Genomic DNA, 60,948 nt, shown 5'->3' on the forward strand with positions numbered 1-60,948 from the left:
ACTCTACACTCCCTAACCCTATACACACACCCCTTACTGTCCTCAGTGTATTGTAAAAATAAGGTTACTTTTTTCTGGAAGCTGTGGTGAAGAGGGATAGAAAAATGAAAACCAATTTAGCTGTTACAAAAATTATAGGAATTTCTTCACACAAACTCAAAGCCATGACATCTTTTTTAATTCAAGGGGCTAAACTTTAGAAACTAAATATGATTCCCTGCTTTTTATTATACAAGGATTATGCTGAAGTCCCATAGAACTAGAAGTCCCATAGAAGTCCCATAGAACATTTCAAACAAGAGAGGGGGAAAAAAAGGGACTGTAATTTATTTCAAAAATTGCATAATTGACAGAATTTACTGAGCAGATTACCTTTAGCAGATTTCTCTCAGCATAAAGAAAAATAGCACTGAAATTATATCAACTTTCCCCTTAGTATGAAATATTATGAAATAACCTTGAAAATTCCTCATTACTAGAAGGCTCAGACAAGTTCCATTAAGGTTTTCAGTTTCTGTAGGCTTTAATGTATTTCTCAGACAGCACGCTCCAGAATAAGGCTGGTCATAACTATTTTTTCAAGCACTGCACTCACAGAACACTTTCACACTACCCATGGCAGCATACCTGACTAAATCCATACAAGAAACACCTGGGCAAAAGTGTTCTGACTTTCACACTTCCCTCAACAACACTACTGTGCAACTGTATTTTGTGTATCTTGAAATACAATTGTCTCCAAAGCCCCACTGATGTATTTGCCAGCCAGCTCCCTTGTCTGCTGAACTATAAAAGGGCACTAAATCACAAAATTAAAGAGGAGAAGTCAAAAGAAGAGTCAGTAGACAAAGCCACTGCCTCTGGGCCTCCTTCTGACCGTGCATCACCTCCAGCACTCCTGCTGACTTTTTGCCAGCTTCTCAATATGTCTACCTGTCAAACAAATGCCTCCTGGAAAAAATGGGGTGCCAGGCAGTCATTTTTCTTTAAAGTTATTACTGCTGAATACATTAGTTCTGATACATAAAAAACTGGAGCAGTAATGTTTCTACAACTTGAGAATATACTATCCTGAGCAAATGCAGGGTTTTTTTAAGAAAGCCAAAACATCTGAATACAAAGGCTGCTGTAATACCCCTTCAATCTCTAAATGGTACACTGCCTCATCTGAGTCCTCTCCTCCTCTGCAAGTAAATGCAGTTCTACTTCTGCTTACATCTTCCACAATGACTATATTTACTTCCTTCATCCACCACATCAGCACACAACAGCAAGACTTTTAACGAGAATACTTTAAAAACAACAGCAATAAACCTCAAAGAATAAATAAGGAGTCCCAAAATATCAGTCTAATGGAATTTAAGGAAAGTATCATCACTAATTTATTGTCTGACAATATTTTTATGCCAACTGAAAAATACATTTTTTTTCAATACAGAGATGGAATGACATTAAGCAATCTTGCCAAAGCAAAAAAGATAATTCCACATCATAACATGTAATTAAAACCACATGGTTCCCATAGGAACAGATCAGGAAAACAAATAACTTTGTGATGGACACAGCAGAAGAGCACGAACAGAACCGGGTAACTCAATGCTCAAGAAATGTTATTTTGGTAAGAGCAAGATTTCCAGAACTTCTAAATATTGTGAAGATATTCTAACAGCCTGACAGAAAAAAATAACCTACGAGGTTAATTTCTTATTTTAGAATTCCTTAACAAAATTCATTATATGTGTGATGCACAAATAAAAAAATTACAGATGTATGTGTTTTAACACACTTCCTGGAGAATTCACTTCACATGTGTGCTTTTTGGGGGGTTTTTCCCACATAGATTCGTCTTCTTTCAGGCTGCTATGCCTATTCATTCAGGAAGATCAACTCACACAGTAGAGCTCTGTATAGGATCTATTCTATACAGGAGGTGTCTGTCCAGCATGTGTCTGATCAGCTGGGCACCCACTCTCATGGGCACAAAATACAGCACTTTCAGATATTTAGATACCTTCTGAGAGCATCATATTATCCAGTACACATTCATCATAAATAAGTATAGTTGATATTTGTAGAGTGTCACAACTTGCTGAAATCCCAAGGAAATATTCCAAGTTCATTCTCTCTGAAAATTATTTGGAGGACGATAAGGATTGAGACCACTGAATTGAGAGGAGTGACAGGACAACTTGGCTGTCATCTATAATTTATAAGTGAATTTCATAATCAAACAGTCTCTCAACATTATGAATTTATTCTCTTTCAGATTCCTTTTTAGCTTTTACAAACTAAAATGTGCCAGAAAGTTTAAAGAAAATGGGGGTATGTTTTGAATATTCTATTCATTACTTTATCAGTATATATAAAGTACCAGCAAAGGCTGAAAAATGCAAGTGAGTCTGCAGTTCATAAATTTTAGAGATTCTTTCCTGATGGCATACCTTGTCTGACAGAAGGGGAGCAGTATCTTTGTGAAATGAGTTATCCACCTACATAGCTCTGCTAAGGCCAAATAGCACAGCAAGCCCTTCTCAGGAAACGTGAGCATTAGTATGCTTTTCAGACATTCAAGCCCTGCTGGATTTGTGAACTTACCCTTATTAGCTGGCTATAAGCTTATTCAGCTCATCATCTTCCTTCTGCCATGTTTTTCAGATCACTTCTGCTGAGAGGATAGCAAAGGTTGCTTCTGACAACACCAACCAGTCCAAGCTGAGCTGAGCTGAAGCTGCCAGCTGGAACCAGCACAGATAAGCAAGAGAAGGGTCTGAAACTGACAGTTTGATTTTTAAATGCTGCTATCTGCAGTACTTCTGAAAAATCTGAGCAGAAAGACAGAAATTAAAGCTCTCAGAATAAGCTGAGAAGAAAGATGGGACAGGGATAGAAGGTGTATTCCACACTAATTTTAATTCTTGTGGATCCAAGCTCTAAAATTAAGAAGCTTAGCTATAAAACAAAGAGGAAGCACTCATGCATGCATACTACAACAACAATAATAAATAATCATCATCCTGCAATAAAGTCCTGACAACTGCCAAGGCTGTGTTCAGTTGCTTCTTAGTCTGAAAGTGAGCCCAAGTTAATTCTCACCAACTTAGAATAAACTGACAAAACTGTGCTCTGGGTTTCAGTCAGCCTCAAATTAGTTTCAAATAACTTTAAATATTACTATGAGGAATTATCTTTCTCAGAACAGGCATGAACCATCCAAGAGCCATAAACAGCATATGAGGCAGGAACGAAAATTACCCAAAAACTGGGCCTCGGGCATCTAAAGCACATAGAAAACACAGAAGTAAATTGGCAGAACTAACTGCACAGCCAAATACCTTGGACTCCTGTTAGCAGAGAATTTCAACATCTGTTTTCATCAAGGGTATTAAATATGTCCCTAAATATTCTGAAAAACACTAGGCAAGACAACCAACACAGACTAAGGCAAACAGACTAATTCCACAAGGTTTAGCTGCTCCCAAGGAAGAGCTCCCCAAACAATCAAAAAAAGGAAAGAAAAAAAAAGGAAAAAGCTCAAACTATCACAATTTTCAGTCCTACTTATTCATATTTCAGGCCCAGTATTATTAGGGAAAAACTTAATTATTTCAATTAGCTGGAACTACTTGTACTTGTAATTTTTAACAGAAGAAATAGGTTTAGAATTAAAGCAGAATTATCATTTACATCACTAAGATATGAATCAGTGTTGCTTTTAATTTTACCAATCTGTCACGGTGATGAAGGGTACTTATCTGAAATGAGTTCTCTCCCTTCATGAATCAATACATGTATTAGAAGCACAAAAAAAGTTCTCAGTAACAGGTAAAAAAATAAAAACCTTGGAGGAAATTGGAAAAAATGTACAAAACCATACATCATTATTATGCAAATAAAACATCAATTGAAATCAAGATTTGAATATAAATAAGGAATTTGTGTTCAGTTTTGTTCAGAATTTTAATTCCAAAAAAGGAATTTTGTGTTCAGTTTCTTCAAGTGTCCATGATCCCAGTCTAGGCCCAAATGATCAAAATGCTGATTTTTTAGAACTCTAAAATGTTTCACCATTCAAGAATATTTTTTTTCCATTTTTGTGCCAGTCAAAGCTAATTGAATCCAATTTTACCAATACTGTCAGAAATTAGAAGTTGCATTTTTGGGTGAGTAAGCATCTTAACAAAAAGGATGTTACCCAGCTCTGTATAGAGTACTGGCTTCAAAGTGTGAACCCCCTCACCAATAAGTGTTTTGTACCCAGCCCATCAAAGTCCTACAGACCTGCTCCCAATTCAGGTTGCACAAGCTATTGCGGGCCTAATTTAATTTCTTCTCACTTCTGGTAAACTTCACACAAAATGACCTAAAAGCAGGTCACTTGTTACACTTGTTAAGAGGCTTGGCCCAATCTCTTTCATACACTCTGAAGAAAGAAGTTTAAGAAATTAATTATACAGTCAAAGTTTTAAGTGACCAGAATAAAGATATTCTCACTCAAAGAAATATAAATAGCCAGGAAGTGAACATCACTTTCACAAATCCAGCTGAGACAGATATTTATAGTATCAAACTGAGAGGTTAAAGATGACTAGATTAAGTATTTATGGATTTCTCTCCTTTTCCTTAGATTTGCCACCAAGGTTTACTTTAGAATACTCTTGTTTAACTAAACTTCACAATAAACTGACTTCATTCATCTATAAGATTTATGCATCTCTTCATGCTGAAATGACCTCATGTCACTATTGTGTATTTAGTGATAAGAAGGTCTCATTCCAGCAATAAAGCCATGTGGAACACATTACTCCAAGGCCTATTAAGTACAAAACATGCAGCATTTATTTACCACATTGAGGGAACAGAGTCCTTAAAAGGTTATTTAGACTATAGCATGGAGACTAAAATATTCCCAGCGTCCCATTGATTTGACAGCCTGCCATAACTGCCTCATATAGTCTTAATTGGAACACAATAAACACACACACATACTGTCTTCTGGGAAAACATTCCCAATTACAAAGAGCCACGAGAAGAACAGCACTGCCTTTGACAGCTGGAATGCACACATTGTCATAATCCTACTGTAAGTGAAAGGCATGCATCTTCCTGAGCCTACAAAAGGTGTTGTCAGGTTGAATAAAAGTCAGAGTTGCAGGCCCATCCACCTGCGTGACACACTGATCACTCCAGCTCTTGCTGAGGGGGAGGAAAATCGCTCGCTGTTTTTATTTACAGATATAACTCATACATCTATTCAAATCAGAAACGGCATTTGGGGGAAGAAAATGCTCTTCAAGTCTTGATCTCCATTGCAAATATAACAGCTCCACCTTGAGGCAGAACCCAGCGAATGTCAGTACAAGGCGCAGTCAAGCAGAAGATGCCTATCAGCATACAGACAGCCACAACTACCCAAAACATGGATTGACATCTCCCAGTGTCCCTTCCTGCTCATATTCTTAGCATACAAGCAGGCATGTGTGCACATGATGCATGTGTTTGGACAAATTTACTGAAGAGAAATTAAATATATATCAAATAAACATCAATTTGACAGAGTAGTTCCCAAGGATGGTAGAAGTCAAACATAACAAGGCCTGACAGAAATAGTCCTTCAGGAGAAGGAATTATCCAAGCTTCTCTCTAAGTAATGCACAAAATTTTAGACCATTACTTTTTTCATTATTTTATTCTTCCTAAATGAGGAGTAAAAAGATTAATACATTTCAATGTTTCATTTAAATCACTATTCAAATATTCTGAGATAACAATTTTAATACACTGCTAAGCATTGTAAGTAAGTAATCTGCTCTTCAAGTATTAATGACATTTTTATAGGTAAATGGGTCATTTTAAAAATTTAAGTGCTAAATATCAACTTGCATGTTCTTCAGACTACTTCAGGAGTTTTATTTTTAATTGACAGAGTAACAGTATGTAGGACTTTTCTAATAAATCAAAATTATGTCTGTTAGATTGGCAAGTCGAGACAGACGTAAAACCTGTGATGCATTTAAATGGATGTTGATTAGGGTACTGAGATTGATTATGGCATGTATTCCATATTTTCTTGGAGATGATCAGTAAGTGGAAACAGGATTTGCAACAGGAAATCAGAGTAAGCTATACTTGTAGAACAAAATGATAATAGAATCATGGAAAAAAATAATAATCGAGTTAATCACTCTGAAGCAGGCACACAAGTAGTCAGCTTGAGAAAAGTCTGGAATTTGTGCTGGTTTTAGCTGGGATAGAGGGAATTTTCTTCACAGTAGCTAGTATGGGGCTGTGCTTTGGATATGTACTGAAAACACTGTGGCAATACAGGGGTGCTCCAGTTTTTGTTGAGCAGCGCTTACACCCAGCCAAAGCCTTTTCTACTGCTCACACCTCCCCACCAGCAAGGAGACAGGGGTGACCTAAACTGACCAAAGGAATATTTCATATCATCTGACATCATGGTCAGCCTATGAAGCTGAGGAAAGAAGGAGCAGGAGGACATTTGAAATGATGGCACCTGTTTTCCCACGTAATCAGCACACACACTGGAGCCACGATTTCCTGGAGATGGCTGAACACCTGCCTGCTCATGGGAAGTAGGAAACAAATTCCTTGTGCTCTGCGTGTGCACAGCTTTTGCCTTCCCTATTAAGCTGTCTTTATCTCAACCCAAGAGTCTTCTTACTTTTACCCTTCTAATTCTCTTCCCCTCATGGCAGTGGTGGGGAGAGGGGAGAAGTGGAAGTGGCTGTGTGGTCCTTAGTTGTTGGCCAGGGTTAAACCACAGGATCATTCTGGAAAACAAAAAACAGAAAAAAAAACTACTGGGGATTGACAGAAGCACAACTTTGAAAACATGTTAAGAAAGTTATTTTTATTTTGCAGGTAAGAAATATAAGAAATAAAAAGAGAAATTTTGCCCTGTTTAGGTGATTGGGAATTCTGCCATTAAGGCTTAAGAAAACAATTCCATCCTTAGCATATAGGTATGACTCATTCTCCTTTTTCTCTCAAGTGTATACAAACTCCTTGTGACCTTACCAGCATTGACAAGAGCTCTCTAAGACTGTAAATATTGCAAAACGATTAACCTAATTTATAAACTAATTATATCAATTAACCATTGAAGACAATGAGGAGCTTCATTGAAAAAGCCTTTTTTGCTAGTTCCAAGATGACAGGAATGTTAAAGAGACTTTACGCTTGGATAAAGAGGAGATAATGTCTTATGTTTTTTTCATAAGTGAAGGGTAATATACAAATATATTTCAAATTTATTAATAATTTCTAGCCCAAAGTATGACTCTTCACAAAAAATACAGGGCAAGCCTGTTACTTTCTTTGCCAAATGCTTTATTTCTAACTGTATTAAGGGAAACACAATGTTATTTTGATATGAAAATGCAGCACAAAAATAAGCATTAGTTTGATTTTAAATTTCAGTCAGCATCTATAATTTGCAATGCAATCTCTTTTATGGCTTATTAAAATAAGTGTTATTGAAACATAATTTTAATTCTATACAGCTGAACAGACTCATATATATTTATGACTGCAACAGATGTTTCTGCGGGCTCATTTAGAGCACTTCTCCTTGCATTCCCCTCAGCTGATGAGGTGCCCTTCTATGTTACAAGGAATTCCTTTTACATCACAGTGGTACAGCTGGTTAAAAACACCATCTGCACTCATAAATGCCTGGATTGTATTTAGCCACAAAACACAGAACTTGAGAATGCCTACTGAAAGCTGGAGATGAAGTTTTACATTATACTGGATGGCATTTGCACACATTCAATTTTTAAGTCCCTAAATACTGTTCATGTTGTCAAAATAACTTAAAGTAGAATTATACCAGCATTTGTTCTGTGGTGGCCATTTAGACTGACACAAGATTAATCTGTGATTTAACCTTTGTTTTTCCTAATCAGTGTTTTAAGTGTACATCATAAGCAATAGAAAAAACTTTTCTCATTTCAAACCCATTCTTTAAATCATTATTTTCAAAAACAGTTACATTGATAAATTCCATTTATAAGATACAGTAATTCACACACAGTCCATAACATTATTTACTGTCACAGTGCAGTGAAGCCCAAACACACACACTGGGCTCCCACTGCCTGGTAAACAGCAGTCACAGCTTATTTCTAGAAATAGGTTTTAGGAGCTCTGATCTTAACAGGGCTCGCTTCAATCTGCTGTAAAACATGCAACCACCTTAGTGTAGCCACTTTTTCAAAACAAACTAAAATCTACTTTAACCTGCCTCTTCATCCACGGGACTCACTTCTGTTAACTACTTTAGTTCCTGTAATTAAATCAGAGCAAATAATACATTTCTGCTCCTTGACTGCATGAGTCCTAGCATTTGTTTTCTCACAACTCCTTCCCCCAACTCAAACCAACTTACCTTGGAAGAATTATAGCCAGTAAAACTACTTCTGTATCATTTCAATAAGGAAAAAACAGTCTTTATATAAGTAGCTGCACTGAAGCCCTATAGGAAATTTAAAAGACATTCAGACATACTTTTAATTGATCTGATATTGATTTGCTATTGACAGAAGTTCAATCCATAGCCTGAAAACTTTTTCACTCATATTATAAGGAAGAACGAACTCACCTAAGAAAGCTTTACATATATAATTTTACTCTTCTGCAAAGGGGTTAAGTTGCTCTCTAGTTACCTCCACCCTATCCCTTCAGATATCAAAAATCAGTCACAAGAGTAGATAAAGTGAGATGATGAGAAGATTGCTGCAGAACACATGGTTGTCTAACAATTTGTAAAGATCACTCATGTCACAAGATGAGTGTTTTCAAACATTGCTACGTTGCTAATATTTTTGTAAATATTACATCTGTTTTGTGTATGCATCTTCTGCATACACAAAAAAATGCTCAACATTTAGCATAATATTTAAAAAAAATAAATTCACTGTTTCTTCTTCTCAAATGTAGTACTGAATCCTTTCAAAGCTATTTTCTGGACTCCTATGTCCGTATTTCAGAGGTTTGATTCACCAGACTTGTTAAAATTCTCAGTGAGTGCCAACCCTTACTTCTACAAACTAAAAAGAATTTTGAAAACACAACACATGGATGATTTGATGATTCATCTCTACAACAATAGTCACTTTGAAGAAAACACATGCCTGGTACTTACAGCTTCTAGAAGCTCTTTTACACCTATGAGAGAAAACAATATAATTACCACAGAGAAATGCAACTATAGAAGGATCTAAGTACTCCCAGTTTCGTTTGTTGCTTTACGTGTGGTTGGGTTAATTTTGTTTCTACCATTTGACTGTACTGAAGCTGCAAACTTCAAGGGCATCGTTGAAGAAAGGTCAGTTTTGCCCTTCTGAAATAATCAGGAGTACTAGTTTGACAGCTTAAAAGGACAATATTTTCCAACCTAGTCCACTATTGAGATACTTTATAAATCAAAAATATGTAGAATCAGAGTGAATAAACATGTATCAATAAGGCATTTTCTTTCTATTGTTCAGAAATGATTAGCAGCTCTACTAACATTCTTTTGGTTCACCTTTACTTATTAGCAGACTTGAATTTGGAAATCTTTATAGGAAGAGACAGAAATTTATTTTATTAATTAAACATTAAAAATAATTTCAGTGAAAGCTTCTCCAGAAGCCTTGAGGAGGTTTATTTGTTACAAACTGCTGCACTCCAGGTAATTTACAAGTCAATTCAGAATCTTAGAGCTGTGCTTTGGTCACTGCTGTCATTCACTTTAGCTACAGGATTTAGTGTCAAGTCATAAAGGGAGAAGAAAACAACTATCACATCTGTCTGAAGTTACATACCCCAGTAAAAAAGTGTCCTCAGACTGGGAATTGCAGTAATTTTGTTAATTCTAAGAGTCTAATCTACTTAAATAAGTACTTTTGGTGAATAAGTGTCTGATGAGGCTATCAAAACAAATCAGAGATGGCATTAACATTTACAGGGTGTCAAGATGTTGAGTCTACCTGTCAGGTGGTAGTCTTGGCTAAGATGGATGCCTAAAACAAATCTACTTGTTCTCCAATCCCTTTTTAGGGAGGCAAAACAACTTGCTTCTGAGCCAAGAACTGTCTCTCCCACACAATGACACACCTCCCCTCTTATTTCAGTAACTGAAAGAAAGCTGACTAAACTTCTGTTATGAAGCAGTTTCACTGTCAGCTTTAAAAGACTCATCTCCAGCACTAATTGTGCTTTTCAGAAAGCAAGTGCTCTAAGAGAAAACTTATAGAAATTAAATAAATACAAGACTTCCATCAAATCTCTTAGAATGTCATGATTGCCATTACACAGAAGAGTTCCACTGAGAATATGTATTTAATTCTTAAAGGTGGAACAGCTTTGACCTTGTCTTGTCCTTCTCTTCATAAATATGGCTGCTGGCTTTATTTAGCTGATTACTTATGTTCTGCCAGCTTGTTTGCAATGTTAGTATTTGGGGACTTGGGTATTATTCATAATAACAACTGCATTATTAAGAGAGATTTGTTTTTCTTTAATCAATGCTATTTCACATAAAGTGCTAAATTTATGTGAGGAGATTTCACAGTTCTAAGGTATTTAACAGCTGGAACTCAGACCACACACAGATGACATGTTCAGAGACTTGGATGGCCAAATTTATGCACAAGTGAAATCTCTAAAATATATTTTGTTTGTCCCAAACTTAAGATTTTATTTCCATTCTGATTATATGTATGTAATGAGATCATAAACTGAGTTATAAACAATGCAACAGATTCTTTCTAGACCTGCCAGCAGACTGAATAAAACAGTCTTATACAGTAAACCTAAAACTTAATTATGACACACTGAAGACTTATGTTCTAGACACTGAAAGTAATTATGTCACATTTCGTGAGAACTTTCCCATCTATTCTCAAAGTCCATAAAATCTGAACACCTCTTTGCTGGGTATATTTGCTTTTAAATTCAGGAGAATGCTGCAACAGAGTCAGAATGAGACTAGTCTTATTTCCAAACATCTTACTGGTTTCACTAAAGGAAAGTGCAATAAGAACAAACCAGAAATTGCACTTGAAAATTTGTCTCATTAGCTCCAGACTTAAATATGGTGTTAATTAGTTAAATTTCTGAAGTGTTTTGAAATAGCAAACCAAGATTTAAAAAAAAATAAATCAGAAGATAAGTTCTTCTGAAAAGAACTATCATAATTTAAAAAAATTTTGATCTAATATTCTGCATTTAAAACAGTATTAAAATATTAATAATAAAAACACAGCACTAAAGGAAGAACAATTATTTAATAATATTGAATAATATTTTAATACTTATTATGTACCTTGGGGTTTTAGTCAAAGCTTCTGTGAGAGAAAAACAAGCCTGGAAAAGAATGTGTACATCCTTCATGAATTACTAGAGCCCCAGCAAATTACTGTGGATATCCAGGCAACCATTCACCTGCTGCTATTAAATGGGAAAAGAACAGTTACCTTGGCAACTGCTGTATCTCACATTACACTCTGTTACTTCCCAGACAAAAACATGGTTTTAGGAGAGAGTTGTGGAGACCTTGCGGGTTTTACATTATCACTGAAAATGTCCTCAGGGACACCAAAAGAGACTTATAAAGACATCCCAATTCTCAATTAGAGAGAAAAGAAATGCATTTTCATTATATGAAATGAAATGACAACTAGGTATGGTCTACATCTTAGTTCATATATGGACCATTAAAGTTGTGGGGAGGATTTTCTTTTGCTTCCCTTTAATTTACAAAGGAAGAAACTATTCATCAGATTCTTCAAGAGATTCATGTGATACACACATGTTTTATAGAAAAGAATATATGCATGTAGTATATATTTTACAGTTCCCTTACAATTGTACAGATTCCTGTGAAATACACTGTAGGACATGAGCTGTGGCATCTCCTAGTGACTGCAGTGCCCATGCACATCAGATATGAGCTAGAACTGCTGAGATTTTAAAGAGTATAACAAAGCATATTTGTTTTATTACTAAATTACGCATGACTTCCTCCAAAGCAGAACAACAGAGTTTATATATAATCCGATATAAAATTAAGAAACCAAGAAGCTCATTTTAAAATGGTTTTAAAGGTCATGGTTATTATGGAAAAAAAAACAATTTAACATTTTTGTTTCAAGAAGCCTCTGTGCTTCTGTGTATACTATACCTTACATTATAAGACTGGCATCCAGAACCTAATTAAGATTTCCATTGAAGACATGGGCAGAATTTTTTAAAAGCAATTTAAATAACAGTTCCTAAATATTATGTAGAAGTGCATCTGCTTCTATTTCCCCACAAATAAATATACATCAACCTTTTTTCAAAATAAAAAGGGGAAAATGAATTTTTTAAGGTAAGTACAATGTGTTTTAAGCAAAGTTGCTAAGGCAATGAAGATGTGATATATCAAGAATTATACTACAGGGTACTAAATCATCTAGATAAACTCTTGAACATTGAATCAACTATTTGCCATGCATTGATGACAATGAATATAGCTTTTTACCTGGACCCTGTCAATATTTTCAGCCAAGTCATTACCAGATGAACTGGATTTCAAACACTCTATTTAAAGTTTGAGGGCACACTTTGCACATGAAAGCCTTTCTGTAGTTGTGACTGCAGATTTATCCATTTGAAAGGTTACACAGGTGCTATTCAAGTTCTTTCATCCTAATGTTTCCCTAGTTAATGAGAACCTCAGCTTGAAACTATATAAATTCAGCCTAAAGAAAAAAAACAAAGCAAAACCCCTCAACTCCCACAACCCTTTAATTAGGTGAATGTAGCAAAATATATAGCCAGATTCAGTCAGCGGCTGAATCAGAATTATTTTGTTTCATTTTCTTGCATGAATAAATTTTTTAGGTCTGGAGACCCTAATTACTGTTTTTCTTTCACACAGTATAGCATAATCCTCTAAGCCCCTCCAAAATCACTGTACTCTGGCTTCTTTTACCTTCCTAACTGACCACTGCACACCCTTTTGATCTGATGACCACACAGGACCTTAAAAAAAAGAGTCATAGGCAAACTTTTCTAAGAAACTGTTACAAGCCAGTGCATCATCATCTTTTAGGATCTTGCCTAAATGTCAGAAATTCTGGGTTTTTTTATTCTACAGATTCGAAATAGGAATGCAGTTCTCACACATCCCAGATTACACATCTACTTTTTGGATATTTCTAAGTAAACCTTTCTTCCTTCCATATTCTACTTTATATAAATAGCATAGTTCAAAAAATTCTCTTTTCATGCAGAAAAAAAACCTTATTTTTTATCTTTGCTATGGTTTATTGGAGTTTCTTTTCCAGTGTCCTTTCAGTCTATGGATAAGGTACCAAAGAAATTTTTGTTTCACACAATTCACAGAATAAGGAGGTACTTTTCAGTGTCATTGCATACTGCTTTAGTTCTTACTGCTACACTGACTTTATTCTTCTGTTCACACTAGACAAGCCCCTGCAGACAGCAGTCACTCTCTGTTTCACTGTGCTGCCATCCAGTAATGGGGGGAGACAAGGGAACATCCCCTGCCCAAGCTGGTGAGACATGAAACAGAACCCAAGATTCCATAACGTGTGAACAGAAATTCCTTTCGGTTTCCCTTTACAGTGGTACTTGCTGTCCTACAGTCTTGTGTTTTACTGTGGCTAGAGAGTTTAGCTCCCTTTTACTGTCTGTCAATCCCTGCTGCAACCTTTGCATGTTGGAAAGTACCGCAGGAGGCCACACCAACACCAAGTAAGGTCAAAAGCAACTCTTTGAGCAGTAATTTTTCAGATGACAAACTAGGAGGATCAAGGAGGATCTTAGCAGTGCTTGAAACAGAAGAGCTATACTTGATTATTAACAAGAAATTAATTTCATACTACTATTACTACTTATGAGTAGCATATTAAAGTTTGTTTTAATGCTTTTACTCAAAACTGGATATTATCAGTATTTCATTAATTTTTAGTTGTCCCATCCTCCAAATTCCATAAGTGCACTTCTGGTGTGCAGACAGAAATTCAGATAAAGGGAATCACCTTCACAGAGGATTGCAAATTAGAAGTGTGAGTTAACATCTGTATATTTTGTCTTGCTATACTTTTGGATCAAAGAGAACTGTTTATTTCCACATCACTTTAAAGTTACTCATCTGTTTCATAAGGCTTTTAAAGTACACCACTTTTCCTTTATACTATATATATATACAGACATGTACATCTTTGAAAGAACAGAGCTACTTCTTCCTTTAGAAAGCAAGACACAAAAAAAACCAAAACAAAAAAACAAAACAAAAACCCACAAAAACCCAAACAAACAAACAAAAAAATCTCAACAGTAAAGTTAAAAATTTAGGTTATTCAAAAGATTGCAGTTGTCCAGCTCTGTCACTAGGCTAAAAGTAAAGAGAATCTGCATACCCTATATTTCAGTCTGATACTTTACTAATCCAGACTTCATCTGACTGTAGTATTTATCTGATGCTTCGTTTCACACAATCATTGATGCCAGAGGATTCAAAATCAAATCTAGTCATTAAATACAAATTATACCAAAAAACTTAATTTTGACCTGATGAGAATTAGAAAATAGCTGACAACAGGAGCCACCCAGTCTGATGTGTCTCAGTATCAGAAAATGCATGAAATAATCAGAAATCCACCCTTAAGTCTGCTGCTACAACAAGTTAATGCAGGATACAGATATCTATGGTACTGTCAAGACATAAGAACACTGAAATCCAAGACTGCAGAATTAAAAAGCAAATAATAATTCAGGAAATTAACTAATGAAAACAAATGTGTTAAATGCTGAAACAACATGGCTAAGAGCACATAGAATGACAAGCAACACTTAAAAAGAAAAGTTAAAGCTTTTGTTACCACAGCATAAAACAAGGGCAGCACAATATTACTTGCACAATTATATGCTCCCAAATATTTTCAAGAAATTTTAAAATAATTTTAGCAAATAAAGATAAATATAGTACCTATATATTGTAAGTTGTGATCAACTGGCAAATTATAAGATATTATTTTTAATAGTTTGGTTTTGCTTTAAAGAAAAAGCTAGTAACCACTAATTTTGGAAATATTACTTGATTAATTGAAAGCCATTCAACTTTCGCGTACTTATTTCATGCTGCATGTTTTTCACTCATCCTTCTCTAGTATTTTTATTAATCTAATACCAAACTGGTCATTCTAACTTGTGTATTTTATAATACTGATAAACCCCGTTTCAGAGCTTGCATAACCAAAAGCTTAGGAATCATTTCTGCTGTGGAGTACATTATTATTTCCATATCCTTTAGCTCTGACTCTCTGAAAGTCACATCAAAATATCTTAAGTTAAAGGCTTCAGAATATGACTTTTACAATTACAAATAACGCCACTTATTACACACAAAGTGCTTATTAAGTGCAAAGTGTTACCAGATTCAGGTGTTCCTATTTTTCTTTCCATGCCCAACCTCCTAAAATAATCACATTCCTTACAAGTTCCACATAAACTATATTTGTTATTGGTCACCTCCAGTAAAGAGTCAACTGTATGCCCTTTCTTTGTGTATTTCCTTTGATAGCTTTTTGTGTGATCTTTAAATAGCACTGACCTATCAAGAAAGTGTCTCAGTCTCAGTGGCAGCAGTGCTTCTAATTTGATAACATGAAAAACACCAGCTCTTTGTCCTTATAAAACAAAGTATTTCTTTCTGGACAAACCTATTCATTAGAACAATTTTGAACTTCAATCAGTTTTACAGCTTTCTCCAGTTTCATTGTGTCTTACACAGATAACTGCGGGGCCACTCTCTGACACACACTTCAGTTAAAAATATACTTATTAGCTGAAGAAAGTACACTTTTAAACATAAAGCTAAGTTAGAAATATTTTTACTGAATTACACCAAGTTCATTATTTTCAAGATATTTGGAGCTTTACAAAAATACCATTTTTCAGATTCCATACTTATCTAATTTATGTCCTGAAGAGATAAGGTAATTGAGGTGCTATTCTTTCAGTATTGTTGGACTCCTTGTCAGTAAAGCTATATTCCTGTTTTCTTCATCAAAAAGAGTGAAATAGATTTGCTTCAAAAATTTTCAGTGGTATCACTTGGTTTTGCAAAAAATAAAAAAAAATCAGAACTTCATGAAGTAGATACTGTGTAAATTATGGTGGAGTCAATCAAAAACAAACCTTTCCAAGAGACTGAATTCAGTCAGCTTAAGATCTGAATTTGGAAAGTACTGAAAGTATCTGCCTCCCATTGCTTTACACAGCCAGAGAGCTATCTTCTCTATGGTAATACTTTTAATACTTGATAAAGGAGATGTACAAACACTTTTCATTCACTTGTTGCACAGGCTCTTCCAAATGTCTGTACTCCTACACCATATATTCTGCATAACATCACATGACAAACTTCACGGGTATCTCTCAGCAAGAGAAAAGTTCTTACTCAGTTTTCAAAAACCTGGAGAATATTACTTTAGGAAGAAATCAAGACAGATATATCTCTCTTTCTGAGATCATTCAAATATTTCCCACAAGTGTTAATGGGCTTCTTCTCGTACTCAATACTTAAAAGTCACAATTCTGTTTGGTACCCTGTAATCCTTTCTACGATAACCAGTTACAACATTACAAAAGTGTAACTATTTAGTGAACAATACAGGAGTCTATTTGGGCTCCTGTAGTTCTATGTTCACGTTAGTATTTCTGGTAATTAAAAAAGAAATAGTCAGAAAGCCAGTTCCTATGTCACAAGGCAGCTCTACCCATGATCTTTGACTTTGGGCTTCCAGTTGCGGGGTGAGAGCAGAAGTGAACAGTGGCATGGTTTTGGCAAGACTAATAAATTGGAGAATACCATTCCCAAAGCACAACAATTTTGCTTTTTAAGCAAGAAAAAGTAAAACCCACTACAGCTTTTGTTTATTGATACCGGATATTTGTCAGACAGAGCATGATTCTTTCAGGTGCATATTTACTTGGGATTTTATCAAAATCTAAGCAGATTTCATCCTAAATTGTGCTGGAATAATCACCCTATGCTCCAAACAAAACCAGCAGCACTGCAATTACCTTGTAGTAATTATTTATCCCAACACCAAACCTAAAAGTAAGCTGTTCATATCAAATCCATGCATTATGCCCTGGAAAAAAATGCTTGAGCTGTTACACAGGGTTCTGTGTAATAAAAGGTCATTATCACAGCTCTGCATCTCAGATACACCAACCAGAAGATGAAAAAATGATGGTGAGCAGTATTAAAATTCGCCATTTAGAGAATAATGTTGAAAAATAAATTGCAGGGCTTGGATTATGCCTGATAGTTCTAGCAGCTTTCAGAAACTGATTTACAACACCACCCCCATTTTCACTGCACAGGAACTGAAAATGAACAGTTTGTCCTGTTCTCCATTTTGGCTCATGAAGGAATTTTTGCTGATGAGAATGTTGAACCCAAACCATTGTTTTGATTGATATAATGCTAGACAGAGGAGCAACCCTACTAAATTATTCCTGCTTGCCCCATAACTTTCAGCTCTGCACTGGAATCCCAACCTGTTCCCTCATATCATAATTTGGCTGAAGAAAATTATAACGTTAGTTATTTTCTGCATATTTTTCACAACATATATATTTGCACAGCTGAAACAAGAGGGTTGCAAAAGCACCAAATATACTGCTTTTACTCCACTTACTGACTCCTTAAACATTTTTACATAGTCTTAAATTAGGGTCTGATGTAGAAAACACAGCAAGATTTTGACAACACATGGACAGAGCACATCATTGCATGCCTAGGCAGCTCTTAGAATATTCTATGAGGTATATTGAATACAGAGAATTCAAAATCACATATCCCAAAAAAATCCATGTACGAATAACCACACTGCTTCTGATTTTTTTTTTCTGAAGACTTCCACTGTATGTTTTTCACTGTTCATATTCTTATATGAAAGCCTTAAACATATACTATTCTTAAGCCTTAGATCTGTTACAGTAAGCTGTATAGCCCACATCCACATTAGTCACTCAGCAACACAAAGAGAAGGAGAGTACAAACATTCTGTAAAGAAACTGGTGTTGTGACAACTTACTGGAAGACTTTGAGGCCCAGTAGGCAAACTATTAACGCCAGCTTTGTAACATATTGCATGCTGTACAATTCAAGACCATTCAAATCCTTCATATAAACCTGCCAGTCAAGCATTCCTCATAGTTGTCACCTTGGCTCACAGCTTTTATGGGATATTCTTCTGCCCCGTTAAGAAAAAACACACAGTAACCTTGGGCTAGGTTTAAACCACTTTGTCTATCAACCTCCCTTTCCAGCCACTACTTTTACCCCAAATCCTTTTTTCATATTACCAGATTAACAGAAGTGAAGACTGTACAAAGCATGCAATTGTCACCTCTCCAAAGAAAAGCCAGAGGTGTATCCATGATGTGCAAAGTTGAAGAGCTCAGCCCACATCCATGGATGCTGCACTGGGTGCCAAAGTTTCCGTGCACCAAAAAAGTTCAACTCTTCAAAATGGAAATAGTACTGTTTTCTCAATTTATGTGAAGTTCAATTTAAAACTTAGTGAAACTTAAGAACTAAGAGTATCAGCAGTACGCAAAAAAAAACAAAAAAACAAAAGAGCAACTAAACGAATTCATGTGCATTTAACTTGAAAGCAGAAAATTTTTCACAAAAATACACAACTTAGAGAAGCACCTTACTTTAGAACTCTGCAAGTCTATTTTTTGTTACTATTGATTCTTCTTGGAGAGAACTTACAGGGTTGAAAGGCATATTTGTAACCTTTTCTATAATACGGCTCTATTTGCTTAAGTGCCATAATCCGTCTGCAGTCCTAGTATTTAACTGTAAGTGGATGGTATTTATTCAGCTAGTACATTTTTTCTGACATTTGTATTACCTCAAAGGACAACACTGCCTTTAGAATTTCTATTTCAGATTGAGCTAATTGAAGTTTTGAAGGCATGGTAATCATGTCATGAATCAGCAGCATGGGTTATGACTTTGAAGAGGTGACGTATCATAGAAATTGATTTTTTTTCAGCCCTAGTGAAAAGGACTCAAGTTACATAAGAAAATAAATTAACTTTAAGTGAACCAGACTGTCAGAGATATAACCCCTAAATGCCCCACTCCCACAATGTATGTACACACAGAATTTGCAGATGGCTTGTCTTCATGAAAAGAACTTAAGGTATTCTAAATATAGGCTTAATGCTTTTATTGAGTATCTCAGGCTAAAAGTTGGAGTGTCTGAAGAAGTAAATATATTACAATGTATGCATTACACACTCACACTAAATAATTTACTCTAAAGTAATCATTAGCCCTGAACCTGCCCTGCTGAAAAAAAAACCTGTGGAATTTAAACCAAATTACTCGTAATTGATGAAGATTCTTATTTAAAGATCATTAACCTAAATCCAGATCATTTGAAGCAGTGAACATAAACTAAATTCAGTTTTCTATCCAAAGGGAATTGGTATTCTCAGAAAGGAACCATGAAGGTGCAACAATTCTGCTTCTTCTACAGGTTATGCTATATCTGTTCTATAGATAATACAAGCTATGTCCCAACTATCTCAAAAAAAATTCACATTACATAAAGACAGGTAAGTTCTTATGCTGGATAACACTATTAATGTGAATTTTCTAAAGAGGTTCAAAAAGTTGAACATAACTGATCTAGAGTAACAACTGTCTACTGGATTTTCATAGGAGATTTTGACATGGAAGGATGAACTTTACTGCAGCAGCCCAAAATGTCTCAACCTTGTGGAGAGGGAATGTGGGCAGGAGAAAAGAAACTGAAAGGACACCTGTTCTGAAGACTGGATTTGTGCTTTCAATGAAATACCTGTCTATTCTAAATTGACTTTGTCTTGAAGTATGAGTTGAAGAGTAGGCCTCTTCAGAATTTTCAAATCCCTTCAGACAGTTTTGCTTGCTTTTTTTCTGCTCCAACAATAATTTGGTTGTTCACGGCATAATGGAACAATTTCGATAAAAGAATGGCAAGTGTCTCCAAACAAATTAGCAAAAGCCTGCAGCTCTAACATCCACCTGTATGGAAAACGTAGGCAAAATTCCTCACATGCTAAAAGACAGTAGATCTCAGACTACCATACCTTTGCAAAAGGAAGTTACAATGTTGAGCTAAAGGAATTCAAGCAGATGCTTCTGGCGTATCAAAGAAGAGGCTGATTGAAAGCAGTCTCTCTCAGTAAAATCTTGAAGGACCTTTTTGTGAGGATCTGGAGCAGCCTTGAGCAGAAAACATATACCACGTCATCAAACCGTGATACAATGGAAGCAAACTCCCTGTAGGTGCCTAGATGCCCAGAAAACTTTAACTGAAGGCAAGTTAGGCAGCACCATGTCAGGAAGCAATTCCATTTGGGCACTCCATTCCATAGCTGAGACCCAAGGGCTTTTGAGGCTCTGGATCTAAGAAAATATGCTATTTCACTGTACACTAACAAATATTAAACTTTCCATGGCATGCAGCAATAATACATTAAATCATGAGCTCTAACTCTACTACAAGAAAAGATTGCTTTGAAATTATTTGAGATCAAATACACAAATGTCTGCTGGGACTAAGTCCTGGTTCCTAACATTCCAGGGAGAACTTTCCAAAACAAAAATAATTATAAATTAAAATTCTAATTTTATGGCTCAGCCATAAATGAATCCATCATTTACATTTTCTAGAAATCATTACCAGAAGTAAATGATGTGTTTTCACCCAAGATAAACATTCTGTGTAAAACGAATCTGAAATTTATATCATCCAGAACATCCTATAGGAAAATAAACAGAAAATCTGAAATAAATTACTACATAAACAAGGAAAAACTTAAAAATTTACCGCAGTTTGAGAAGGCAAATTTACATTATATCCTGTTTACCAGTACATAAACCAATGCTTGATTATTTTTGCCAATTCACAATCATATAAAAAGTATGACCTTTTCTAAAACAAAGAGTTCATTTAAGATGGCTAAAATATGAAAAATGAATATGCTTTCACCACAAAGAGTCATCACTCAGAAATTAACAGGTTTCTGGGAAGATATACTTGCAAGTCTAAATACAGGCAATTGCCTAGAATTCCATTGAAGCATAAGCTAAGAAAACAATATTATCAAAGGGTAGGAAAAAAACCACATATAATTAAACAGGTAAATCTACTTCCATATTAAATAAATAAAGAACATAATTTGTACTTAAATATTTTCCTTGGTTTATCTTGAATGCCAGAAGTCTATTTAAATAATATTGCAGGAAATTTACTTTAATATCATATATAAATGTCCATTCATTTACCGGAAACATTAGTGAGATTAAAAAAACCCCAAAACTATTCTCTATCATTTTATACCTTAGTCACTCAGAGCAAACATGACTGGCTTCCACAACAGAAACATAACAGTAAACAATACAGTGAGAAACAGACACGAAAAACTCAGACTAGGAGTGAACTCCCATAACCAGAAGTTTATTAAGAAGAACTTTTTTTGAAAAGGGGCATTAAAAAAGGAGTTGATAAACCCACATATTTTCAAACCTTTAAGTAAAACTCCTCCCAAGAATGCGCCACACTTTACCTGGTCTCTTAAAAGTCAGTGCCCTGAAATTAGAATGAATATCAAAGAACAAAAGAAATTAGGAAAAGAAAAAATGGGGAACGGGGAGCAAGCAGAGGTCACGTTTGTGACTGAAGAAATCTTATTTTTAAAATCTTCAAATTTCTTAAGCCTTTCTTGAAGGCAGAAATAAAGTTCAGTGTTCTTGCAAAGAATACTTTAATATTTTTGTTGCTCTAGCCTTTTTGTTTTAATGGAACTTTAAAAAGATAATTAGAGTCTACTGCCTTCTCTCCATAGGCACTATGAATATATTTGAGTCAAAAATTATTTTCGCCTAGCCAAAATCCGAAAAGGTGATTGGATACAAAAGGACAGACAAACTCCTTATTGGTTCTCCTGTAAATACTATCTCAATTTTTGCTGCTGATCTCAGGAGGGACTGCACCACTCTGGGGGAAATGTTTACTTTGGGAAAAGAAAAATGAAATAAAATCCTCCCTAAGCCCCTAGTGCTAGTAGAATAAGTATTATTTTCTATTAAATCAAACTTTTGGAAAGTTCTCTTCACAAGAGAAATGAGATCATCTTGTCAACAGCAGAGACTTTAGCATAACAAGTTTTGAGAGAAAACTAATAAAAGTGAAAAACCACAGTGCTATCATTTAAATCAGGATGCAGTATGCGATGATTCTAATATTTTCTTTAAAAAAAATCTACAAACAATACTTTTCTATTTTAAGTGGACATACCAAAGCATTCATGCTAGTTCTGCACAATATAATCCTCTCGACCAGATCACACATAATGTCCTGCACTGGATGAAGGTGGAAAAGAGCTATTTAATAAGATCACAGTATGGAAGAAAAGGCAATGGATCCTTGGTTTCCTTCTTCCTAATGGTAGAGGAGGCTTTGTCAGTTTTCTGCTAAACAGCTCAGTCCCCTTCTAGGTAGAAAAACCACCATTCCTTTTCTCTTTAATGTTCTAACTATCCTCTATCACGAACCCTTGCAAACTGCATGGAGAGAGTTTACCCAAATGATTTCTCAGCAATTTTCTGTTTAGAGCTAATTGATTGGGTCTAGAACATACATATCTCCTTATCTTTAAAAATCTGACTTGTTTTGCTGAAAAATAAAGAAGAATTTCCAATATACTTAACATGTTCACACTCCTCCAGGGGAACTCTAGCTGGCTGCCTCGTATTTAGATGTCTCTTCTAAAACAAACCATCATGAAGAGACTCAAACTCTAAGAGACCCAAGGCAAGACCCTGGTAAACAAAGACAAGATTATCTGACTTCTGTTATTGGTGTGTAAGAACAGGAGATTAAACACTTATACTGATTTTCCAATATTTACTGAGGAAAAGGGTCATAAATGGAAGATTTCATTTTAATAGTCTAAAAAAAGAAATTTATAATCTTATTAGATTCTTCATATATTTAAAATACATGTCTTTATTGTGATGAAATTTTTGATAGGTTTTATCAGAAAAGGTGTTGCTTTAATCAAGAAAATAAACAAACAAACCAGAACATAAGTGAAACTGATTGACATTTAAGAATGTAAAAGATTCTATTGTGGCATCTTATGTTCCATGCAGAGCTTGTCTCAAACTCTCCCACTCCATAACTTCCTGGAATTTCTACATTCTGCATGAAAACATACTTATTTCCCACTGATTTCGTAGTGGTTTCAGGAACTGCCCTTAACTCCAGAACCATGGACTTTTGTGATTAACATGTTTGCTTGTCATCACTTTCCTCCTAAGCTATTACTTTTTAGACCTTGACCAAACATATTTTTAAGCCTTTTCCTACCAAAATGGAGTCACCCTCACATGGGTTAGTATTCCCCCTCTCCTGGATATTTCAAGAGGAAGTAGCTTCATCATACTACTTTTTTTATCCCCAGCACTTGAAAACTCGTGAATTTCTGAAACATCATGAGGTTATGTTTTAAGCAATAAAACTGGGGGATTGTTAAACCCTTGCCACTTTAATTATGTTGTGAGGTTTATCACTCCAGCAAGGTTAAAAAATCTGACAGTAAAACAGATATACCATATCAAAATTACATTGTGCATGAGCCTAATGAGCAAAGGTGATTCTTTTCCCTATACACAGAGAAGAAAATTTATTTTTTTCTGACAAGTGCTCCAGTGAAAGGTATCATATATTATTAAATTTCAAGTCTAAAATGTAGTTGGACTTGCTGTTAAAATAAGTGTGACAGTGATATTCACTCAAATCATCAGAGACCACTTCCTCCTTGAAGTAAAATATAGAAGTGCTTATATCCCTGTTATGCACTCTGGTTCTGTATTAACCATGAATGCAGCATCCACAAAATTAGGTATTTCAATTACTTTAGGGGAGTTAGAGAATATAGCAGTCAGATGATAGAAGACAATCTTCTTTACACAGACCTTAAACAGACTTTTAGATATCACATATGTTCATCTGAGGGAGCTTAGACTTTAGTTTCCATTCATTCCATACCATAAAAGTAACTATCTCCCCTAAGAATGAATTTTAGTACAAACTAAATTATGTAAGTATTTGAGAAGAGTAGCACTAACAGCCTGCCTATTCAGCATGCAGCATATGAATTTACAGCACATTCAGCACAACAATGAAGGACTGACATATTTCCCTAAAAGAGTAAAAAATGCTGCCAAACACACTCTCATAAACTGTAGTTAAGACCTGCAATTTTTTTATACTTTGTAAACAAAGAAAGCCTAAATCTGCCAGGTAAGTGTGAAAAGAGGCTGCCAAAGCAAGAGGGGGGTGTAAAAAATTATTTTTTATAGTTCTTGGGTTAGGGCTCAGATGAAGACATAGAATTAAGGTTGAGAAAACAACACACCCTAGAGTTGCAGCATGAGGAGGGCTAAAAGGCCTGCCAAAGAAGAAGGCTGATAAAAGAAATTTCCCCTGAAACCTTTCTCTGTGACTCATGGCTGCTGGTCCACAGTAAAGACTCATCTGACCATCTAGTTAGGAAGAGATTGCCAAAGAGAACCCAGAGCTACAGTATGCACAGGGCCAGAAAAAGTCTGCCAAAGGGGATTGCCAAAGGAAATTTCCCCGGACAGCTCCTTCCTCTGGGAAATGCCTGCTGGACCCAGGTCAAGGTTCCACAAACAGTACTTATGCCACTACTTCTGTCCAAAATTCTGCTGCTCATTTTCCAATAAGTCACACGGTCATAGATGCTTCTGAAAGAGAATGGTCTTATAAGCATAAAGTGGTTCTATAACCTATGGCAATAATCTCAGTTCTGGCAGAATTCACAGGATTTTTCTGTTTCTTTGAGTCTGCAGTGCTATCTCAGTTTTGATAAATAACCCTTCCACATGAAAATACAAAGTCCATTCACAGTTACATACCTGAGGGAGGTATAACCTTGGAACCACTCTCCCCTTTGTAGCCTCATTGTTCTCAGCCCTTTTTTATACCTAGAGATTTGTATTTGGCCACATCCTAAGTGCAGAAAGAAAAAGAGCCCTCCAATGAATCTGAATCAGCTGCCAATTATATAGATATATATAAATATCCAAAAGACCCTGATTCTTTCAAAAGAGGAGTACAGTTCTATTTTTCTTTCCCTTACATATCTGTAGACCAGGAATAATTCCCAGAGAATGTGGAACCCAAATCAGGCTGAAAATAAAACAAGCTACTATTATATTCACATCAAGGCTAAAAGCACAGAGGATAAATGAGATGAGGAAAGCAGCGCCCTGCCAGCTGAAATTTTACCCAACATGTACAGAGGGTAGTAACCTCCTACTTGCTCATTCTTGTACCTTTTACAAGCAATTAGATTTCAAAAAAGGAATTGTAATTAGACTCATAATCAACATAAATTTCCTCTACAGACATTTTGATGGATCAGAGCAGACCAATGAAGGCAGTAAGACCTCTCCTATTTCCTGTATCATCTGGGCTGTCAATACATGAAAAAGCCTCGGTAGTTCACATTTCTCATTTTCTCACAGATCTTCTGTTAATTATAAAAATATTTCTGACATTTTAAAATGCTTAAGGAAATGCTTCTTCTGGTGGACCAGAATATTTACAGTAAATCTGCACAGATAAGCCTAGATTCTGGACTTAGAAGGTAAATTTCTTAAAATATATGGCTATCTGATAAGATCAATAGTCCTCCTACACCTGCCTGAGCAGACTTTTGTTTTAGATATTCATGTAGAATTGTGCAAGGCCCAATTTAGAATCCGTAGAAAAAATAGATGAGAAATGTTTTGCCCATCCATCCACTCTCCATAAATTACAGTAAAATAACAATTATTCATATCATTCATGCTTACTCTGTCTTAGTTTGAGACTTTATCAGCCCTTAAACATTTTTTTATTAACAGAAATTTCTAGTTTCTCCCATCAGAAGGCTTTATTTTCATTAAAAGCCCTTCCAGCAATTCAGGAAGCATAAAATAACTCTGTACTCAGGGTTAATTGCAAGCATAAAGGTTCTTTAGCAGCGTGCTACTGAAAAATTACAGCAAATAATATTCACGAAAATAACCTTGCTCATGTTGTGATCTATTACATACTGTCCTTTCTTCCATGATAAAAATCATACCAAAAGATTAAACTGAATCGTGACCCAGAATAAGGTCACATTCTCCCAGTAAATAACATGGAAAGGGAGAGTTGCAGGGAAACACACAACAAAATTCTCATTAAAAGAACAGCACTCACTGGCTGTTGGAGAAAGTACAGAAAGATATGTAAAAAAAAAAAAAATATTTCAAAGGTTCAAGTTAAAATAGTTTTAATTCCTCAGCAAAACCAAGCAAACAAGTAAACAGAGTACAGAGCAATCTGTACTCATGATCTGAGTTTTCTTACTAATAAAAAAAATCATTACAATCATGCCTGCTTACCTTACTGTAATTTTTCTAAGCTCTTACTCAAAGGAGTTTAATTTTGGTATTTAGTAAAAAATGGTCTGATTTTGCATAAAGGGCTTGGATTTGGGTCATTTAAACCACAGCTGGATTAAATTTCTTCATTATAAGATAAATAAGCAGGCAGCATGTCTCATGTGTTTCAAAGTCATCTGTCTTTAAGATGACCAGTTTCTCCATTCATCTTGACAGGAGCCTTCCTTTTTACACCCATCCCTATTCCCATGACTTCCTCTGCTCAACTTTTCTGCCTTTGAAAAATAAAAGCTTTGCTATGGGCTCTGTGCACATATATATAGGAAGGAAAGAAGAAGGAAGAAGTAGTGATCCTGGTGAGCTGACCACTGCACTAGAGATCTAGACCAATGGAACAGCCATTGAGCTCTTCATTTATCAATTAAAGAACTTGAATACACTTACTTTATGGTTGGCAAGGTAACAGGTGCTCTTGGCCCACCTCTACAAATCTTCTGAAGAGCAGTGGCAAAACCAATTCAGAGACTAGCCTTGCTATTGTTTCAGTTCCTTTCTCCCTGTTTCCCTGGAAAAGGATTCACAATACCAAAAAAACCCAGTATCTAGAGAAAAGACAGTGGCAGCATAGAAGAGGGAATAGACCTAAAAAAGTGCCAGTGGAAACATCAGTTAAGCATTTGGGGAGGGTTGTTTTACTTTAAGAGAAAATAGTTGCTTCTTTCATGAGAAAGAATAAAGGTCAGTGTAAGCATTTGTAGTCTTGAATGCTACAGATTATTTCTGCTCCATAATCCAATATGTAAGTACAAATACGGAAGTTTATTTTTACTTCCAGTATCTCTTGCTGACTATCTCGTATCTAATAGCTGACTGACAGGATACTTTCTTCTATTTCTCTAACAGGGTAATTGTAACCTTGGAACTGAGCCACAAGTTGGCAAGAAACAGCATAGGGCTGGGGGAAAATAGGTACTGCAATGACAACTAGGACTATTCTTTCTGGTTCATTTCAGGTACCTTTGAAATGGAAAGAGTGATGCAATACAAAACTAAATGATTAAAAAGATCAGAATAAAATAATTATCTGGACCTGAGAATAATTTTATATGACTTGAATTACATTTTACAGCTTATTTTTTAATAGTCTTTTTTCTCCACAAGTTAAAATCAACCCGTAAGGCTGCTCAAATGTTTATTATTAATGATGGACCATTAGACATAACTCTCCAAAGTCATAAGTTTAGTCCTCAAGAAGTTAAAGAACTTCAAATACTATTTTGCATTGTAACATCCCTGTGACAGAGGATTATGCAAACCATAATGATCCTTTTCCTTGTTCAAATACATTCATTTGTACAGAAAAAATAGAGGCTCTCAATTTTTCAACTTCTACTCCAATTTTTTTTACACTAAAAAAAGTAATTTCAAGCATGATATAACCCACTCATTCTCATTCTTTCAATCTTGAGGAGAATTAATAAAAAAGTAGGAATTAATAAAAACAATTAATAAAAACAAGCCTTGCATGATGAACCTCTGACTAACAGCCCAAACATTTGGTAACTGAAAACCCCTGCTGCCTTTGCAATTTATCTGGCTTTGTCCATGTTCACAAGTATCTTTTTGTGGTTTTTTGCATATTAGCTACAGAATTCATTGCCCTATTGAAATGGACTGGTGAAATTAAAAGCCAACTAAATATGTTAAAGCTAAAATTGGCAAGACACAAAAAAGGAAAGTAGAGTTACAGTAGTGAAAATGTGTTCTTAGGATATCCCCTACAGGCAGTATTTCAGTGTCTTGTGATCTATATTAGGCACAGTAATAGCACTACCACCAGCCTGTAACTCCTGTGTTTTTCAGTTATTTAATTTAACTGCACAATGGGCAAACTCTTCTGTCCAAAATGGGATGGGATAAATCATTCTCAATCAAAATATAAAATCAAGATATAAACATTTCTCATTAAGCATTTACAACATATGGTTTATACACTCTATTTTCTATGAAATATAAATCCTTTCTATAAACTGGAAGTATTTTTATTAATGTAATAAAACTTAGCTAATTAATTCCATGTTAATGAATGAAGGTTGATTCCAGGATCCACTTTTTTATCACAGTTATCACTGCTATACTACAATGGATTAGAAATATCCATATTTTTGGTTAGCTGATCTTGAATTCATCCAACAATTACAATTTTCAGCCAGACTGAAAAAGAAACACTTAAAGGAAAGTCTGCTTATTTAGAATTGATTTGTTAGCTACAATGGATCTACTATATTTAAATCTTCTATGCTCCACCTTCTTTCAGATATTGTTTAGACTAATTTAACATTCATGGAATGTTAAAATCAAATGGAAAAGAAATACACTTATTAAAGGCCTTTGAGATTGCCTCAACATTTATTACAGATCATTCCTTTACCCTCTTCCTCATTTCTGTCCATAGCTAACAGAACCCATTGCCAAACAGGTTTTAAAAATTAATTGATTTTCATGAATTCTTTCCTTACACATATTAAAAAAATTAGTTTTACCTATGGGCCATATATCTCAGACAGTCAGGCTGTAAAATACATCTATATTCAGCTCTGGGGTTGGTTTCTGTCCCAGTTGAGACATAAAGTCAGAACAATCTGACTAGAATACAGAATATGTCATTCTGTTGGAGTTTGGGTCTAGTCATGTCATGTCATTTTGGCCTATGTCATAAAAACATAAGGAATAGGAGAGAATGTGACATTAAAAATTGGATGGTTTGTACTGTCAAGCAACTGTAATATTTCCACTAATAAAAACTTACTGAAAGCTGATTAAACTGAGATTACTCATTGAAGTATTGCTACATTTATAGTCAACTGCTTCTCACTTAAGAGCAAAAGAAGGTTCACGCTTTTAGATAGGCTTATCAGTTGCATAACCATGAATTTCTTAAAATACCCATTATTTTTACTGCAGTACCAAGTAAAAGATTTTCAGTGGCTCAGAGACATTTCAAAATGACAAAACACTGACAGAAATTTTAGAACTAACTACAAAAAAATATCGGTATTCACATTCTGAAGTAAAAAAAAAAAAGATCTAAATAAATTTTCCCAATTTCCCTTGTGCCCAGGACTTTACACAGCAGAAGCAGAAATTAAATGCAAAAACATGGAGAAACTACGAATCTGAGATAAAGGATACAAGGTCAATAGCACCCACCAGACCTTTAAAATGTTTCCATTTGTGTTTCCAATGTACACCAAGGTTCCTCTGAAATTACTCGCTAGGATAATGGCTTAACAAATCTGTCACATTTCATGCACTTGAGAAGTTATTTAGCCTTCACGTTGCTTAGTATGTGCCAAGCTTGGTGATTGAGAAGAGCCAGCATGGATTTACTAAGGACAAATCATGTCTGATCAGCCAGTTCTTTCCCTGTAAAGGGCTGCCCAAAGAGGCTGTGCAATTTCCAGCCTTGGAGGTTTTCAGGATCCAGCTGGATCAATCCCTGAGCAGCCCAGGCTGGCCTGAGGACTGACCCTGCTTTGAACTTTGGACTAGAAACCTCCTGAGATACCTTCCAAAATTAATTACCTCACAATTCTTTTATATCAATGGATCACTTGTATGCATTTTCCACTACATGTGACAGTATACAAAATTACCCACAGGTGAGTACAAATAAATTATCTGTATGAATACAAACCAGGTATCAATACTACTAGGAATAACAGACACAAAACACATCTCAGAATACTTCATGTTTTTTAGAATCTACCATGAGGAAGAACAAGAGAAACTAGAAAAGAGACTGCCAAAGGGTGAATTTTTTGAACTCCGGCCTTTCCATATCCATTCATTTTTCATGAGTCACCATGAAAAATTAAAAAAGGTGCTCAAATTTTATATTCCTCCTTCTACTGTTTAATGAAATTAATTTTCCCCTTTTTAAGTAGAAAATAAAGTTTGATAGCTACTATAAAAACTTAGTTTTGTAATCTAACTACATACCACTATAATACGCTAAATGCCTGATGGGAAGTACAAGACTATCCAACAGTCTGAAACAATCACAGGTCAGCTTGGCACTCCTTCCCCACCAAACCATTATCCATACATCACTGAAGAATTCTCCAAGAGATTAGTTAAACCTTTTTCTTAAACAAAGGCTATCAGTGGTAGCATGGAAGGTCTCATGTGCTGGTCTTTTTGCAAAATACCTGACACAGGAGCTAGTATGACACTTCTGTATCAACTGTTTCACTTATCAATTTTAGTTTGACTAAAATAGTAATAGCAACCTATAGAGCTTTTTAAAGTTCTGTGTTTATATACTGTACAAAAGGCATTTACTTGAATTATGTTAAAGGGACATATCCCATAATAACAAAGAAGAAAATAAAAAAAAATGAACCCAGAAAACATTAAATGTAAGACAACATAGAAAAAAAAATCATACATTCTCCATAATATCACAATCAAGGCAAATCTTTCTTGATAATTACAAAAACAGATCATCAACCAAATTAACGGAGGTCTCTTTGCACTTTACTGAAATGGGCAGTTTGCATTTTGAAGCTCTCACCTTGATAGAAGCTCCAGACTCCACACAGAGGTGGAATCCACCCTGTAGAAGGAAGATGAAGTAAGGAGTCAGGTTCCTACTTATCCGTTCTCATTTTGCTAAATCAAACTGCTAGGACACAAATATTTATTTACAGAACACCTACCCACTCTTGGTCACAAGTCAACCAGGTTCTGTACATATAGAAATCAACCAAAACCAAAACCGTGAAAGGTCGTTACTTTTCACAGAGCTTGAAGAGAACTGGCATTCATGACCCATCATGCCTTTTCAAAATATAAGCACTTCCATAGCATTATTCCATAATGCTATTATGGTATTCCATAGCATAATTCCATAAGTACTATTCCATAATGGACCTAAGACATTTTGAGATTTTCATTCAGCAAACAAAAAGAGAGGAGTCAGACAGAAATGACTCCTTGTCAGTCTCTCTGCCCATTTCAGTCTCATTTATATAAATAACTGTCTAGGTAACAACCTAGACAGGCTACCTTATTTTGACATTCAGATAATTCTTACAGGTCATTTAAGTGAGAAATTAACCTTGAATAGGTCAGCATATGATTCCTGAGTTGGAATAACACTTCCAGATAAATTTTTACAGGCTGCTCTATTTCCACACAAGTTCTGTGCATCTTTTAGTTAAAAAAATTCAAAACCACATCTTTAGCAGTTCAAATAATTTATTAGCACAAAAAAAAATTAGAAAAACCCACTCTGGTGCACAGAAAGGGTAAGTGGAGCTTAAAGGCTTGAAGAATGAAATAGGTATATAAAATAAGAAATTAATATCTAAGACCCCTGATTTTATTTTCTGCAAGGGTTGAGAATACAATGGACTCATTCTCTGGAAACATAAAAGAAAAGGTAAAGAATGACCAAATGAAAATGACCTTTAACTAATGACTTGGAAAACTATTTACCCTTTAATACAAAGTTCTTATGTGATGCTTTGAAAATCATTTATGTATTCTTTGTGTTGCACCATTGCCTGTGAATTTTAATGCCATACAAATTATAACAACTGTAGTAATTTTAAGCTTTGCATATTACTCAACTTTTGAAATTTTAGAACAAAAGAGTCCAAAAATAAGTACAATTTGAGTCAAAATATTATTTTATCACATAAAGAAAGAAATGTAAAAGATTCCTTCCAATTAAGTATTTGAAAAAAAATATTGAACAACATTTTAGAGGGCAAAATTCACATGACCTGGGCAGCCACATAGAATTCACTCTGTGGTCCACATGCAAACTCTGAGCTGAACAGAACAGATCTGCTGCTTACAGGATAAGCAACCATATTCCCAGTTACTTACATAAGGCATTCCCAAAAAGATCTGAGGATTTGCTTTTGCAAGCCTGTACAAAATTATGGTAATGGTATGTTTCCACATGTCAGCTGAAATGTCAAAATCAGCAATACTTGAGTGCTGCATTTCCATTATGACTAATCTAAGAACTTGATAGAAATTTTCCCATTGCAGTGGTATTGGTTCACATCTTCAAGTTTTTATTTGTCTTTATCCACCAGCACCCTGTGCTCATCACAAACTTGAATAAATTATTGCATGCTCACTATTCTTCACCAGGTATGCAGGGTGAACTTCTACCAAGTTGCACAAGTGATAGCTGAATTGTCCCATACTATTTTCTCTTATACACTAGTCTTCAAAAATTTTTGACAAAATAATTCTTACACTGCAAATTATACCAAATTATAGCAAAATTATACCAAGTGATGTAAAATAAAGTTACTGTTGCTGACACCAGCAGAATTAAAACAGGACACAACACAAAAAGGATGAATTAGTGAGTCAGTCTCAATGACATCACAGAGTAAAACATGAAATATGCCAACATATCTGAAGAAAAAACCTCTACCACAAGATATTCTGCAAAATAGTAATAAACCATTTGAAAACAGTAATAAACTATTATTTTATAAGTAACAATTTGAAAAATGGGAAGAAAAAATAATTTATGTTGAAACACATTCAGGTATTAACATTGATGTACATTCACTGCAATATAGTAATAAAGATTCCTAAACCTTGTGAAATATAGAGTATATTACAACTTCAAAAAAAGTGGAAACACAGATGAAATCCTTGTGGCCAAGGAAGTGCTTGATTCTCCCTTCCTGTCATAAAACCGATACATCTGTGGTTCTCCCTAGGAGAACATATTTATCTATTCTTTTATGTAGATATTTCTCTGAAGATATCAGGATTATACATACACACCTTGTAGAGAACATTTAAAAAAAAAGACGAAGAACATGCAAATATTGGCACCCATTTTCTCCTACTGAATAATAGCAAGCAAAAAAATCTGTATTTAGTAAAGGCAATTTAAAAAAAAGTAAAAAGAAAATCAAAGCAAGGTTATATATTTGATGCTGCATCACAATTAAAAGTTGTTGAAATGAAGCAAACTCATTACCTGAAAACTGGGAGTGGTACTCTCAGAATGACATCCTAAATTCAAGCAATAAATGCTGCAAAATTTAAATACTACTGTTCAAAGTGAACTGAGTAATAATTAAGATAGTTTTAAAAACTAAAAATCTTTACAAAAATCTTTATGGAAACATTTATCATATTACTGTATTTTCTCAGCAAACCCATGGAATGACAAGTAAAATGTTGTTCATTCAAACATTTTCAGGACTTGTTATACAATATCTGTTTAAAAAAACCAAAACCAACAAAAATGGAGGTATCCTTACTCACTAAATTACTTCAGAGCATATTCAGTGGATGTATCTTGAATAGTTAACAGCACCTCCATGCATGTTGCTCATTGTATTAGCCCTGCAACATTTCTATTTCATAAAAGCTCATGTGACTGGAATTAGATGCATATGTTTTCACTTTGTCTGGTTGAGCTATCAGCTCATTACCATCACTACTTCACTTAAATCATTATTTTAGGAATAAAACCTATCAGACTTATTACCATTCAAAATTACAAGTATCATAGGGCATGTTTCTAGAGATTCTTGAGAGAAGAGAGGGAGCTTGCCTTTAATCTGTAATTGCAGCAAGGACTGTGAATATGAACTATGAGACACTTGGAAGGAATACTGCTTTATAGATACCAATTCTTAGTGCTACTGGCTATAGTAAACAATAGTTCAGCATTCCAGTGGAGTAGGAGGTGGAGTGGGGAGTTAAACATACAAGAGTTTCTTTGCTCCATGTTACTCTGGACAACAATAAAGTTTGCTTTTTATTTACAGTAAATCATATGATTTTCAATCCTTATGTATACAAAATGGGACTTCATATTAAGGTAAGGTGAATAGGCCACAAAACCACCTTAAAAACATATCTCCTGTGAACTCTGCCAATGCTTAAACACTATAAAAAATAGAAACTCTTAATTGCACAGCTTAAGGAAAAGACATTGTGTTTTGACAGATTTATCACTGAATGCTTGAAAGATTATATGATACTCAATCCATTGAAGTATTGAGGCACTTACTTTAACTATATGTCTAAAGTCTAATTGAAAGTGTTGAGATAAATTTTCTACAGATGAATAATCTCATCCTTACTGTACAGAGCTTGTGAGTTCTCACAAATAAAATATTGAAAAATGCTTAACTGTCTGAATTTGAACTTTGAGACTGCAAACAAGATAGTGTGTCTTGTATGCCCAAATGGCACTGAATCTTTTCCCAAATAATTGGCATTACAATCCCAAACAATCAGTAGAGAACCACAGAATTACAAAGGTTTCACCTTAATGATCAGCTAGTTCCAAAGCCCTGCTGTGGGCAGGGATGCAACCCACTAGACCCAGTTATTCAGGGCCTTGAACACTTCCAGGGATGGGGCATCCCTAACTTCTCTGGGCAACCTGCTACAATATCTCACTACAATCATAGTAAAAAAATTTCTTCCAAAAATCTGACTAAACCTTTCCCCTTTCAGTTTAAAACCACTGCCCTTGTCCTGTCACTATCTGCCTGCATACAAAGGCCCTCTCTCTCTCTCTCTCTCTTCTTTTTATAGGCCCCCTCAAGGCACTGCAAGTCTGCTGTAAGGTCTCCCCAAAGCTAATTCTTTGTGCAGCTGAACAACCCCAGGTCTCTCATGGTGTCTTCAAGGAGAGGTACTCCATACCTCTGACCATCTCCGTGGCCCTCCTCCAACAGGTCCAGGTGCTTCTTGTGTTGAAGACCCCAGACCTGGGCACAGTAATGCAGGTGGGGTCTCACAAGGGAGTTTCACTCAATTTGTATAGCCCTACAGTTACTAACAGGGCTACAGACACAGTTCACATACAGAAGTCACCATTTGCTGTCAGTGGAGTCAGAGCACTGGGAAATCACTGAGAGCACACAAGCACTCCTAGGACTGACCAGAGTGGCAGCTAAGGTGAACATGGGAGACATGTCTGCATGTCAGACATGGTGCAAAGAAGACAGCATATCACTAAGAACAGACTTGAGAGACATGCCAGAAGACTTAAAGTCACATACTTAGAATTCTAAAACACAAAGGTAATATTTTACAATGGTTTTACAAAATTGTTCTAAGCTTTGTGCTGGCACTTTATATGATCTTTGCACTTGAAACAGGTACAACCATCTCTACTAGACGTCCCTGACAGGCAAAAAAGATGAATGAGTAAAGAAAATGCATTACAGAGAGTGATCAGGTCAGCACATGCTTGAAAAATCCAAGGATAGTTGGGCTGCTCTGTAACCTCTGCTTTCATTTTTAAGGTAAGGTAAAAATACCCATGTACTATGTAAATAAGTCTTTATTTTGATCCATATTAACACTTACCAGATGCAAGGAGATCAAGAAAATTTTCTAAGGCTGCTTCTGTGGCCAAGTCTAATCTCCCAAGAGGCTGCCTGGGAAATCAAATACTGATGTTCATTAAAAAAGTGAGCATGTGTGAACCTGTTCCTGGTAGAAGAGGAATATAACTGCTGTGCAACTCTGAGCCACTCATACAACAACTACTGATAGTTGCAACACCTTTAATTTTCACCCTTAAGACAATATGTAATTTTTCCTATGGTTACTTAAATTTTAAAAAATATTTGGCATATTTATGATGCATTGAAGTATTTACAAAGAATAATAGAGCAATTAGTGTTTTCTGAATGTTTATTTCCCTTATTTCAGAAGTCAAACAGGCTTCTCTGCTAGTGAGATAAAAAAACCAGGACAACAACAGCAAAATCTCCACCACCCTCCAATTTTCAAACCTGCATTGACTTCCAGACCAGTTCCATAAGCCAGCATTGACACACAGACTTAACCAGAGCCACATGCTCTGGCTTGCCTTAGGGCCAACAGAGAACAACATGCCAGTATTTAGGACATTAAAACTCATCCCATTCAAATAAGGGGTAAGAGCTAACCAATGTTCTTGAGGCTCTGTAAATTGTAAACCATGAAAACAAGGAGATTGATGCATTAGAGGCCTGACACTTGTCGTGCCATAATATGAACTAAAGGGCACAATTCCTCCCCCTCAATTCAATCCAAGTTTTATTTCTTAGCTACACTGCTGTAGCTGTCCTATCAAATACCTTTGAACTGTTCTATTTCAATACAGAATTATTTTACACTAAGATAATAAAGCAGAATTCTGAACTTCCATGAAAAAGAGAAAATCACACACCAGAATGATTATCCAGGACTCCCACTGCAGAAGACCAGCCACTGAATAGAAAACCAGCCCTTCCCTACTGCAGCCTTCTGGCTTCTCAGCATGCCTTTTTTTAATAGCAATTGGCAGCTAAAGGTTGTTTTTTTTTTTTTCTGTGCAGATCTGATAATGGAAATTGCATTTGAGGTTTGTTCCAGCAGGTCTGGATTTATGGGAGAAAATAGCAATAGCACATCCAGTTCATTTACTGAGGAATTTTGTGCCCACTGCACACATAGAATATTTTCCCTGAGAGTAAAGAATGATGATCAATAAACTGCCTATATACTAGTATATTGGATGACCATGAAAAAGGAGAAAACAGTTGCCTAAAGATACAAAAACTTGTTTTCCAGAAAAAAAAAATCAAAAACAACACCAAAAAAAAACCAAAACCAAAAAACCAGACCTTGTGTGATTCACATGATTAATAAATACACAACTAGATCAAGTATTATTCATGAGTGTCTGTGTTGCCCTGATCTATGCAAAGATCCTAATAACAAAATATCTTGAGGACATTTTTCACTTGAAGGAATAAATAATGCAAATTAATTGCTTACCTCTTAATTGCATGTTTTTCCATAAAAACCTATTTTTTTCTTTTCAACACACCAAGAGAAGAATGAAAATATACTAATCCCCAGACAGGTCAGAACAAAACAATATTTTAACACTGAAACAAAGATGCTTTTAACAACTATTCAAAAATCTCAGAGACTGGGTTCCACAAAGCAAAACTAAGCAAAAGAAAAAAAATCACCCTGAAAGGCACAAGCATTTCAGCATGAACAGCTGGGTAAGAGAGTTTAAAGGAACAGAGATAATACAGAGATCCTAAATAGTCCCATAATCTCACAATTACAGAGTAAATTGGGGAGACTCTGTAATTAAAACAGACATTATTTTTAAGTTATGTTAAGCCTCTCCAACTGGCAGATTGCAGTTAGGATATTTGAACTCCAAACAAATGCAAATGTTCCCTGCCATCACATCCACCAGCAAGTCTACTAATCGAAATCAGGAACTGTGGATAACTTTAAGAATAATCAGTACGGTCAATCAATATTAGTCTGTGTAAGACATTGCCCAGCATGATAATGAATAATTTTTCTCTTTAATCTTACTTCCCAAGAAATGGAAATACCTCCCACATTTTAGTAAAAACTTCTGAGTTTTTTCTCAGACAACGGAGATTTTTTACATTTACCTAGAAAAAGAAGTCAGGCAATCAGGAAATATAGTTTTGATAGGACTGCAGAAGCATCTGAGACTCCAATTGAGACCATCAAGGCAGCGTTCATTCATCAGAAAAATGCTATCTCCACAGTTCCTGCAGGATACCTTCTCTTTCCCATACAGTTCAAATCTAGACATTAGAAGCTTTGCAGGCAGCTCATGAGGCATTTCTTTTTCTTATTCCTATATCCTCAGGAAGGCATTTGTCACCCTACATTCTTCAGGTTTGGCCTAGGAACTTCACTTTATGGATCAAAAACCAGGATCCAGCTGGCTAGTCTTTCATTCCACTGTTGATCCCTTCCTTACATATTATCCTGCAGAGAACCATTGCCAGAATTTAGTTCTAAACCAACAATCCCCCACCCCTTCCTCCCAAAAGCAGGCTGTTACTCACAGGTGCTGAGACAGTCATGCTTCCTGGCACCAAATGCTCTGAAACTCAGATCTCAACTTGTCTCCCTCTGCTGCCCCAGGTTTCTTTTCTCCCATCCCAATGAAGATTTACACTGACCAGTACCAGTTCCCTACTTTTCTTCCTAGCTTGAGTCCCTTTTCCTCCAAACATATTTCCAGATTTGAGGTGCCCACTGCAATATTTTAAAAGCTTCCACCACTGCTCCCAACTTTTTTATCTTGCCTGAAATCTGAAACACAACTATGTTTTGCTACATCTCACTCTTAGAAGAAATCCACAATGCATTGTAATGGAGGAAAGTGCAAAAATACTGCTCAGAAGTATTTTAGAGGAAAGTGTAAAGATACTATTAGAGAAAGATTTGTTTCTATATCACAAAACAGCCATAGGCAGAAATAATTCCCAGTGAGTGTATAGAAGTGACCACAGAAAATAGTACATATAAAAAAAGTCCAAGTCCTGATATTTTTAAACCATGTTTCCTGCAATTTAAAAATGGTGGATACTATTTGTGATTTTTTTCTTCTTTTTTTTTTTTCCTTTTAAAGCAGATAGATTCTTTCAGCACAGCACAACAAACCAATCATTTCTGAAGGCTATGTGTTGCATTGGCATGAAGCTCTGAGCCAGAGTAAGAAAAGTTTAAGTGGCTAAAGGCTAGGGAGGGATTAGATGGAAGTTGGGCCTCTGGAACACAATCTCTGCACTCCATCAAGAGAATTTATTGCCATCTTTGAAGATGAGCAGGCTGCAAACTGAAATCTAAGACTAAGCTACCAGGACAAGTTTCTGGCTGGAGAGCAAACACTGCTATGGGGGCAGGAGTGTCACATCAGCAGTGGATAAAAGGCACATTGCCATGAGTATGAATTCTGAGGAACTGTCACTGTGTGCCCTGACACAGCCAATCACCACATATGTTATGGCAGCCCTGCACAATTGGATGCAGAGAATGATCAACTATTTCTTTTCACTTTTGTACTTCCAGGCTGTTCTTAGATTCACAGATAAAGCACTCAGCTTCCATCTCCAATTAATGGTGCCAGATCAAACCTTTCCACAGAAGATACCTGAGCATCAGAAATGATAATTACCTGACATGAAACCAAAAGTGAAGAGTTCAAAAAGAATCTCACTGACCAAACAAAAGGTATCCAATTCTAAGCTTTGACTGTAACACTGGGGGAACCAGCAAAAGCATGACAACACAAACTTAGCAAAAAACATTACTTAACAACAAGTTTAATCATACCCAGCAGTTTGTACACAAGCCAAAGCCTCAGCTACAGCCAAGGTACACAAATGTCCCACTTCAGTGTATGGTTGCAAACAAGGAGCCCAGACATAGCCACTATGAGAGAACAATTCCTAGGAAAGACATCACGAGGGAAGGTGAGCCCTAGTTCTTCTACAGGTTTACTATAGCTCTGAAAGTTAATGAAATAAAAAATAATGTCCAATCTTAATACTATTACCTTTATCACAAAATAGCCTAGTCATAAAGAGAAGTATTAAATTAGCTTAGAAATACTCCTTGACCACTTGACTTGAAAACACATTTCTTCTGCTTTTGGGCTCTCATGACTTGGGTGTATAACACAGCACAGCCCCGCCTAGCACACACCTGCAGAACTAAAACAGACCTGTGGAACTTGTGTCAATGAACAATCTATCAATGCAACTTTAAAAAAGAGACGATTGAGACAATATGTCAATACCCCAAGAAAGAAAACCCAACCTACAGCTCTAAATTCTTGCATGGAATATCTGCAGTCATTGTTAAGTGGTCTCTGTGTTCCTGAAGGAGTGAAGATGGAGCACCACCACCTGAAAGTTCTTGATTTATTTTGCGCTACTGTTCACATCTTTGCACAAAGGAGATGGAGATTTTTTCTCTTTCAGACAAACATCATTTCCATATCCTCCTTTGGTCTGGAGCATTAGAGTGGTACATTCTTTTTATCAGAATCTTTTACAAAGTGATGTTTGTAACTCTGCCTGTAAACACGGAATTCCAGGAACCTATGACTGGCTATGTACAACTCTTCTTTAATCTGACCCTGAGGCAAAGTTTCAAAGTCACAAAAGGAACAGAGTAATAACAAACTAAAAAAAAAAATCATGATTTACAGGTATTAACTGCTAGTTTACATTTAGATTTCAAAATGTTACACTTAGGACTCTTAAACAAGAATTCTGTTTAAGAGATACACTTCTGAAATACAATTAGCATCTGAAATGCTACCACAAAGATTTTTGTTTTCCATTCTAGCTGATAACTACTTAAGAGATAAAATAAATATTTCACACTACTGGGCTGCTCAGCAATGGAGAAATTAGACATGTTTAGAGTCACATTAAAACCTTCTTACTTTCCCTGCAGCATCTTTGTGAGTTTTCATAAGGGAATAATTTTTTATATTTAGAGCTTTTAATTTTGGGCAAGAGAAGTCAATTTTTTTCTAAAACTTATGAAAACAGAGGCTTCAGTTCTGAAATGTGTCTGTCTAAGTGGAGAGAGGGGAAGGGAGATAAATTGCAAACTTCTGGTGGGTTCCTGTCCTCTTAATTAAGAGAATAGATTAGTGTTATATTTTTTATTTTCTTCAAGCAAAGAGTAAAATACAGTGTAAGGAAATAAGTGAGAAAGAAAAAGGACAAACATGGAAAGTCATACACTCTTGTGTAAAAACAGAAGCCTTGATCTTGAATATGCAAAGAGTACCCTACCTGCAATTAAAGAGATGAGAGGTAGACAGAGTAGAAACAGTGACCAGTCACAGCCCATAACAGGACACTCACATCAAACTTGTTTTGGTGCAACTGGGACTCACTGCACTTCTTTAATAACTCCCTACATGCTTAAACTTGAATGACAAAAAGGATTCAAACAGAAGAGCATAAAAATATGTGCTAATATATATTAAAAAAAGACTCAGATATCATCTAACAGACAGTTTTCTAGAACTATTTCTATTTCTAAAGTTCATTCTTTACAGTGATTCCACATCTTTTAGGTTTCACACCTTGGAACGACAAGCCTTCTGCTCCCCAGCTGTGGAAAAGCAGGTCCTTGCACTGCTGGGCTGTGCTGCCAGGCAGCAGCAATTCACACACAGCAATTGCCTCCTCCCACCCAAAACCCAGCCCTGCAGGCACTGCAGAGTGTGTCTGCCCTTCCCTAGGCTGGGGAGATGTGGGCACCACAGCAAAGCTAACAGGGGCAGGAAAGGCCTGTGGAGAGCCCCAGAAGGCAGAGTTCTGAGCACTCACTGACACCTCTGAAGATGCAGAGTGAGTACTTCAAATTAATTTGACTCGTCCCATAGTTCTTGAGTTATTGAAAATGAAAATATTAAACCAATTTGTCTCAGATCTTGAAAGGTTAGGTCCAATAAGTAAAACAGAGCACAGATGATGAATAGCTAAGGATATACAAGATACCAGAAAAATTATTTTTTATAATAAATAGGTTTGTCAACCTCTTTTATAATAGCCTCTGTCCTAAATCAAATTTAGACAAAGGAATGCAAATCAGAGAATATTCTTAATCAGTGCCTTAACTACAAGATTAATGATTCATTTAAAACAAATGTCTACTCTGATAAAATAAAATCTCATTATTTTAAGAAGCTGCCTTAGTCTACTTGATTACTCCATCTAATAGGAATGTAAATTAAATAACAAAACATAAAACTCATTTATCTTATAATTTTTACATTTAAAATAACATTGTTGTAAGCTGCTGCTGAGTAAACTAGTAATGAAACAGCTACACAATAGTTCCAGTTAAAAATCAGCAGCATCTTGGTTTGCAACATAAAAGATAACAAAAACACAGCTTGCATATCAATTGCATCTTTCAGTAAAATACACAAATAATAAAATGATGGCCAGGATTACAACACCTGGATTGAAACCTTTCAAGAGACAGGCCAATAGAGTCACTTAATGCAAGGACCATGGTATTTTATCACTGCATCATATCTAATCAACACCCTATTGCAAGAAGCAACACCAGTGTTTTCTCTTGAACAGCAGCTTTTTGCACAGAAGAAAATACTTGTACAAAGGCTTTTGCCAATGTAGGTAATATTTCAGAGGGAAAGGAAATTGCACTCTTAATGATGTTACCATTACAGAAATTTCAGTCCAGTGAAAAGCAGGCTGGGGAGTCAATGGAAGGTCAAGCCAGTTAGAAGTCAAGCTCCTTGAAAGAACAGGGCTCTGAAATTGAATTATTTTCAGGGAGAAGCCTGTTGATAGGTCAATAGCTTAAGTTTTATAGCTGAAAACATTCATGGAAAAAAATAACTTCCAAGGCTGAAGAGGCTATGGACCACTGAACAATAAGATTGGGAAAAAAGTAGCTCTACAAGTCACAAAGTATTTAAGCTCCCCACTTACCAACTTTTTAAACAATGCTACTTGCATGACTGATAAGTAAAGCTGGGTAATGTATCTTCCAGAAGCTGCTGAAATACAAAGCAAAAATACAATGTTTTACAAGACAATATATAAATCTGAAGATCATATAAGAGTTGCTTGATGTTCTAATAGATTACAAAATTTCTTGAGTTGGAAAGATTTTAAAGACCATCTAACTTCTTTGCTGTGGGCAGGGACATCTTTCATTGCAATTTACCCATCCAACTATCAACACAGAATTAAAAATTAGGAAAAAAACAGGCAACCATCAAGTGAAATCTTCAGATTTCACTCATCCATACAGATTCTTAAACTGCTAGCAAAACTTACATCATATAGGAAGCAAGAATCATTTCCAGTGTTATAATCTCAGTGATCTTGTCTGGAATATGCAAGCCCATGTGGGCACCTTCACGTAGCATCCACAGAAATTCTTCTTTTCCTTAAGCAAAGTGAAAGAAAGAAATGGGAAATATATTTGAAAGTACTCTGGAAGTACTCATAACCATTCACTTGTTCCTCAGTAAGTGATAACACTTATAGAACTCTTGCAGATAAAGTTTAAAAATAAAAATTGGGAAGTGGAGCTGGAGTCAATCCACAGCCAATTTTTACTTTCTCAACTATCTTGCACATATGAATAAATTAGCAAGTCCTTTCAAAGTACTAATGAAAAACCCTGTTTCCTCCACTTTCATAATCATAGGAGATATATTAATAACTTTTCACTCCAACTGAGTAGGGCTCCCCATCTGCAGCTTCACAGCCCTTGATTGAATTCACAAGGTACTATTTGTGTATTCAGATCAGAAATCTGATTGCCATCTGTATGCACTGATTAGTTAGTGATCAAATAAGGTGCAAAATATATTCAAGTATGCAAATCAACTCTTTGTCCAAATACCAAAGGCTCAGTTATGCATGGCCACCTGAAATGTGTCCTTTATGTTCCACAATTTGCATAGATTTAGTATTAGTTTTCATCATCATCTCAGATAATCAATTGCACTACTATTACAAAGTTAGCACATTGATGCTGGACAAACACTGCACTAGTTTTGTTGGAACCCAACAAGGACTGTTATTACAAAATAAGACATTTTAGTTGTTTTAGGTTTCCATTTCACAGTCTTGGAGAGGCAGGATTGTCTTAAATTACTTCCTTTTCACAGAGACAGAAAACTGCAGCACACATAAACTCAGCAAATAAGAAAAACCACGCAAGAAATGAATACTGAAGTCAACAGTATTGCACCAGATGTAGCCTCTACTTGATTTCTACACCTGATTCTACAAAATCAGGCAAAACTCAGAGCTGAAATGACACAATGGTTTAGTGACATGGGAAAGTGTGGGTTTGGGAACTGAGAGGGACTAAGAACACTCTAAGAGTCTATTCTCTTCGTTATGGCCTTTACATTACCAGGGTGAAAACTTTTTTTCCAGGTCTTTCTAAAAACATCTGACTTGGCCTCATTTTTGAGAGCACAAAATATCCACAAGCATGGGAAGCGACTGCACATCAACAGAAGTGATGCATGGCAACCCCCTGCCAGGCCTTCAGTGCAGTTAGCTCAGAAAGCATTTAAGTCAAAGCTATATACATCCCTGACCTTTCCTGCTCCTGCAAGCCAAGCTAATTCATTCTACCATAAAGTGGATGCTCAAATAAGAATAAAACTTTATGCACAAGCACAGCATTTGATCTATTATTTTCTCCCTTCTCCTCCTTTGGTGCTAGTGCTAACAGAAAGCCAGAAATTCCTCAGTGAGTTAGTTTAAGGAAAACATTTATAAATCAAGTGTTTCTTTTTGTTCTTTTTAATCTTCATTTGTTATTTTGATAAATTCTGTACAAACCAGTGTAAGATATAATCACAAAAGAAACTACCTGAAGGCAATTCAGAATGTGAAATGTATGTCTATAAAACACACTAATTAAACATTGACCACTAAAATTGACTTTGATGTAAAAAGTGAAAAACAGCAAGGCTGAAAATGCTGTAACTTCCTTAATGGTGGCACAAACACAGATCTCAAGAGAATCCATCAATTTATTATTTTTTTAATAAGTACATATTAGTTTGTACAGTTTCCTTCTTTTAGTCTAACATATACTAAGCAAAAAAAGAAGCAGAGTTTTAGCAGATTTTATATTTATAAGCTATATACCCTGCTATTTTTTTCACTAATAACTTTTCTACAGGAAAAGGGCAAGTAACCTATTCTTCTGAACAAATGCTGCCTTCCCTGGTGTGCTGGGTCTGGCTTGGATGGAGTTAATCCTGAGTACAGCCCATACCATGGTGTATTTTGGACTTGTGATTAAACCAATGTTATAAACACACCAGTGTTGTGACTTTCACAGCACCATGGATTTCTTTCCACTACTCTGCCCACCTCAGCAAGTAGGCCAGAGATGTGACATGAGGCTGGAAAGGGACACAGTTGGGACAGTGGACCCAAACTGACCAAAGGGACATTTCCTACAATATGCCATTATGCTCTGCAATAAAAGCTCAGGGAAAGGAGGAGGAAGATGTGGGTTTTGGTCTTGGCTTTCATTTTCCCAACCAACCACCATGTGTGCTTCCTTTTCAGGAATTGGATGGACTTTAGCCTGCCAACAACAAATAGAGAATATAATTCTTATTTGCTATTCTGCTTGCACATGCAGCAGCTTTGCTGCTTCATCTCAGCCCAGGGGTTGCCAGCCTTGGCTCTTCTGGTTTTCTCCTCTGGGCCACTGTGGGGTGAGTGGCTGGGTGGGTGCTCAGCTGCTGGCCAGTTAACCCATGGCACCTGGGCACACTCAGAAACACTGTCCTCACATTACACTCCCTATGCTCCTACTCACTTTTGGGAATTCTGAAAAAAGAAGACAGATTGTGACATTATTCCTTTTAATCTAACATACTCATTGCTGTTTAAAGGGCAGGGATGAAGATCCAATTTAGAATCTGCAAAAAACAGATAAATATCTCTAAAAACTGTGAAACGTTGATAACACCTACTCTCAGCTACTTTAAGGCAGCACTGTGAAGTCATCGTGCCCAACAACTGATTAAGATAGCTGATGAAAATTATCTAGTGAAAATAGTATGAGTACCTCTGAGGCATATAATCCTTTATGAAACCTTTAGAATTTAACTGAATTATTAACAAACAACTGAGAAAAAAATGAATTTAGGTAAGTGATGAGTTATAAAACTGGGCCTAAGACTGTGAAGCTGTGATCTAAAGTTTCCTACATGTGTTTGACAAACACTGTAGAAAATACTAAAACAAAAGCAAGATATATGTAATTTTTTTTGCCATCCCTTGTTAAAGCAGGGGTTATCTGTTAGCTACACAGACACTTAACTGGGCACAGAGGCAGCACTCAAGTACAAAACAGGCTCTTAGTGAAACCATGCAAGGAAACAAACAAATACAACAGGAGGGTGGAGTCACTAGAACAACACACACTTACATATATAACAATTCTACAGTTCTCCAAACAGGTCAAATCAAAAATTTCCCCTTTAATAAATAAACTTCTCTTTTTCTGTCAAAACAAAACACACAAGGGCAAACAGAATAAAGTATCATCTTGGTTACAAGACAAATTGTTCATTACTTCAGATCATAGAGTGATAACCTGTTCACTAAAACAAGTTTAACTGTTCTGCTAAGATAAGTTAATGAATTCTGTCCCTTTTCACATTTAGTTTTCCTCATCTTTATTGGATCTCCCATGCACAAATGATGAGGACATGACTCTCATCTCTATCACTAATACCACTACTTTTGACTCTCATCAGAAAATTATGTAAGCAAATAACTAGGTAAAAAAGTCCATGCCCTGATTTTTCCTGATGTAAAAGAATAAAAAATTCAGATGATTTAATCTCTATAGCCTTAAACAATAATTTAAATAATCCTGTCATTGTCAAAATCACATGGATTATTATACAGGTGAGCATTAAAAAGTATCGCATTTACTTTGTATGCAAGAAATCCATTACTTTAAGATAGGAACTGGGTACTTTTTCATTGAGACTGGGGTCTTCATGAAAAGTGGCACCAGCATAAAAGCTCTCCTTTTCTTTGAGAAGCAGCACTCATCAGGAGGAGAAGCTTCAGACGGGCTCAAGCACAGTATCAATTCACATGACAATTTTCATCACCAGCCTATGTGTACTATGCACCTCTTGGTGTATAAACTCACAGAAAGTGTGATTTTCTTCTGTCCTTGCCTGAAAAGGACAAATAACCCACATATTCCAATTCAAACCGTATATTTTAATCCACATAATGGAAAAAGATTTCAAGAACTCTACAATTTTTTCAAGTGCTCCTAATACCTTATTACCTAAAAAATGCTCCCCCCAAAAAACCCCAACAAAGCACTAACAAATGTTCTCACCTTGCTTAATGGAAGAGACTATCAGAAATTTCAGGGCTAAACATAGCAATAAAGTCCCATTGCTCTGTGATACTCTAGCATAAAATGTCAGCTTCAACACAAGGACAAGTGAACCTACTTAGTTTCTGGTGAAAGCTGAAGTTTGAAGTATACATTGAGATGTACGCAGACCTCTCTAATACATCCATTGGTGGAAAGTCATTTTCTCTTTCTTACCTGTCTGGAGAGAGACAGAGCTGTTGGCTCAAACGACAGGGACTGAACACTTTTTCACTCTAGTGCACTCTGATAAATAAAGGCTACATGCAACTGAGACAGGAATGAGCTTTCACAATCAGTACCTCAGGTTGCTTTGAAAGATCCCCTTTGAAACTCAAGGCAAGCCTTTCGCTGAATAATATCTATGAGTAAAATTTTCTACCATTTCTGGCAGACTCCAAAATAAGAATCAGAATAAGAACAGATTTAAAAGCTCTCATGAGATCAGATTTGCCTAGCTGAGGTTCTCTTCTCGAGTTCTGGATATCTTTGAAGGTGGAAATTACACAATCAGTCTCGTATTTAATGTCTGACCACCCTCAAGGTAAATATTTTTCTACTATTGAATTGGGTTTACCTCATTGCAACTTCTCTTTGATGACTCTTGTTCTGTCACCATGCACCTACGAGAAGAGTTTGTCTTCCTCTTCCCTGTAACTACCCACCAGACAGTTTAGGACAGCAACAGTCTCTTTTTATTCTTCAGGCTGAACAATCTCAGCTCTCTCAGGCTCTCCTTGTATATGATTTGTCCTAGCATCCCAGTGGCCTTTCTCTGGACTCACTCCAGTATATCTATGTATTGCTTGTACTGGGGAGCCCAGAGCTGAACACACTGTTTCAGATGTAGTCTCACAAGCACCAAACAGAGGGAAATAATCACTTCCCTCCACCTGCTCTCCATGCCCTTACTTTTAGTCTAGTATGCAGTTGGTCTTCTTTATTGAGAGGATACATCACCTTCACATGTTCAGCTTGTCCACAGGGGCACCTAAATGATTTTCTGTAGTTCCACATTTCCAGACTGGACTGTTATAGCTTGATTCCTGTAGATAGTAAACTCATCTTCATTGCTTATGTTTTTAAGAGCATCTGGACTACAGTATCTCATCTTTGAGCACTTCACAGTGTCATAACTCTTCACAGCAAACAGGACAAGCTCTGTTTATTGCTCTACTCTAGCATAGCACGTAAGCACTAAAGGCAAACAAAACCTTTTCATAAGCCAAAAAAACCTTGGCTTTGCAGCCAAGGCCAAGACAGTGCTGGCAGAAAGCAAAGTTACTGTGTATCACCTCATAAATCCTGGACTCAGCTCACATTCATATGGAGCTAGGAAAAGGCTGCTATGAGTCATCTCTCAAATGCTCTAAGGTTACACCAACCTGAGTGTCCTCATAGCATCCCCTAACAGCCACAAAATAAGCATTTGGGCCTTTTGTTTGTGAACATACTATCATTTACTTCCTCTTCCTTGTTCTGGTCCTTTGATATGTGATGCACAGAAAGTAGTATTTATTAGCTTTCATTTGGCTCAGAAAAACAATCTCTGTCATGCCACTGGGTGTCTGACCACTAAATTATGTAATTAATCCTGTGGAGGAGGGGCTGGAAGTAGTACTTCATTATGAGTAGATACCAAATCTCAGCCTCATTTTCTTTACACTGTTTCCCTCAATATAAAGATCAATGTATCTGTAAGCAGAAGTTAGAATGATATATAACATCATGCACTGAAAATTTTGCTTTGGAAAAATAAATATAAGCTGCAAAGCATTTGATATTGTGATTTCCTGGTGTAGCTTACCAGAAGCAGAATGATCTTACCAGCCCAGTATCAAAATTGAATGCCTAATTCTTTACTCATTTACAGCCTGTGTTCCTATGGATCTGTAAACAATGGGAGTAAAATGCTACCATTTTAGCAAGACACATTTTCTGCTTTTTAGCAAAGAGTAAAATCTGTCAAACATCCAAAAGAGATTTTGGCAAGGTCTTGATTCATTGCAGCCATTACACCTGAAACTGATATTTACTGCTAAAATACAACTTTTTGAGACCATAGTTGAGCTTCCATGAAGATTTAGTAAAATATTCCTAAGGCAGCACTGAGGAATAATTGCAACAATTAAGTATGGACACATCAGCTACCTAAAAAAATAAGAATGGCTGTACAGTGCTGACTCCTACTTCTTACCTCCGCTTCTACAAATGCATTTAAAAGGGAAAAAAATATTACTTTCTTTCTTGCCATCTTATAGACAAGTGCATGAGTCAAAAAAAGCTGTGCATTAACTGTGATATGTCACAGAGACACAAATAAGGCAGCAGAAAACCCTTGCATTGAACACTTTGAAATGTATTACAGACTTGTGATAATACAGAATTTGAGAAGACAAGAGCTCCAGGAAAAAACTCAACAGTGGGCACAGGCAGAACTGTAGAATATCCCGATTTGGATGGGGCCCACAAGGATCATCCACAGAGGATCCACACAGGACAACCTGGAAGTTAAACCTTATATCTAAGAGCAAACATCTATTTAACACCAAGAGGCTTGGGGCCATGATCACTACCTGGACGATCCTGTTCTAGTGCTTGACCACTCCCTCAGTGAAGAACTTTTTTCTAATAGCCAATCTAAATTTACCCTTTCACAGCTTCAAGTCATTTCCTCGCCTATAACTTTCATGATCAGACACACTATTTTATAAATTATGTAACATCTACCTAATATCAGCTGTTCCTATTTCAATATCAGCTTTAGCTAAGAGGATTCTACAGATTTCAAAGTAGTAAAATACTAGTAACCTCCATGGTTTTCTTGTTATTTTCACCTTTTGTCATCTTGCTTAGCTATTTCAGAACACTGTAAATATGTATTTCTATAGCAACAGCAAGAGAAGTTAATGAGGTTATGGCAGCTGTTAAGGCACTCAATACCATGATGTTGACTTAATAAAAGGAATTCATTTTGAGAACTGCAGCACTGTAACAATGATGTAAAACTATTCTCTTTTTTTGCAGGCACTGCAGTACTGCCAGCCTGAGACAGTTGCCCTTACACCTGTCAGGCAGAGGCAGACTCAGAAACTCCATTCACAGCCTCATCAGAACCAGACTGAGTGAAACAGAGCAATACAGAAAGGGATAACAGAGCTGCATGTGAGATGTAATACCACAGCCTGTGAAGCCAGGAAAGTCTTCAGAGTCCTGAGCCACACAGAACTCTGGGCATCAGCAGGGGACACAGGGAATAACAAAAGCAGAAGGCACAGCTGATAGCTCTTGGGACACAGCATATTAAGAAGCCACAAAGTTAGATGAATCTCTGAGTAATCATGCTTACCAGCACAAGGAAGTACAGCTGGAAATGGCACCTTCTGGACATTCTCAGTCTGTACCTCTTTGCAGATGCAGCAATCTCTTTGAAATCTACACCTATTTCACAGGGAGGAAAATTTCAGTTGCCACTTTTAAGATTTTTCTCCTTGAAACAGGTATAATGTAGACATAGGATAGAAAAGAACAAGTTAATTTTAGTTAAATCTGAAGTTCAGGTATGAAGCATGACACAACAGAAGAAACACTGTAACAAAAGCTTACTTGCTGGTCACAGAAAGTGGATAAAATCAATTTTTGAAGCATTGAGGGGAGAACAGATAACTGCACAGGATCAGAATAAAATAAAAACCAAAATTTGGGGGTTTGGTGTGTTTGGGGATTATTTGTTGCCTCTTTTTTTTTCTGATTGACCAAGCAAAGCTTTTAAAACAAAGACATTTTCAGTATGCAAAAGTAGTCTACAAGAAAGCTAGAGAGAGACTTTTTACAAGGATATGTAGGGATAGGACAAGGAAAGAGGGTTGGTTTAGACTGCAAATAAGGCACAGAAGCCCTGACTGCTTTAGCTTTCTGGTTAGGCAGTTGTTTATTCAGGAAAGCTATCATATAACAGCACAAGAATAACAAAACCTTTTTGTTGATGTTTTCACAGCTACCCATTTTAACCACCCTTTAAATGGCTACATTCTTACAGAGTGCATCAAATTACGATTGAAGAAAAAGTAGTGGGAAATAAGACTTAGATACTATGTATAATATCACTATCCCCTGATATTAAGTCGTGTGTGAATGCAGTTGAGTCTCTGTCACAGCAGTTGCACAGAGATCTATTTCAACCAGCACCTCTATCCCACATACAGTATTCCAGAATACCATTCTCATCTGCTACTGCCTGAGTGAATGCACAGGCTCACATCAGACCGGACAAAGTTTCAAATGGTAATATGGTACAGGACTGAGGCTTAAACTAACCCCTGAAACTCTAAGAGTAGATACATGTCACTGTGGTACAGGTTACTCAGTATCTTATATTGATGCAGTTTGTGTCTGATTACTGCTCTGTACAAAAAGCCCACTTGACTCTTGCCGTGAAATACACTTAGAGATGGTTTCCAGACAGCCAGATCTTAAAAGTTCTGATCACCTCTATGCCCAACTTTCTTGGGATATTATATTCCAGCTACAGACTTTTAAAAAATGTGCTCACATGTAGCATATTGCTCATCTAAGCTGCACTGAGATATTTTTAAGCATTCATTCTTTTTCCCACAGACTACAGGGCTTGACAGATAAAAACAGGATGCAACAAAAATCCATGCTCCCTTTTAAATACTTTTACATCAAGCAGTGGTTCTTCTATTAAAATAATGGGTGCTCAGTAAAGATTGAGTATGACTCTCTCCATTTTGGTAAATGCAGCCTGGAAAATGTAGGTCTTTACCACCAGGGCCCATAATCTTTTGGGAGAAAACCTGTTGAAATACACTCCTATTAATATTTAACTAAAATACTTTCTTTTTTAAATAACTGTGAAGATAATTGTAAAATACTGTTTAAAAACATTTCAATTGCTGAATTTCAACTCTTAAATGCCTCTTTTATAAATAATATGCACCTCAAACTTACTGCAATTCAAGCTTATAACTTTAGACAATATAGTTATGCATATAAAGTAGGTTTATATTCTATAATAAAAAATACCATTTTTAAGACTGCACTCTGTAAATTACATACATGTACATATTTCTTCTATTACTACATTATTATTATCATCATAATCATCAAGTTCTCTGTAATTCATTTACATTTTATACTGGGAATGGAATATCATGGAGCCAGTATAAGCTGGCATGGATCAGGCTCAAGTAGGAATGGCAGCATCTCCACCATGCCCTCTCCTCTGTCTCTGACTTTCCTGGAAGAGTCCTCTCCTTGCTCACAGCAGGAACGCACCTGAATGCCTCCACAATGCCCCAAACACCATGCTATCAGCTGGGGTGCCTCGGTTTTTCTTTAGCCACAGATTAATGAGCTGAGAGTTGATGAAATATATTGTTCAAGTCCTTTTGTAGAACCCTACTTTTGATCCTTCTGGGTTTATAGTTAATTAATAGTAAACTAACTCCATAGTAAACCATTAGTTGGATTTTGTGTTTAGAAAAGATGCAAGAGGCTTCAGGACTAGAAATTGGTGATAGAGCTTCTCCACAGGCTTTGCACCATTAAAGGACAAATTGGAAAAAAAAATAACTCTTTAACACAAGGAAACTGGTGCTTTAAATTCCTGACTATTGCTTAGTACCTCCAGTGCAGAAAAGTAAAACTGCTTAGAATATTTTTGAAGGTGGCTAAATGCTATATATGCTATATATGCTATATTATAATGCTAACCTAAATGCTATATATAGTTCTTTAAATATCTTTTATTCAGGTTAAAACTGTACAGCAAATGAATGTCTTTTGTCCACAACTCATTGACTCAAAAGCATCAATTGTTTGTCCTGAAATAATACCACATAAAAGTTGAACTTAAGTCATGGACAAAGACCTCAAAGAATGAGGTGAAGATAAATCACTTACAGACAGCATTTATATTATCAGTACCACTGAGGCTTCTTTGTTTATTGAAAGACTGTTAGAAAATGTATTAATAACTTTTAATTTGATAGACTGCACTTGCCCAAAATAAATCTAAGCCATTTTTAGACCACCACAATCCATCACTTTAACTTATTACATGGGAAGAAATTCTTAATGGCCTCCAGAGTAATTTATTTTAAATGAAAGTGAAAAGAATTCATAAATTAATCATCCTTTTCAATTATTCTTTCCCAAAGCAGTGGGACTACTTATTTTCAAAACTGTTTTTCCTACTCACAGAACATAAGACTGCTCAGTAAAACTCACTGAGCACCCAATTTCGTGCTGCATTTTGGTTAGTGACACAGCTGCTGCCCTGACATTTTCAGCCTTCAGAGTGGTTACAAGAATCAAAGAGAAGCAAGGAAGGACTAAGTTGAAGTCAAAATTGGAGTAATCTCTGATGACTAATCAGTATTTAAGAACTAAACTTGTACTTAAACCAGTTTATCTTCTCTACAATTACCAACCACAGCTCCAATCTGGAGTTTGATATTTCAATGAACCAAGTGCATTTGTAGGGATATTTCATTTGGCCAGCAATGGACAAAATTACTTAGATTTTTATCATGTTATAACACTCTTTTCCTAGTCCCCAGAGGTGGTAACTCAATAACTGCAATTTAAGTCCAGAAAAAAAAAATAACAGTCAGAGGCTAAAATCCACATGAGAGCTTTTCTATAAATTTAAGGAAGGCATGCCAGAGAGGTGTGAAACTCACCAATGACCTAGCAAGTTTTCATGGTGCAGGACTTCCTGCAATTCTAGTTAGGCATTATATCTATACTTCAGGAGAGAACTATGCTTGGATTAATAGCAGACAGAGCAGCTACTGGTTTTTTATTTTGATTTGCAAAAGGTTTGAAAACAATCTTCACTTTCCAAGAGGATTAAACTAAAGGGGTGATCAAAACAAAATCAAAACAGTCTGATGCAATATTCTTCTGCTTAACATGGAAAAGACAGTGCATGGCATACTTGGCTTTCAAATGAGATGTCATTGACTCAAGCCTTAACTTTGTGGTCCTTAAAATGGTCAACACCTTTATCAAAAGGAAAATGAGATAGTACCAGCCATTTGTCCCAACATCCAAATAAGACAATGAATATCTCCATTTTTGTCTGCATGTCACCTGGTACCTTGAGCATGGGATGGCTGCACCAGCTGCTCACCAGGAACATGGGTGGCTGCCAAGCCTGCAGTCAGCCCTGGCTGCTGCAGGATATAACTGGGAATCTTGAAGGGGTCACATTCTCACTGTGAAGGCACAATTCGCTCTCTCTCCAATATATTTGACTCCAACAAGAATGTATTTTCTAATGCTATGAAAGCGTAAAGTCACTCCACCCAGTGGGTTTACTTCGTTTCCTGAAATGAACTGAAAACACAGTCAGGCCAGGCCTAGCTGGAAATCATCACTCTCTGGGCATTCCCCTGGTGCTGCTTTCCTGTCCTGCCTCTCTGCCCAGCTGGCTGCCTGTGCTGCTCCCCACCTGCTGCACAGCCCAGAGGATACCTTCGACTGGGCAGAATAGCACTCAACAGAACAGAAGAATGAGAAATATTAAATTCCCTTTAATAAAATTCAAACAAAACAGCAGAATTAACCCAAGTCTATTCAGATTCAAAACAAAGGAACTCTGAGTAGAGTCCTCCCACAGCTATAAGACCAATCTTAAGGAAAAGTGCATTCCCAGCACTTGATCCCTGATAAGCACATTATCGCTGCAAAGATGAGTTCAGAGGGTGCAGCTAGTGCAGGGTGGTTGCACACTCCAAAGAAATATACTCTTTATAAAGAAAAGCAATTCAAGGCAGCCTGCCCATGTAATTAGCAAGGGCAGACTGTAATATGACAGGCCTGCTGGGGAAAATGAGTTCCTGAAAGCTCTGGAAGCTGGGCTTAGGTAAGCACCTCTTGCCACAGCATTTAGTGTCCATTTTAATTGCACACATGTCCTTGGCTCTGAATTACAATGAATTGTTAAGGCAAATAACATCCCAGTTATTTAACTGCTAGGGCCAGACAGCCTGTGCTGTAAATGGATGACATCTCAGGTAATGAATATTCTTCCCAAAACTGGACCACAAAGGTATATAATAAAAATGTTCTAAGCACTCATTAGTGCTCATTTTCTGCTGCAGTCTACAAATGTGAAATCTAATTTTGTAGGTCTTTATACTCTCTTTGCATTCATTTTGGCTGGAAATGAATGGTGGTGTTAACTAAAAATATCCTCTCAACATTGAAATGAAATACATTGGGTTAAGAAACATAGTCCAAACAGATGCAGTTCTTCTCAGCTCAAATTATACATTATTTAATTTCATCAAGTTCTCCATCATTTCAAAATACTTAAGCATGACTAATTTAATGGGAAAAATTATTTCAAGCACAGAAAATATTAACCTTATTGTATATTCATGGTCAACCAAAAGAAGCAGCACGTCTGATGTTGACCATAGGAAGCCTGGTAGAGATGTTACAATTTTTTTAACCATCCCAAAGAGATGGTTAATTATGTTAAATTCAATTATGTTAAGTCCAAAAGAAAAATAACCCTCTCAGACTCAAAAAAAAAAAAAAAAAAAAAAAAAAAAAAAAAAATTAAAACTGGCAACACACCCTGAACAACTAGCAGAGATAATTGTTTCTCTTAGAGCATGTACCAATCTCAGCCACACATCCACATCTGGCCATGAACATTATGTTTACATTCCCCAGAAATGACCACACAAAGACAAAAAAAACATAGTTTGACACAGTGTTTCTCCATCAGCATTAAAATCCAGTGACGTGCTGGTAACTCAATCCAGGCATCTCAGTGGGGCTGACAGGCTTAAAGCTTAAAAAGCTTCCACACCTTTAGCATGAGCATCTCCTATACACATATACCATTCTTAAGACAAAACATTCCCTCAAGAATTACCTCAATCTATTTGAAAACTGTTGCTTACAAAAATATTACTGTAATGTTGTTAATTTTAAGTGAAACTTAAATGTAGGTGTTAAAATAGATATTAAATCCTTTTCATGTAATACCAAATATCTATTACTTTCCCTCAAATTCTACTATGTTGTGTACTCATAGCCTTTGGATACTGAGCTGTCACAACAAACATGCTGTAGATGTTCCGTACGTGGCTAGCCTGGTTATTAAAACATATTAAAAAAAAAATGAGAAAAATTATACTTTCAAGGGCTTTTGTAAAAGCAGAACATATTTCCTGCTTCCTTTTGAAAGAATGATGTCTCCAATCATCCCTAGTATGAAGGGCTTCAGCTTGAATGAGCTCTCAATACTCCAAGGAAAAGCTGAGATACAACAAAGTGTTGCTTTCAGAAGGTAACATGTAACACTTGCCATGATGAGGATTTTCAAAAGAAATCGCCGCTCCAGTTCTCCTTTGTGCTCAGCTACATGCAAGAAGCTGCAGGGTGCAGAACAGAATGCTAACCCCATCATTAAGAATCTGCCTTTTATTACACATAAAGTTTCTACTTCCTGGGTAAATTAGAAGAGCAGCTCAGTATCCTCATGAACCAAAATAAGTCAGAACTTAGTACCCAAAACCTGGCACTACCTGTTTAAAACCACAATTAACTTTTGCTAACAGAGAAAGGGTGAAGCACGCTGTCATTATGTTTTAAATCAACCCAAACACAATAAATATTTGAGTAATTAAACCTTTTTTTTTTGTGCAACAGTTCCTGACATCATCTAATTTTTTCAAAACAATGTAATCTAACCATCTGGGAAACTAAGTGCACTGCCATGTATGGCCTTACACAGGAGGCTGACTGTAGTGGTTTGTAAGAAGAAAACTAGAAGCCATAATAGGATTTCTCCCTTCCCCCTGACAAGCTGTAGACACAAGTTCAAAGTTTGTAACAAGACAAATATACAAAGCTCAGTTGTGCCCACCATAACATTAATTTCATATCACTATAACTACACACTCACACAAAGTTCCTCCTTGTTTACACCATCTAAAACTCCCACTAGGACCACAGAATGGTGAAACTAAACTTTTGTTTACAGTCATAAAAAAGCATCAGCTCACAGGAAAAGTCAACATTTATTTGAAATTATGTTAAAATAACAGTTGAAGTCCAAAATTTACATGAAGTATAAACAACTACAAGCCCAGAATTTTCCTGACTTTTGCTTTACATACACATAATAAATTATCCTATGATCCCCCAACTTCAAAACATGTTCAAATTCCAATTTACAATATGATTACATTAACCTAAGTAAAAGAACACCTTTATGAATCCTGGAATATCCTTCCTTTCTGCATGACAAAAGCATTTTTACCTTTTCTCTGCCTCCAAACTTTTATCAAAGTATGTATATATAACACACTCCTACTGCACTTGTTTCTTTCTAAAAAGAAGAATTATTTCTCGCAATTGAACAAGAGGAACCGTCCAAAATATAACAAAGGCAACTGTGGGGTCCTGCATTTGAGATGGAACAATCCCATGATCCAGGACAGGCTGGAGGTGACCTGCTGGAAAGCAACTCAGCAGAGAAGGATCTGGGGTCTTGGTGGACAACTTGTCCATGAACATGCAGGGCTCTTGTGGCCAGAAAGGCTGATGATGTCCCTGGGTGCATTAGGAAGAACATTCCAGCAGGAAAAGGAGCTGATCCTGCTCCTCTGCTCAGCCCTGGTGAGGCAAGATCTGGATTGTTGTGTCCAGCTCTGGGCTGCTCAAGACAAGATAGACATGGAGCTCCTGGAGCTGGAGGGGTGATCCAGATCCTTCATCATTTTTGTTGTCTTCCACTACAAAAATGATGAAGGGTCTGGATCACCCCTCTTATGAGAAAAGGGCCTGTTCAGCCTTGAGAAGAGACAACTGAGAGGGGAACTCATCAATATCTCTCAGTACAGAAGGACAGAGCCAGGCTCATCTCAGTAATGCCAAATAATAGGACAAGAGAGTGGGCAGAACCTGATGTACAGGAGGTTCCACCCGCACATGAAGAAAAACTTCACTGTGCAGGTGATGAGCACTGGTACAGATTGCCAATAGAGGTCGTGGAGTCTCCTTCCATGGAGATATTCAAAGTCATCTGGACACAATCCTCAGTAAACATGGTCTAGGGGACCCTGCCTGAGCAGTGAGGCTGGACTAGATGACTGCCAGTGTTCCAATCTCATCCATTCTGTGATTAAAATACCAGGATAATGACATGGCACTCTTATACCAGCCATAGATGCAGACTGAAGATGACAACCATGGGAGGCTGTGTGCTTCCCTTGGCAACAGAAGAGGGAAACAAGGGCATAGTCCTACACATCTTTCTCTAAATCTATTTTCCTGCATAATCCTCCCATTTTCAATGGGCAGCTGGGTTCTAATACCCTCCTAACATGTCAGAGCTGCAAGACTTCAGAAAAGCTCATCCTCTTTAGCAGCATGCATGGAAACAGTGGCAAGGTACATTTCACACAAGCAACAGCAGGGAAGGCAGGACTGTCACTCCTCTTGCATGAAAGCCCTTTAGACCGAAGTTTTAAGCAACAAAACAAGTTAACCTTCCAGCAAAACTTTACACAATAAAAAACTCAACCACTGATGTAAAACAGACCCTCTATTTCTGTGCAGAGGTGAGTCATGGACACAGATCTCATGCCTGGGTGGAAATTTGACATTGGTTTTACATTGCTGACCTTCCTACTAAGAGCATCGGAGTTGTATGGATAAAAAGCACTACAGGGACAAATTGTAACTTCAATAGTATTATAATCACAGCAGTAAGTCACAACTGATTCACACCAACGTGACTGTAAAATCCATTCCTTTAAGTTCCACAGTAAAACAAAAGAGGAAGGTATTGCATATGAAACAGAAGGAATAATGAAACAGAAAGAATATAAAGTTGGGATGATTCAACAGCATTTTTGAATTATAATCACCCATGAAAAAAGTCAGCAAGCAGATCCTCCAAAAAGGAGAACAAACATCTATGTAGGATAGAAATACCTTGATTTCTAAATGGTGCTTTTTCCCTTAAATTTGGTTTCTCCTTTCAGGTGAATTTTGAAAACCCTCTTAATCTTCTGCTGGATTCCTCTACCAACAAAGTCACTAAAGAGGAATTCATGAAGGATATACAAAAAACTAACGGGGGCATTTACAGAAATCTGCAAACTAGACTCTGTAAAACAGCATTACTTCTACATATAAGTAGAAGTCTATTAAAAACCTTTGTCCACATCCCATGGTTAAAAAGTTTGATGGAAGAAATCAGAACCATTAGAGTGAAAAAATGTTTATCTGTACTTACACCCTTAGGCCAAGCTGCAGCAAATATTGCCTGAAATTCTTCCTGAAAAGCTGACCACTTAACCCACTTTCTGAAAAGACTGAAAACAAGCAAAAAGCCAACAAGCAAAAAAGATTTCAATGGCCTGGTTATGAGAAATTTCCTAAGCTGAGAATATTTAATGTGAATTTGTAGACACTGGCAAGTGGGACTGGAAATGAAGGCAGAGCAAATCAGATTTCTCAGAGAAAAGCCAATTCTCAGATCCCTAAAACTGACAAGACTTCTTACTTCATTCTCACTCAGAACAGGTGTTGCTCCTTTCTTCATTTTTATTTTTTGTCTCATTGTTTGATTTTGAATATTAGCTCCACTGCCAGCCTTCTTCATTCATAATTCATCCCTTACTGACAAGATTGAAGCAAAACCTTTTAAAAGGAGCTAGAGACTTCCTGGTGTTTAGGATATTCAGCTGAGATAAAGTCAGGTTTGAGAAGCAGATCCTACAGTTATTCCATTATTTGCAAAGGAAGATCATTCTACCAGGAGAGACTTCATGGTCAGCACAGATGTTTGTCATGATCCACCTAAGGCAGCCCCTGGCACAGTTTGGTTACTCCTGCAAACCCAAGGGCTCCCATGTGTAAATTTCATTGCTTCTCACAAATTTTAAAAGTCCAGCTTGGGGCTCAAAAAAGGCAACTTCTGACCATTTGCTACATCAACAGAACTCATTTACCCTCACAGGAATACATTTCATCCCAAGATTGCAATTCTCACTTGCTTTGCTTGTATTTAATAATTGTTACCAGTGCAACTGTATTAGCAAACAACACCTCTGCAAGGTCCTAAAATAAGCAAATCCTCAAACACAATTTTTCCCCATAAGCCTTTTTAAGAAGGGCACTTAGCTCCATCTGCTGGATTTAGACAATTTCTCTTTGATGCTGAAGACCACACAACAGAAATGGATTGCTTTTCACTTGTTATACATCTTGTATGTCTAAAACAGAAATCCAAACTGCTGCTAAGTAAATACCTCCCCAAGTGCTTTAAAGGCATCACTCTTCCCTGAAGGTCTATTAATACATCTCATTAATGCCCTTAGGAGCAGCGACACCCATCCTTGGCACACCTGTCTCCAACTTAAAAGTAATTTCTTGTATTTTGCCCTGTTTGCTATGCCAATTATAAACACAGAGACCAGGGGTCACTGAAGCTAGGATGTCCAACCAGATTTAATTAACTATTTCAAACACCTAAGCAAAAATCTCTGGAGGGAAAAAAAAGCCTGACTAGTAAATATAAACATGATTTTTCAATC

General features: G+C 36.3%; 1 long non-coding RNA gene across 1 annotated transcript; it reads right to left on the minus strand.

The window, feature by feature from the left end:
* Nucleotides 1–5,848: 5,848 nt before the first annotated feature.
* LOC135446660 (uncharacterized) lies at nucleotides 5,849–50,774 on the minus strand. The gene is made up of 5 exons (XR_010439861.1): nucleotides 50,703–50,774; nucleotides 43,237–43,348; nucleotides 42,886–42,953; nucleotides 9,167–9,189; nucleotides 5,849–6,791 (listed from the first exon to the last, which is right to left on the minus strand). It is a non-coding gene; the product is annotated as an uncharacterized LOC135446660 (long non-coding RNA).
* Between the last annotated feature and the right edge of the window lie 10,174 nt (nucleotides 50,775–60,948).

This window comes from Zonotrichia leucophrys, chromosome 4 (genome assembly GCF_028769735.1).
Source record: "Zonotrichia leucophrys gambelii isolate GWCS_2022_RI chromosome 4, RI_Zleu_2.0, whole genome shotgun sequence".
NCBI classification, from domain to species: domain Eukaryota; kingdom Metazoa; phylum Chordata; class Aves; order Passeriformes; family Passerellidae; genus Zonotrichia; species Zonotrichia leucophrys.